This window comes from Typha latifolia, chromosome 4, assembly GCF_019914945.1.
Source record: "Typha latifolia isolate L0001 chromosome 4, TyphaL0001v2, whole genome shotgun sequence".
NCBI lineage: Eukaryota > Viridiplantae > Streptophyta > Magnoliopsida > Poales > Typhaceae > Typha > Typha latifolia.
Genome location: NC_133089.1, coordinates 6,119,007 through 6,177,662, shown reverse-complemented (window position 1 = coordinate 6,177,662; position 58,656 = coordinate 6,119,007). Strand labels below are relative to the sequence as shown.

General features: G+C 36.7%; 3 protein-coding genes and 1 long non-coding RNA gene across 4 annotated transcripts; 2 read left to right on the top strand and 2 right to left on the bottom strand.

The window, feature by feature from the left end:
- The first annotated feature begins 7,845 nt into the window (after positions 1-7,845).
- On the top strand, positions 7,846-9,031 carry LOC140787325 (LOB domain-containing protein 37-like). The gene is made up of 2 exons (XM_073136192.1): positions 7,846-8,286; positions 8,369-9,031. Exons 1-2 carry the CDS (start codon positions 8,103-8,105, stop codon positions 8,791-8,793), a joined length of 609 nt encoding a protein of 202 aa, XP_072992293.1. The 5' UTR covers positions 7,846-8,102; the 3' UTR covers positions 8,794-9,031.
- Positions 9,032-18,511: 9,480 nt separating this feature from the next.
- On the bottom strand, positions 18,512-33,399 carry LOC140787492 (QWRF motif-containing protein 2-like). The gene is made up of 6 exons (XM_073136433.1): positions 31,876-33,399; positions 29,335-29,454; positions 28,391-28,504; positions 28,212-28,301; positions 18,923-19,030; positions 18,512-18,845 (listed from the first exon to the last, which is right to left on the bottom strand). The coding sequence occupies exons 1-6, from the start codon at positions 32,974-32,976 to the stop codon at positions 18,777-18,779; spliced, it is 1,602 nt and encodes a 533-aa protein (XP_072992534.1). The 5' UTR covers positions 32,977-33,399; the 3' UTR covers positions 18,512-18,776.
- A 4,162-nt stretch (positions 33,400-37,561) lies between these two features.
- LOC140787202 (uncharacterized) lies at positions 37,562-38,977 on the top strand. The gene is made up of 2 exons (XR_012108768.1): positions 37,562-37,751; positions 38,752-38,977. It is a non-coding gene; the product is annotated as an uncharacterized lncRNA (long non-coding RNA).
- Positions 38,978-45,469: 6,492 nt separating this feature from the next.
- Positions 45,470-50,094, bottom strand: LOC140787180 (uncharacterized). The gene is made up of 3 exons (XM_073135966.1): positions 49,804-50,094; positions 46,249-46,331; positions 45,470-45,896 (listed from the first exon to the last, which is right to left on the bottom strand). Exons 1-3 carry the CDS (start codon positions 49,892-49,894, stop codon positions 45,702-45,704), a joined length of 369 nt encoding a protein of 122 aa, XP_072992067.1. The 5' UTR covers positions 49,895-50,094; the 3' UTR covers positions 45,470-45,701.
- Positions 50,095-58,656: the final 8,562 nt, after the last annotated feature.

Below are 58,656 nucleotides of genomic sequence, written 5' to 3'. Positions count from 1 at the left end.
TGTTATTGGAGTAATTTATGCATATATCTGAGTAAGACCCATCAAGATTTTCTCGAAGAATAAGGGAGCTCAGGTAAATCTCATCTGTCTCTTATTCACTAAACTCTCTTTTTAAGTGTTCTTTTATGATATCAATCAATTTTTATCCATTGTATCGGGATATTGATATTAAGATTTTTATGTTCTCACTGCCTTAAACTGACAGAAAGTTAGTTAAAATAAGTTAAAATATTTACTGCGGCAGCCGTGAACCTGAACTGACCCAGGGAGAGGGAGAGGGAGAGGGAGAGGGAGAGGGAGGCGGATGGGGATAGGGATAGGAAAGGGTGGTTGATTAAACCCTAGAGACTGCCATCCCTATCCGTGAGTAAACTGGATCATCTGTCTCCTAGCTGGGATTGCAATTATTGGTGGAACCTCTACCGCCTTTCAACTTTTGTTCGAGAGAATATATTGCTGTCTCCCATCGTGTCGCTACCATCATGGTCGCAATGGCTATTCCTTGTCCTCTCAACAAAGGAAAGGCATCCAGCATCCTCACCACTATCATGATCTCAGATCACAAAATCTTTTACTATTTCATGGATCAAGTAAATGAAACTTCTAGTAGAGGGGAGGCCAAAATTAATCTCTTGGTCTTTGTCATCCAACTTACTCAACCCAATCATCTACGCTGTAAACACTTGCTTTTCAATATTAATTTAAAAAATGAAAGATGAGATTAATACCAAAATTTAAACTCAAAATAGTCTCTGCTCTGATACCAAAATTAGGTGCTGGCTAGAATGTATTCAATATATAAAGGGTTTACAAGTATAGAAGTTGTTAACATACTAAAACCAACTGTTATACATCTTATATTGTAGGATAAATTGGTAAAGGATGTTAGCCCTGCGATGTTATACGAGTACGCTGGACATTTCTCCATTATTTTGGAGGTTTAAATACATTTTACTCTCTACACTAAACACGAAAGTTATTTTACTTCTCTAAACTATTTCTAATGTCGCTCTTAAACTTTTAAATGAACTGCAATTACAAATGCAGTTAACATTGATGATAAAATAACTTAAATAACCCTAATTTTGTTAAATAAAATATGGATTGCTGAGAGAAATTTCAGGGTGAATTAGTAATATGTAAATTGGTTTTTGTTCAAATTAATAATACTTTTTAGGTTAAAATAACATGGACATAGTTAGCTTTAATAGAGTACCTAATCATTACAATCCAGTCAAAAGATCAGCAGGATTTAGTTATAAGAAATAAAAGTTCAAGTGGGTAATCCAAGTGTATTTAACCACTTCCGTTCAGCCAAACAAAGCTAATTTGCAACTCCAAATGGACAATCAATGCTATATTCTATGGAGATTCTGCACTAACAGTTATAATCTAAAAACTAATATTTGATCCAATGTCCCAAAGATATTTTGTTTATCATGTCGGGGTGGCAATCGGATAAAGATTAGTCAGGTTCAAGTGGGGTCATACTAATGCAAATACAAACATGACCAATCTATTAAAAATTAGTTGAAATTTTTAACCACGAATATAACCTATTTATTAAACAAGTTTATCTATGTTATAAACAGATTATTATGTGTTCGGTCGTAAATATGTTCAACATATCGAGGTAATAAACACGAATATGACCCACTTAATAATCATATTAGATGGATTGACTTATTTATAACACAAACTTAGTTAAAATAAACTCAAATTCATTTAAAAGTCAGATTACTAGGTCAAGTTCTCAAGTCGAGTCAACATTTGCAGCCCCGAGCTCTTTTGTTAGCTTTAAGAACTCTCTTTCCCCCCAAACTCCATGACCTCCCTTTTCCTAAGTATTCTTCTCTCTCTCACTTGATGGGAGAGAAGGGATTGGTCTCATCCGATTTGCACCTACTAAACCCCTACCTGATTGGCCCAGCCTTCTTCACTAGAGATTGTACTTCTTTTAGCACATCTGTTCTACACTCATGAGCTTAAGTGACCAACGATATGTCAGGCTACTCCTGTCACATTAGCTTCATCACCAAAGGCAACTCACAGAGATCAAATTTTAAAACAATATTTGGGCAAGCTTTGGCAATCCATGGAGGTTGTTTAGATAATCTATTCATGTGCTTCAATAATGAAGCTGACACGATGTAAGCATTAATTGAAGGACTATGAATGATGCTAGATCACCTTCTAAACCTCTTCCAATAGAGGCTGAACACTGGGATTTTGTTTGTGATTATCTCTATCTATACTCTGTTACGTTATTAGTTGATCTTCTAGTCATCTCTGTCAATGGATATAAGTTATAAGCCGAACCATGTAATTGGTTTGCTTGCGGTCCAAATCATTCATGTTGAGATCTAATCTCATGATCATAGATTTGCATCGCATTTCTTCCACATAAATATAGTATCTGTCACAACAACCTAGTATCAGATGGCTATAGTGAAGTTTGAGGTGGAGAAGTTCAATGAATAGAATAATTTTGACATATGAAAATTTGAAGATATATGCACTTTTGAGGCAACAAGGGCAACACCTTATTGGGAACTATTTCCAACAAATATAAGTAAATTTGAAAGAGAAAATTAATAGTGTAATTTTGTTATCTCTCTCAAATGAGGTGTTGAGGGAGGTAGTGGATGAAGAGAAGGCATCCTAATTATAGAAGAAATGTGAAGATCTCTAAATGAAGAAGTTACTCACAAATTGCTTGTCCTTAAAGCAACAACTATACACACACCTAAGATAAAGAAAGGAAGGCCCTTTCAAGAGCATTTGGTGGTCTTTTCTGTCATGATTCAGACAAAGATATCACCAACTTATGACATATTCATATGCGGAATGTGAGTGAATAAGGGAAGAAAATTCTTGGCATGAGAGAACCTTGTAATAAGAAGGTTGACTCGAGATCAGGTGGAGATAGTGATTATTTTCTAACCTTAACTCAGCTCAAGCCTTGGATAAGGTTGGCTCAAGATCAGGTGGAGAAAGCTCAAGCTTGGTCTAGTAGCTTGAAAGAGTTACATGTGCATAGGAGAAAAAATCAATAGAAAATTATTAATAAACCACAAGAATTTAATTTGGGGATAATGTTGGTAGAAAAAAAATAAAGATCCATATTTCCTACAAAAATAGCTGCATATGAGCATATGACATATTAATGCTATCAGAATACAACATGAAAATAGATTGAAATTTTAATAATCTCATGAGAGAAAGAGAGAGATAATAATCCATATTTTAGGAACAAACTAAGAACAACTTAATTCTAAGCAATCAACTTAGTCGCAAAAGCTTACAAAAAATAGTGTCAAATAAACACCAAAATCAACAACTTCTATGATAAAATTTGTAGCAAAAGGGAATCAAAAGCAACTCATCAGACTATCATAGGCTAGTGGAGAGTCGGAGTGCTGCCAATGTCAAGTTGCAAGGAGGTAAGAAAAAGAGGAAGAAGAAGATGAAGGCTAGTTGAGGCATGATCGTTGGAGAGTTAGAGGGCCATCAAAGATTAGTGAGAAGAAGAAGAAGAAAAAAAAAGGTCGGGGGAGAGTCAGAGTCCTACGAATGACAAGCTATGAGATGGCGAGAGGAAGAAGAAGGCTAATAGAGAGTTAGAGCGTCATCGGTGACAAGCTACGAGGAGGCGAGAGGAAAAAGAAGACCGATGAATTTTGGAAGGGATTTGAGCAAAAGGATGATGAGTTATAGTGAAATTTAGGATTTTTAGAGAGTATATATATTTCTTACTATTTGTTTGATCTACAATCCGATGCTCATATATATATATATGATACAATAATTAGGCCTTAATCAATCTAAGCACGATCGAGCTGAGTCTAGCTAAGCTCAGCTTAATTATTTCTTTGAGCGAAAAAAAAATCTTGAGCTAATCTCAAGTCGACCTCTGAATGAGCGAAGCTCAAGCGGCTGGCAAGTCATGGGGCTATTTTGATAGCCCTACTAGGGTCTTTCTTTCATGGTTGTAGTTAGAGTTGGCGAGATTTATATTTAATAAACTCTTAATGCATGGGAATAATCTATTGAAGATTGGTTCAAATAAAGACAACCATTCTAACGGGATTAGTTCTATTTGCTTATATATTAGCGTTTTTGGCTCAACGTATCGGAGAGTTAGAATGAACACCAAGGGCATTTGAACGCAAAAGTCCGAAAAGAATTACACACTACAAGCGTTCGAATGAGCCTACAGGCATTCGAATGACCTCCTACATTCCTAATTGATATTCCATAGGCATTTAAACAGGCCTATGGGCGTTACAATGCCACATAGGTCTTTTTTCAACCTCAAATCAACTCTATAAATAGATAAGTTGGGTTTTAAAATTAAGCAACAAAGGAAAAAACTTAAGAGAGAGATCCACCATTGTATTGAGAGAGTTTGGAGAGGAGAAACATTTTGTATTTGTATCTCTACTTAGAGTTGGAGAAGTAGATTAAAGTTTTGCACCACCTATGAATGTAGGCACATCACCGAATCAAGTAAATCTTATTTTTATCTTTTATCTCTTTTGTGGTTTGCATATATTTAGAATTCTTATTTGTGATTAGCTTGGGTATTAGAAGATCTCTACATCTAACATTTTAATTGTAGATTTCATATTTGGTATTGATATTAGTTTTGTTAATATTTGGCTTACCCTAATTTATTACTATTTCTATTGGATTTGTTTGTGAGTATTGGGAATGCTTTCGCTACCTTCCACTCATTTGAAACTTAGCACAATAAATTGGTATAAGAGCCGAATGATGGCATATGCACTTTTAATTATTCACGATGATAGTATAGTTGTGGCTAGGTTCAAGGTCCAATATTATTTAGACTTGACCAATTATTTACATATTTGATTATTTGGAATTAGTGTGGTGCATTCATTCATTTTGCATTGGTAGAGACAATTTGTCTAACATCTTTGAAGTCTCACCATAATTGATTGCCTTTTGGTTTTGTAGTGGTGCACACACTTTGCAATGGTGAAGACTATTTAAAGTTCTTTAGAAATCTTGTAATATTTAATTGTTGGGATTTGGCATCTTTCGACACAAATTTGCAAGTGATGCATTTTAGAATTTGCAGTCACTTTGCAGTGATGGAGAGAAATTTATTTGAAGTATTGATGTTCCCGCCAATGTGGAGAATTGTTGAAGATTGGCTCAAATCAAGACAACTATTTGAATAAAAAATATATCTGTTCAAACGGCCTTACTATAGATTAGTGTTCCTGGTTCAATGTGCTAGAGTGTTTGAATGGGCTCTAGGGGGTTCGACTGCAAAAGCCTGAAAAGAAATGTGCATTGCAGACATTTGAACGCCCTCTTGGGTTCCCTGATTGGCATTTTACGGGCGTTCAAATGCCCCACGTGTTTTTCTCCAACCTCAAGTCAGCCCAATAATTAGATAAGTTAGATTTTAGGATTAAGCAACAAGGGAGAAAGTCTAAGAGAGAAAGAGCCATTATTATATTTGGAGAGTTTGGAGAGGAGAAAACTCTTTGTATTTGCATCTCTACTTGGATTTAGATTCGTGGATTGAAGTTTTGTACACCCGTCGATGTAGGCACATCACCAAATCATGTAAATCTTGTTTTATTTTTTTTTTTATGGTTTGCATATATTTGGAGTTCTTATTTGTTATTAGCTTGGGTATTAGAAGATCTGTACATCTAATATTTTGATTATAGATTTTGCATTTGGTATTGATATTATCTTTGCTAATATTTGGTTTACCCTAATTTAATACTATTCTTATTGGATTTGTTTGTGGATGTTGGGATTGCTTATGCTACCTTCCTCTCATTTGGCATAAGCACAACATAATTCTCGATACCGATGTTGTTGCTATAAGGTGTGAATTCGTGTTGCTGACTTAAGCTAGATGATAACGGATGGGACTAAGCAAACGTGGTCTAATTAAAACTTCGTGTTATTTAGATTTGGCGGGACTCTGAGGCCTTAAATGCATACCATCTCTTCCAACTTCCACGTCCATTAGAGTAATCTCTGCCTTGGCCTTAAGCTCAGTCTAGCGTTGGCTATTGGAAAGGGTTTGGAAGCACATTATAGGTATTAAAAATTATAAACCTTTCTAATACTTCTCATCAAACTCTCTTAGCTAAAACATATATTCTTCACCACCAAAACAGCAAAACCTATCTCTCCACCAAAATCCATCTCCATCAGCATCTCTACTATCGACACGGTATTTGGTGGTCTACAAGCTCCCATTGGTCATCTCCGACATCACCTCCACCGAAATGAAGACCATCCCTTTTCTCTGGTCCCTTCCTCTTCTCCTTCTTCCACCTCCAAATCTGGACACCAACTTTGACCCGAAGATTAGCCCTTCTCGAAATAATAGCGAATGACACGTGGAGTTTATACGTGAAGCTGACTAAAGGTCAAGAGGCGCCCATGGAGGAGATCCGTCCTAGAGAGCTCAATCAACCTGTCCGAGTCCCCCAAGTTGGTGGTCTTAGCTATGATCTAATTATCTCGTTGGATCTTTCATTGTAGGATTAGAAATATACGAATTTGTGGGGTATTCCACTGATTGATCCCAAAATGTTCTAAGGCCATGCCCTTTCCCTCTTTTGTCGCCTTATCGATATTCAGCCCCCAAATCCTCCCACCAACATCACCTCCACCGCCTCATCGATATCTATCCCCCTCGTTCATCGGTTCCACTCTTTTGATTGCAAAACTAAGTAAACATTTGCCTCTCTCGTCTCTAGCTGCGATGTGATTGATTGCACCACCCACCTTAAGAAGAACCTCTCACAGACCTCTTCCTTTCCTTTTTTTTTTCTTATGCTCTCCCATTGAGTTGTCAAGCTGAGCTTGAGCCTTATCGACCTGGAGAAGAACTGCACCAAGCTAAGTTTCTCTAGCTCAAATTGAGCTCGAGCTAAGCTCAAATTAAGAAAATCTAGTAATCCAATAATCGGCTCGTTTACACCCCTAGCAAAGACTAATTTTAGGTTTTTGGTGTCTGTGTATTTATAGGGTTGTATTTCTTAGTTCATTTTGTTTGTATTCTAGGGCTTGATACTTATTTTTATTTATTGCGATATCTATGAACTTTTCCTTAAAAGAATTTTTTTTCTTTTTTGTTTAAAAAAATGTTCATATATTTTGCATGCATATTGGCACGTGCTGAAGGATCCAATTCACTGCAGGTGATTTTGGCCACTGAAATCTTTTAAATTTAAGGCAAAATATTTGACTAAAATAGGTTTATATATATATATATATATATATATATATATATATATATACTTATTTATTGAAATGGTCTGCCTCCAGAACTTAATATTCAATTGAAGTTATTTTAATACATGTGGTGCCACCTTATGGCTTATGGGCCCAACGAATAAATGATGATCTAATTTGTATTTTACCCTACAACTAAAATGCTAATTATATTAGTATTTAATTTGTGAAGTTAGCCTTATAAGTTATAATGATCCGTTCAACGATATAACACCGAGGCATGTAAATAGACTCATTCTGATATTTAATTAGAGGGTAGATCATTTCGATAAATCAGTTTCGAAAAAGTAATTTAAAAAGCAACGAGAGATTCATATCCTCTGGCTCTTACTAGCACCCCACCCCCTCAGCATAACAGGCCACTTTATATATTACCAACTAAAAATTGGGGACGTAGATAGCTACTGATTTGTTAAAAATTAGAGAGGTTACGTAGAAGAAACCTCAACCAAAATAAGTAAATAGATAAATAAAGTTAATGGAATCGGATAAGAACCGAGCGGATCAGCCCTATAAAAGGAATCGGACGGTAGATAGGGGACCAGCCGCGGAAACACGGAGCCGATCCCTGCACCCCAGGTCATGGGAACTTAATAAGCCTAATCCCATGCGGTGAGGTTACCGTCCTTAACCCTGGGTTATCTAAACCCCCGGTGACCCTTATATATCCCCACCCCTTCCCATCTCTTCTTCTTGTCCAACAGTTTCCTCTTAATTTTTTTTCCTTCTTTGCGTTCCTCCTTGCTTCTGAAATATTAAATAAAAGAACGACCAAAATTAGAGGATTGGATGTGCGATCGGTTGCGATGAGCTGCAACGGGTGTCGTGTCCTACGGAAGGGCTGCAGCGAGGCTTGTGTCCTCCGCCCGTGCCTGCAGTGGATCGCGACCCCCGAGGCGCAGGGCCACGCCACCGTCTTCGTCGCTAAGTTCTTCGGCCGCGCCGGCCTCATGGCCTTCATCTCCGCCGTCCCCGAACCCCAACGCCCAGGTGAGCAAATATGGAGAACCTAGACCCTTGCTCGATCTCCGAGTTCGAGAATCTTACCTTTTCTTTTCCCTCTTTTTTGTAGCTCTATTCCAATCGCTCCTCTTCGAGGCGTGCGGGCGAACGATCAACCCCGTCAATGGCGCCGTCGGGCTCCTCTGGACCGACAACTGGCACCTGTGCCAGGCGGCGGTCCACACCGTCCTCCGCGGCGGAGCTCTCCGTCCGCTCCTCGATCTCGATGTCGGCGCGCCGGAGGAGATCGCCGTCGGCCTCTACGCCTGCCAGAAGATGGCGCCGATCAAGCGACGGATTGAAGAGGAAGGGGGATCGCCATCCTGCGACCTGGATCTGTGCCTCAGCCCGCGTTCCGCGGACCCCGGGAGGGAGGAGAAGCGGCGGCGGCGGCCGGCGACGCCGTCGATGAACTCGGAGGGTTCAGTGACGACGAGCGGCGAGAGATCGGGCGGAGGACAAGGACAGCCTCGTCTTTTGAATCTTTTTGTTTGAGGTTTTAAGAGGAAATGTTGTAGTGCGTGTGCCGGTGGCAGGTTTTCGCGTCCGACTGTGGCCGGCGAGATTCTCTCTTTTGCTTTCCCTTTTTGTCCTGGGGTTTTTGTGTTAATTGCCGGCCTGGATTCCCGCTCCTTGTGGTGGAGAAGATGAGGGTGCCGGTGACCTGATCCCACTGTTTTGCTAATTATGAAGTGTATTATCTCATTTTAGTAATAAAGCATCGTCTTAATCACACTCTTTACTACATTTCAGCTTCCACCGGATTTTTTTACGGTTGAAACCCCGACGAGTTTTCAAAATCTATTTTTATACTTTTCTTTTATTTATTTTTTTACTAAATTCCTTTGAACTATTTAATCACTACCATATTTGCTTCTCTTTTCTTTTTTCCTTTTATTTCAATGGAATGGAATGTCAATAGACGACTGCGGTTTGACGCATTCGCCGCGTCTGCATCTTATTGGGGATAACATGGGCTAAAGTTGCACCACTGGCTTGCTAAAGTTTCTTTAAAAGAGTTTATTACATTTTGATCCCTTATTAACTATATTTTCTACCTCTCAATAAGTTCTATATAAAATATCTATTAAATTAGTCAAAATTTTTAGATTATTTTTATCAGAATTTTTGATAAAATATAAGGTAGAAAGAGTTTTAGTGATATATTTAAATAGTTTAGATGATGTATATATTAATTTTTTTCAAAGGGTTAGTTAACTTAAAAGAGGTTGTAATTAACCCTTTATTTACCGCTGGTTGGGCGTAAGGTAGGGTGGTAGGAGAACGACACGTATACGAGTAGAGTAAATCGAGCGATATGGCTCGCAATTATCTGGGGCTATTTTTAAATATGCGATGGAGTGGGTTGATTTTGGCGTGTAGCGAGGGAAGACAAGTGTGGAATTAGAGTCGTAAGAAAGAGGAGAAGGAATCTTTGTGGAAGTGGGCCAAAGGGAATTGCCACCAGTTAGGAACTAGAGCTCTAGACGAACAGAAATTTTTTTTTTCCCATCATTGAAAGAGTCCGAATATGATGGATAAAATATCTAACTCTCCTTTAATACAGAAGTATTTTATGCACAAACAAAGCTATTCATTTTAGACTCGCCAACTGCTTCTTCTAATTCTTCTTAACCAAAAGGTTCTAAATTATGTACATTTATCATCTGAGCGAGGCTACCTCAGCTAATTTACAAATCGAACCATATCAACCCGAGTTTGAATCAGCTTTACTTATTTTAACCAGCCTAATATATAAAGGTAAACATAAAATACACTTAAAAATTAGTGGCTATTAATTAGCTGATATTTTCAAAAATAAACTAGTTGATCAGTAGAACATGCTACTGTCTACTGATCATCTACAGTTATCACCACAGGGATGGAGGTCACTGTAAGGAATCCAGAGCCTGGAGATTGTAGGGGAAAAAAAAAGGAGGAAAAAAAAAGTGGCGGGCCCCACTCTTCAGCAAGTTGAGGCTCGGGAACGTTCCTCCCCCCTTTCCCATGAGGCCATGACCACCGAGCAAATAAAAAATAAATATCTTTATTCTATTTAAATATTTGTTGAAAAAAAGAAGAAATAGCAATAGCGTAAATAAGGGGATGTTAGAAGGGTGTAGAGGTAAAAATGGTGGGGGAGAGGCGGGTCCCACTGGCTGGCAGCTATTTGTGAGTGCATCTGTATGTGCGGCGCATGTCAGCGTCTCAATCGGCGGTTCCCTCCCTGCCTCCCTTTCCCTCGATCGTGGGGGATGACGCGGCGGTGGTCCCCACCCTTCCCCCCCCCCCCCCCTCTCCCCCCTTTACCTCTCGTCGCTTCCATTTTCGTACTTCCTCCCATCGATTGCGCTCGTTCGCCGCGCCGCATTTCGCCGCGGGCCCCACGGGCCGAGGCGAGGAAACGAGATTAGTGGAGAGTATTTAAAGCAAAGCGAGATTCCTCAAATCGCCCCCCACCTCCCCAGAGACTCTTCGTTATTATTGGAGGAGGATAGCCTTTCGGTTGCGTCACCCACGTTTGCGGATCGGATCGGATCAGAATCGTCGTCGTTATAAACTCTTTTACTATTGGATTTATTCGTTTAGGCCGTTAAATAATTTCTCATTTCAAAAACATTAAAATTATATCTTATACTATGCACTAACTCAAATACTAATCACCCTTAATATCTATTTTATATCCCAAATAGTATTTATCATAATTTTACAAAAAAATAGAATATATTTCTCTTATTTTTCTGTATTTTATAATTCTTGACGCACAGGATTATCCTACTTGTTGTTATGAGCTAAATAATAATATTTGTGTTTAGATTTTTTTTTTACATTTATATCCTTCAAAAATCTCTTATTTATGTGTATGACTTTCTAAAGTTAGATATTTATGTGTATACTCCTTGTTGGTATAGATACCCATAGATTTACTTTTCAAATTAAGTCTCAATAATTTAATAAAAAATATAAAAATAATTTTAACTAAGAAAAAATATAATAATTTAGAATAATGATAGTTTTGTTTTTTTATGTCAAAATTATTTAAATTTTAACTATTAATTAGCTCCAAAGGTAACCAAGTAAAAAATAAGAGTTTTAAAAGGCATACATATAAAAACCGGGTATTTTAGAAGAAAATATATATATATATATATAAGAAATTTAGAGGAGCGTACAAGTAAATATAATGTTTTTATAGGTATGTATGAAAAAACAATAAAACCCTTGTATTTATATATCTATTTATCCAGGGAGTAAAAGGTTAATATGTTCACATTTTAGAAAAGATAATAAGGAATCATAAAATTAAAGCCCACTTTGAAAAAAGGAAAAAAGAATTGCTAAAAGAGAGCCGGAGAAGGCTGTAAAGTATCACACACCGGGCGTGATCTCTATCACCTACGCTCCTACAGAATCAGCATGGCGATATAAAAATGCAAAATATTCCCCAACTTTTCCCCTTTTTATTTCTTTTACGCCCGCCCCCCACTTCTGTTTTGGCTCCTCGGGTACATCTCGGTGGTTGCTTAGTAAATTATCGCAATTTGTTTGCTTTTGAGTTTTGTACACGACTGTGACGCGGATTCCACATTATTGGTACATATGAAAAAGATTAAAAATATTTGCAGGGTCCTTTACGCAAAAGTGCGGGCCCAGCCATGTTGGATTGGAAGGACTTTGTGTGTAATAAAATCTCCCATCTCCTTGGTGCTGACTAGGAGAGCGATTGGTTTTATGTGGGAGAGAGTTTTGAGATGGTACGCATCTTGATAAGATAATAGTACGCAAAATTGCAAAAGAGTCCTTCTCCTGTCCCACTTTTACGAAGCTTGCAGAGGAAAGTATTGATCCTATGAGATACCTGTCCAATTTGACGTGGCCCAGCACGAGTAAAATTCTTGTAAGTGGTTAGCAATGTTTTATATATACAGGGCTTTTTTGCATTAAAAACTCATCTGGCTTTCCATTTTGTCAATTGGGTCTATTTTCCATTTCAATTGCACATAAAAAGTTTTCTTTTTTTTTTTCTTTCAACTTTGCTCTTTTATTATTTAGTTTCTTATTAAATATTAATAGGACACTATAATAAAAAGAAATGACTATGTACCTTTTTTCTTCATCTTCTACTTTATATGATGAATTCTACAATACTATTTATTCTTTTTGTTCTTCTACTTCTTCTTTTTCTTTTTCTTTGCTCTTAATTTTTTTATAATCATCATATAAATCTCTATAATTAGTCTAATTGCTCTTTAATTAATAAATATTAATTCGAAATACTTTTGAGATAATTATGATTAATTAAATAACCAAAAATATAATTTTATATGATGATTATTGGTTTTTATGTAAATTATAATAGTGAAGTATGTAAATTTTATAATGTATAGAAAATGTATACAAAAAATAACAAAAGTTGTTATTATATTCGTAAAAATTGTTAATATGTTTTCTTCCTTTTTTTTCCTTCTACTATTCTCTCTTTTTTCTATACAATTCTATCTAATTACTTTTTAACTAATAAATATTTATTAATCAGAAATAGCGATGGGATAATAATAATTAGTTAAATAATCAAAAGTATGACTTTGTATGGTTATTATTTGTTTCTGCAATATACATAAAAAAAAGGACGAGTATTATTAAAAAAACAAGGAAAATTATTATTATATTTATAAAAGTTATTAATATATTTTCTTTTTCTACTTCTAGTTGCTTCTTCTTTTTCTTAATCATTTTCTCATTTTTTTTGTCTATACAAATTTATTAATGAACTCTTTAATTATAAAGTAAGATTAATGAGAGATAGTGTTGAGATAATTAAGATTAATTAATAACCAAATATATTACTTTTCATAATTATTATTTGTTTCTATATAAATTGTAACGTTGAATTATGTAAATTTTGTAATGTATAAAAAATAAAATTAAAAAAATATTAAAAGTTATTATTATATTTGTGAAAGTTGTTATTATGTTTTCCTTTTCTATTTCTTCTTCTATCCCTTAATTGTTCTCTCTATTTTTATAGAAGTTTATTTAATTGATCTTTAATTAATAAAGTAAAAAATTAATCGATGAGAGTGGTGAGATAATCACAATTACTTAAATAACAAAAAATATGACTATGTATGATTATTATTTATTTTTATGTAAACTATAACGGTGGAGTATGTAAATTCTGCAATATATGAAAATTGTATAAAAGAAACAACAAAATTTGTTATTATATTTGCAAAAGTTGTTAATATATCTTCCTATTTTTTTTATTTTCTTCATCTCTTCGTCTTGCTTATTCTATTTTTTCTACCAGTAGTATTCTATCTTTTCTCTTTACATATAAAGTAAAAGATTAATCAGAGATAGTGATGAGAGATAATTATAATTAGTTAAATAACTAAAAATGTAACTCTATATGATTATTATTTATTTCTATATAAATTATAATGGTGAAGTAAGTAAATTATGCAATGTAGAGAAAAAATAATAAAAGTTATTAAAAAACAACAAAAAATATTATTATATTTGTGAAATTGATTAAAAAAATTTATATTCTTTATTTTGTATTTCGTTTTCTTCGTCTTATTTTCTATTGTTGCTTATTCTTCTTCTACTACTTCTACTACTTCTTCTACTTCTTCTATATATTAACAACTTTGACAAATATAATAACAACTTTTATTAATTTTTAACAACTTTTGTTATTTTTTCTATACATTACAAAGTTTACATACTTCACCATTATAATTTACATAGAAATAAATAATAATCATGCTTTTCGTTATTTAACTAATCATAATTATCTCACCACTATCTCCGATTAATTTTAATTTTAATTTTATTAATTAAAAATGATTAGATAAACTTGTATAGAAAAATAAAGTAAACGATTAAGGAATAGAAGACGAACAAAAAGAAGGAAAGAAAATGAAGAAAATATATTAACCGCTTTTATTGTTTTTTTATACATTTTGTATACACTACAAAATATACATATTTTACCATTATAATTTATATAAAAATAAATAATAATCATATATAGTCATGTTTTTAGTTATTTAACTAATTATCTCAACACTATCTCTCACTAATATCTTATTTTATTAATTAAAGAAAAAATTTAAAAATGTATAGAGAAAAAAAGAATGATTAAGAGAAAGAAGAAGCAACAAAAAAAAAGTAAGAGAATAATAAGAAATATTAACAACTTTCCTAAATATAATAACAATTTTCGTTATTTTTTAACAAATTTTGTTGTTTTTTTATACATTGCATAATTTACCTACTTCATCGTTACAATTTAAATAGAAACAAATAATAATCATACAAAGTTATGATTTTAATTAATCATAATTATCTCACCACTATCTCTGATTAATTTCTTATTTTTATTAATTAAAGAGTAATTAGATAGACTTGTATAAAAAAAGATAGAACACAATTAAGCGCTAGAAGAAGAAGAAAAAGAAAGGAAGAAGAAGAAAAGAAGAACTAATAACAGAATATAAAATGACGAAGAAGAAAAGAATAACAACTAACAGAATATAAGATGATGAAAAAGAAATAGAAGAATAAGAAGAAAATATATTAACAACTTTCAAAAATATAATAACAAATATTATTATTTTTTAATAACTTTCGTTGTTTTTTCATTATTTTCTATGCATTGTAGAATTTATATATTTTAGATTTACATAAGAAAACTAATAATCATTCGGAGTTATACTTTTTGTTATTTAAGTAATCATAATTATCTCATCACCGTCACCGATTAATCTTACTTTATTAATTAAAGAGCAACTAAATAGACTTGTATAAAAAAAGGGAACAATTAAGAGATAGAAAAATAAGAACAAAAAGAATAAGAAGAAGAAATTGAATAAGAAAATATATTAACAACTTTCGTAAATATAATAACAATTTTTTTTTGTTTTTTAACAACTTTCGTTATTTTTTTCTATTTGCAAAGTAATATTTTTAGTTATTTAATATTTCTAATTATCTCAATACTATCCTCAATTAATCTCTTACTTTATTAATTAAATAGCGATTAGATAAACTTTTATAGAAAAAAATGAAAGAATAATTAAAAGAAAGAAGAAGAAACATAAAAAAAAGTAGTAGTAGAAGAAAACATATTAATAAATTTTGTAAATATAAATAACAATTTTTGTTATTTTTTAACAATATTAGTTGTTTATCTATACATTACATAATTTACATATTTTCAGTGTTACAATTTACATATAAATAAATAATAATTATATAGAGTCATACTTTTGATTATTAAACTAATCATAAATATCTTACCACTATATCTGATTAATTTCTTACTTCATTAATTAAAGAATGATTAGATGGACTTGTATAGATAAAAATGAACAATTAAGGGATTGAAGAAGAAGAATAAAAAGAAGTAGAAGTAGAATAAGCAACAAAAAAAGCAACAAAAAAGAAGAAAAGGAAGAAAAAACATATTAACAACTTTTGTAAATATAATGACAACTTTCAATACAATTTCTATATATTGCAGAATTTATATCACCATTATAATTTACATAAAAATAAATAATCATTATACATAGTCATATTTTTAGTTATTTAACTAATGGTAATTATCTCACCACTATCTCCGATTAATCTTTTATTTTATTGATTAAAGAGCGATTATAGTGATTTATATAGAAAAAAATGATTAAGAGATAGAACAATAATAATAATAATAAATAGCATTGCAGAATTAATTATATGAAGTAGAAGATGAAAAAAAATGATGAAATAGAAGAAGAATAGTGCAAGGTTATTTCTCTCCCTCTTATATTGTTCCGTTAATATTTAATGAGGTGGAAGGGCAAAATTGAAAAGAAAATAGGGAAAAAAAACCTAAACTGCAATAGATGCCGAAAATGAACCTGACTAAATCGAAAATCAGGTCAGTTTTTCATGCAAAAGAACCAATATATGTATTGGGTCTATTGTCTAAACAATTTAAAGTTGTAAGGTCCATAGGTTAGCAACGCTATCCAAGAAATCCTCAGATATTAATTGTCAATTCTAAGACGAGGCTTTTATAATTTATTTATATTTAATATTTTAATTTAGTATATAAAAATTGACTGCATATATTTTTTGTAGTTGACCTAATATAATTTTCATTGTTCCTTCACTTCAGGAATTATATATTTTTATTTTAGAATACAACTCCTTATTTTATATTAATAGCTAATAATCTTATTCTAGAATACAAATATAATTTATCAAAGTTATATCTTACACTATTCACAAATTTAATCACTAATTTAATATTAATATCTATTATATCAACCTATTTTGAATTAAATTAGATAGTATTTATAGTAATTTTATAAAAAATAATATATATTTTTTCACATTATATCACAAGTAATTATTATACATTTACTTAGAATATAAGTGAACTAAAAATAATTATTACTGAAATAAAGATCTTATTTTCAAAATAACATAAAAAAATAGCTTGACTTTATCCTTAGAGTATACGAAGACAAGCAGACGACCCATCCGTTAGACTGGCAGCCCAAGTTTCTCTATGGAAGTTCCGTGCCCATCTTCTCCACTCCTCGTACGGCGCATCAAGGAGCAGTGCCCAAGGACCGACAAGAATGCCAGAAGATGGGCGTCCGTTCACGTGGGAGTCGACGGTAAGTCTCTCTCTCTCTCTCTCTACCGCCGGAATAGTTGACTTTCTCTATCGACGCGGAATGTTTTTATGAATTTGATCACGAGGGAGAAGTTGTCGTCCCCATTTTGTCCTCCTCGATCGTCCCCAATGGAATTGGAGGGGGGGGGGGGGAGGGGCGCAAACGACGAGGCTACAGTGACCCAGCCGTCCTACTCTACCTATATGCAAGCAGCTGCAGTTGCACTGGTCTATTCCATTTGATTTGCTTTTGATTCTTTGAATAAATGCTTCCAGCTACTAAGGTTCCATATTTGTGTTCAGGTGGAAAAACGAAAGAAGAAGAATAAAGTGCGACGAGAGTATACTCGAAAGATTTAAAACATCATTTTCTTTTTTCGTGTGAAGTATTTATTACATTATATTATCTCATTTGAGTGCTGAAGGAGACATCAAGGTTGATGTACAGTCCAATAAGGCACCGTAGATTAGGGGTGGCAGAACTCAAAGTCTTACCTATTTAGGTTTGAAGAAAAAAAAAAACATCTAGAAAGCAGGAAAATTGATACCAAAAAGCTGCACAATGGTAAAAACTTTTGGTCGTTCATTTGAGACTAAGCTCCGAACTCCATTAGCTAGTCTTGTTTTTTTAATCTTAATTTTTTAAAAAATAAACCTAATTAGATATGAAAAAAAATAAAAATATATCTGATTAGTGAACTAGTTTAGGAGTCCTGAACCAATTTAGGAAAGCTGCTAAACTCAAAGCGACGGGCAGTCAGGGCAGGCCCAACCTCAGGAGGTCTATCATACTAGGTCCTAATAAAAAGTTTCTTTCATTGAGATGGATGGCAGCTACTAGGTTTTCTGGCACAACCTACCTTCATTGAGATGGATGGCAGCTACTAGGTCATAATAAAAGTTCATAGCCGTAAGCTGCAGATTTATCATACCAATAAGATGCCAAAGATAAATTAAAACAGCGCTGTTCCTGGTAAATTAGGTGCAGAATCGCAAATTCGTTGAGGATCTCAAACTTGAGGGTAGAAACAAGATGTTAGTATGACAACAAAATAAAAACAAAACAAGATGTCAGTATACAGATCCCTAGCGATTGGCTTCTCTTTGACAGTCGAAATTGGCCCTTTGGAAAAGGTTACAGAACGGACCTCTCACCATGAAAGCTCCGTAATCGACAGCAATTAGCAGACACCACTGTTAGCCTGAAAAATGCTTACTTCAAAGCTACAGGAGCCATTTGAACCAATCATTTTACATTTAGAAGAAGCTGCTCTATTTTCTATCCTCTCCGGTATCTGTTGTGCAATTATTGGAAGTCTGGAAGAAAGCATTATGTTGATCTAACAAATGTATTCTGTATATGAGAGAGGAAGATTGTCATTTTCGTTCTTCTAATCCATGGACCATATTCTGCAGAATTTAGAGGCATCCCATGGACAAAGAAAGGAAGCTAATCTTTTTATCTTTATCTTTTTTTTGATAAAGAAAAGGTTCCTCATTTCTTCCTATCAAATGGAATCTATAATATATGGCATATGTACAAAAGCTATTCTTGTATGAGCATAATTGTCCTGTGTACAACTACTGCAATTTCAGCAGGTTAAAAGGCCACTGCTTTGGTGATATGGATACACAAATACATGAATCAGCTGCATTCCGCAAGATCAACAAGCAAAATTAGGACGCTTGAAACTCACACAACAAACCTTTACACTTTATTACCTTTTGACACAATCTCCAGTTAGAAAAGGAAGAGCTTGCTGTGTTGTTAGTGGTCGCAAAGTTGGCAAGACAATCTTTTCTACAATTGCATCTGGCTGGATTTGCGTTTTAGTTGTAATATGTGCCCTTGCAGACTGCATTGTTTCACCTGAATTTTCCAATTTCCATATTTAGAAAAGAGTAAATAAAAATCCAGGAGTTGAAAAGAGAAGCAACAGCACTTACATGCATGGCTGCCACCATGGATAAGAGATCTCTCGACTGATTCAAAAGTGCCTGTTCTTGTGCCGCCACTTTAGCAAGTTCAGACACCAAGGAACTTGTCCCCTCTACCTGGAGAGGATGGTAGCTTTTAAAAAGACAGACAAATAATAGAGAGCTTGATGAAATTGGCTGGGAATATAAGATTTGACTACAGAAATTATGCATCAGAAGGTCTCATACATATATAAAAGAAGAAAATCCCAACCCATGAATATTATATATATCAAACAATCAAGGATTCCAGCATAGTTTACTTATCCTTTTCACCCCATAAATTTACTGTTTAAGACAATTGGAAAATTTTACTATGCTCATTATCTGAGAAATGGGATTTCAGGGCTTTTGCAATATGTCAAGGAACAAATTGCTCTGGGCGTATATCAGACAATTTCATTTGTTGCCAAACAAGCCCAAACCAGTTATAAGGACCCAATAACTACATCAACCCTGTAACTTTGTGAGGAAAAGAAAAATAAATCCAGATGGAAACTTGCATAATAAGCCTTTGTAGTGGGGACACCACTTTTCGTCACGTTTATTCTCATAAGCACAAAAGGGCTATACCCGTGGCTGCTACACCCGTGACTCTTTGACTTAACGAGGGTTGTGACTAGTCACTTTCTAAGGCTATTTTCGTTTTTTATCTTTTACTTTATTTTGCCTATATAAAAGCTTGTAATAATCTTTTATGGGTTAATAAATATTTTGAGCGCTTTTGCATATTGAGTGTTTGTTGGTGGATTCCAACGTCGGTGGATTCCGACACCCCGATTGGTGTATTCCACGGGTTTGATTATTTTTCCCTACTTCTCAACTCTACAATCGAGCCGTTGTCCTGCATCAATTTTGGTATCAAAGCCAGGTTCCTATCACATTCCTTTCTTATAAGGAAGACGTGTGGTGTAACATTGTGCCGATAGATGTAGGGCATATCATTTTGGGCCGCCCTTGATTATTTGATCATGATATAACTATTTTTAGGCATTCCGACTCGTGCTCCTTCACTTTTGAAGGCAAAAAGATTAAGATAAATCCTATGCGCCTTAAAATAATTAATAAAGATAACAAAAAAAATGCTCCAAATAAAAAGGATTTGCACATAATAAATTCTAAAGAATTTGAAAAGGAAGCAAACCAGGGCTCTATTGTGTTTGCCTTGGTGGCTTGTGAAGTTGGGAGTACTACCCTCACTCATCATCCGACGAATATGCTCCTATACTAAATGAGTTTCAAGATGTATTTCTGGATGATCTGCCGGACCAATTGCCTCCTTTGCGCGATATCCAATATGTAATTGACTTTGTCCCTGGAGCGTCTCTCCCAAACTTGCCACACTATCGAATGAGCCCCAAAAAATATGCTGAACTGCAACATCAGGTAAATGAACTTCTTTATGAAAGGTTTCATCCGTGAGAGCCTAAGCCTTGTGTTGTGCCTGCCTTGCTCACGCCAAAGAAGGATGGGTCTTGGCGTATGCGTGTCGATAGTCGAGTCATCAATAGAATAATAGTCATATATCGTTTTCCCATTCCATGACTTCATGACATGATCGCTATAATGGCGAGAGCATCAATTTTCTTTAAGATCGATCTTAAAAGTGGCAATGAAGTCATGGAATGGGAAAACGACAATAGCACCTATAAATAAGGGTTTTGAAGAAATTAAGAAGAAAATGACAATAGCACCTATAATGCGTCTTCCTGACTTTTCTAAAGCTTTCAAGGTGGAATGTGATGCCTCAGGCATCGGGATCGGCAATGTCCTTAGCCAAGAACGCCATCTTGTTGCCTATTTCAGCGAAAAACTAAATGAGGCTAAGCAAAAGTACTCCACTTATGATAAGGAATTTTATACGGTTATTCAAGCTTTACGCTATTTGCGCCATTATTTACTTCCGCATGATTTCGTGCTTTATTTCGACTACGAAGCTATTCGATTCCTAAATTCTCAGAAGAAACTAAATTCAAGACATGCTCATTGGATCGAGTTCTTACAGAAGTACACCTTTGTACTCAAACATAGAGCTGGGGTTGAGAATAAGGCGGCTTATGCGCTTAGCCGAAGGGTTAACCTTCTGTCTGCCATTAGCATCAAAGTCACTGGGTTTGACAAAATGAAGGAGGATTATACAACTTGTCTAGACTTTGGAGAAATTGTTCTCACTTTGCTGACTGATCCGAACTTAGTTTTGGACAGTTATTCCCTCCAAGACGGTTACCTGTTTAAGGCTAACAAGCTTTATATTCCCCATACGTCCGTGCGTGACTTTTTTGTTTCGGAGATTCATGCCGGTGGCCTATCGGGTCATTTTGGACGTGATAAAACTATTGAGGAAGTGAAGTGCCAATTCTATTGGCCAAGTCTCAAGCGTGACGTCACAAAATTAGTTAGTCAATATAGGACTTGTCAGTTAGCAAAGCACAGGAAACAAAACACTAGACTTTACACTCCGTTACCTATGCCTGATCACCCGTGGTAGGACGTTAGTATGGATTTTGTTCTGGGATTGCCTCGCACATTTAGAAAACATGATTCAATCCTCGTGGTTGTAGATCGCTTCTCTAAGATGGCCCATTTTATTCCTTGTGCTAAGACCTTTAATGCGTCACATGTGGCCAAATTGTGCTTTGCCCATATCGTCAAGCTAGATGGTCTTCCAAAAACTATTGTTTCCGACCGGGATGTTCACTTTATGAGCTATTTTTGGAAAACCTTATGGCACATGGTTAACACAAAATTAAAATTTTCTACTACCTATCATCCCCAAACCGATGGTCAAACCGAAGTCATTAATCATAGTCTTGGAAATCTTTTACACTGTCTCGTGGGTAATTATAACAAAAACTGAGATGCCATTCTTCCTATAGCCCAATTTGCATATAATAACTCCACTAATAGGTTTATTGGCACGAGCTCATTTAAAGTTATTCATGGTTTTAAAGCACACAAACCTCTAGATCTGTTGCCTCTGTCATCTCATTCTAGAGTCTCTGAGTCTGCCGAAGCATTTGTACATCATGTTCATTCTTTGCATCAAGAGATCACTAAGTGAATTGAGACGAGTAATCGCCGGTATAAAATACATGCCGACTTGCACAAACGTGCCAAGGAGTTTGATGTTAGAGATCATGTTATGATTCATTTCAGACCCAAACGATTCCCTTCAGGAGCTGTTCGGAAGTTGCACGCCCATGGTGCAGGACATTTCTAAGTTCTAAAACGTGTAGGTGCTAATGCTTATGTCATTGATATTCCTCCTAATTATGGCATTAGTTATACTTTTAATATTGAGGATCTAGCAGCCTACCATCCACCTATGCACATCCCCACCGAACCATATGCTACATCTACTACCCTTTCAGACATCCCTGCTGTGCCACATACCACTTCTCCTTTCCCATCCACATCACAAGAAAAGATATACGCTATTTTGGATGATCAAATAACATCTACTGCAGAAGGAGGGTTTCACCGTTTTCTTGTTCGATGACACGGGCGACAAGAGTTTGATTGTACGTGGATCACTCGCGAAGAGTTACAACAGCTTGACCCTAACATTTTGGAGTACTATTAGAGCTACTCGACTGGGTCGAGTTTCTTCCACCCTAGTAAAGTAGGTGGGGAAACCACTTTTCATCATGTTTATTCTCGTAAGCACAAAAAGGCTGCACCTATGGCCTTTTGGCTTAACGAGGGTTGTGACTAGTCACCTTCTAGGGCTATTTTCGTCTTTCGTCTTTTATTTTATTTTGCCTATATAAAGGCTTGTAATAATTTTTTATGGTTTAATGAATATTTTGATAACTTTTGCATATTGAGTATTTGTTAGTGAATTCCAACGTCGGTGGATTCCGACACCCTGATTGGTGAATTCCACGAGTTGGATACTTATTCTCAACTCTACAATCGAGACGTTGTTCTGCATCACTTTGTCACACAAAATAGAAAAGAAAATTGTTCATGAATACAAGCAACAATTGAAATTAGAGGGGAAAGAAAACTGATATTCAAGTTATAAAGTAAGAACTTGTTATGATCCGACCACGAAAGTCGAGTCAATTAGGTTGAGTCGAGTTGAGTCGAGTTGAGTCTAGTAATTAATTTTACTCATTACTTTTAAATAATCCATGGATGTAAGTCCAATAGGGCGAATTGGATCCGACCCATTATGACTCTACTCCTATAAATTAAAGTGGTCATGGATTATTTATCATCGTGAAATGAATATTGGTTTAAGTTAATTTCGTTATCTTGCCTTTTTATCTTTTAATTGTAGCCCTTAGATTACTTTTATTTTCCTAGGAGTAGATCTTAGCCCTAGAAATCCTACCAAGCTACCAAACCCTAATCCACACCTCCCTTCATGAGAAATCTTACCCTATGACCAACCTCCACCATCCTACGACTGTCCGCCACCTTCCAACGACCTTCGCAATGTCGGTATTTTCATTTTTGTCAAAGTTTTAACCTTCCTCCACTGTTTCAACCATATCTTATCACTTCGACTTTGAAATCACTTCATTTCAAGTCATTAGATCCTGACTTCTAAAGCTACCGCCATAAAATTTTCATAATTTTCCTACGAACAGATCGTTTCAGATCTGGTTAATAATAATGGTATCGAAGTCAGCTTCCTCAGTCAATGGTTAACACGAGATGAATAAGGAAGGAGCACCATGGATGAACCAGAACTCGTCTCCATCCCTATTACTATCCTCTAGCACCACCACCATTAGTCAACCTTATAAGAGCCACTAGCGTGAGCAAAGACAATATTAAAAAAAAATTGACTGATTTGAAAGATAACTTGATGGAGGTAAAAACTTCCCTCAATGACTTGATCCACGCCTTGCTAGAGGCTCTACTAGCCGCCCACCACCACCCTACACTGTCACGGCAGCCGAAACAGTCGCCACCACCACCTTCAAGCATCAACAATGGTGAACCCATGGAGACTATCTAAACCACGACAACCACCCTTCTTCCAACCGCGATGGAAGCTAGGGCCCAAAACCATAGTTTTTCACCAGCAGCAATTCAAGCCCTCCCGGCCCAAACCACACAGTCTCTCCCTTAGGATCTTCGCACCTAAGCCATGGCCATCGTTCGCACCAGCGCCAGTTGAAATACTATCGTCAACGGCCTTTCATGCTACGGCAAACCCATAGTTGGTGGCCTCGGGTCCGACGTTTCCATGATCATCGACGGCCATGGCTAGCTGCTTCTACACGATTGCCAACCAATGGTGATCGCCACAGGCAACCGTCAGGTGGCTAAACCTGACAACCACGTTTCCTTTCGTTGTGCCTTAGCCATACCATATCGGAGTGGCTTCCTCGAGCTTTTCGTTGCCACAGGTCTACTATAGTGGGGCCTTGGGTACCAATTGCAGTCACCATGGCCGCCGCTACTGCAGATCATGCTTGAGCTCAATTTTCACCCTCCACCGCTGCTCGCCGCCGCGAGGACCTGCTAGACGATGACTATAGTCGACCAGCAACCCTACCCAGCCGCTATCAAAACTACAAAGGCCTATGGCAGTGCCCCTAGGTCAAAACACATTTTTAGCCTTAGGATTAGAGCTAGGGCAATTCTATAAAGGAGATGAAGTGCACATATTTCAAGGCAGGTTGAATTTTTGCAAACTGGCTTTGCCATCTTATGGGACACAATTCTTGACTCATGAACACAACTTTGGGCCCAAGTACGAGCCTGAGGATGATTTGTGGAATGACCCGGTGGGCTTGCATGAGCTGATTGAGCTGGACCTAAATGTAGCCCGAGTAGGTGTCAAACACGTGGGCCCACGAGCACGACGTGAGCTAGAAGATCTAGCTCACGTACTAGTCACCTTAAGAACAATGTGTCTAAAGCGTGGTGAATTGTTACGATCTAACCATGAGAGTCAAGTCGAGTCTAGTTAATTGATTTTGTTTATTGCTTTTAAATTTAAATTAAAGCAAATGATCGCAGATGTAAGTCCAATATGATGAATTAGATTCGACCCACTATGGCTTTACTACTATAAATAGGAGTGATCATGAGTTATTTATCATCGTGGAATGAATATTGATTTAAGTTAATTTTGTTATCTTGCCTTTTATCTTTTAATCTTAGTCGTTAGATTGCTTTCATTTTCTTAGGAGTAGATTTTAACCCTAGAAATCCTACCAAGCTACAAAACCCTAATCCACACCTCTCCTCATGAGTCACCCTACCCTACGGCCGACCTCCACCATCTCACAGTTATCCGCCATGCTCCAATGACCGCCGCAATATCGAATTTTTCGTTTATGTCCAGTTTCGACCTTCATCCACTGTTTCAGTCATATTTTCACCTTGACCTAGAAATCATTTCATTCTAAAACAATTAAATCCGTAACTTCCGAGACTACCACTCATAAAAAATTTATAATTTTCTTACCAACAGATCGTTTCAGGTTTGATTTGTAATAGAACCGTATTGAAGATGATGGCCATCAACAGTTCATGTTTTAAACCCCTCATTTTAATAACTAAACCTCTTAGTGTTGATGTCTACAGAGATAAATAATGGATCCTCGTTATCACTTACAAATCTTGCATAAGATTTGGACAACAAACAAAACCAGGAGCTATTTGTTCGTGAGTCATAGTCATCCATCCAATTAGATTCCTATTAAATAACTTGAAGTATGTGAGCAAGAACATGCTAGAACCTTGTTTTAGGAATCCAAGTCATGACCAGATGGATACATAAATCAGAGATGGCCGTGCCGGCAGTGTATCGGCACGAGGGGTGCCGCATGGCACCCCTCCTAATAGCTTCGCCGCTCGCCATCGACCTTGTTGTCAAGCTTGCTGTCACTGACTGCCGATCACCGTCGCCCAAGCCTGCGTCGGGTGCCCTAGCCCGAGGGAGAGGAAGAAAGATTAAGAGAGATAGAGAGAAAGAGAGATTATTGGTTAAAAACTGAAGTTGCAAATCCGGATCTAGATCCGCAACATAAGTTTTTAACCAACAATCTCTCTCTCTCTCTCTCTCTCGATCTCAATCTTTCTTCCTCCCTCCCTCGAGCTAGGGCACCCGATGGCGACTTGGCGACGGCAACAACGAAGGTGAGTAGTCTCTTACCTTTTTCTCTCCCTCTCTTACAGCACGGCCATCGTTGACAGAAATATCATTTCCCAAGTATGTGAGGAATTCTTGAGAGGTCCAAATTTGTCTAACTTCTAGAAAGAAATTTGAGGCCAAATACTTATGCTGCCACTAGTTGTTAGTTATCAAATGTATATGTATGAATGCGGTGCCAATGCTACATCTCCACATGGCACAGGGGATGTCATTGACACCCCAGAATTTTTTTATAAACACCTCATATGGTGATAAAAGTTTTCATCCTAGCTGCTCCGCAACGTGTGAGCCTCCTCAAGGGCTATAGCTGACATGGGAGGCTTCTATTAAGTTTTACCCTGCTGCACAGAGGTTTGAGGGAGTGAATTCTATGGATGAAGCTACAAGTCGGGAGATGTGAGTTAGTGACTAACAGAACGTGATAAAAAAAAGCTAAAAGCAGGTTTACTAATTCATAGGATCCGCAACAATCTGTTAAAGAAGATTGTCTATTCAGTATGAACAAAAGAAAGATCTGATGAAATGGATCATGCCCCCACATTTTCGATCTCTTATTCAGTATCAGCGTGTTGCCATGTCATCCAGCAACACATGCCATGCCAAAAAAGATATTAATATAAATCCATTAATACTCATAAGAGCAAGATCGCAATAAGAAACCTTTGAATCACATGCTATGACTTACAAGTGCCTGATTTCATCCTTCATAAACAAGGAAGAAGTAAATGAAGGCATATTTTGATGACCTTAAAGGCATAATTCCTATTTTCACGATACCAGGACCCATCCAACTAACCAAGTCATCCATTGGATAGAAAAAGGTCAAACACAGTGGACAAAAATAAATCATCTTTTAGGTGAGAAGTAAATATAAGTAAATAGGTGAAATTTGTTAGTGTGATGGGTGTGTGGGCTGCCAACTCACACGCTGCCAACTTATCTCTCTAGGGTTTCTACCTGATGGTAGCAACCCTCTGCTTGGCACTTGCAGCCTAAGGATAATAAGAGATTTCTATTGGCCAAATTGAATAATAAAAAAGCATCAATTATTAGCTTGTCCAAGATTGTGAAAATTGAGATCATTATCGGTCGCTCGAAAGAACGATACAGATCGGCAGTATCAGCTAAGCGTATCGACTGCTTCAATATGGACTAATTTTAATTACATAAAATTCTAAAAAAATATTATAAAATAGCAGAGAAAATCCAAACAATTAAAAATATATAGAAAATTAGGATAGTATAAATTTCTCTTTATGTGAAGTCAACGGGATTCCCATCTTTCTCAAAAAAAGAAAAAAAGAAGTCTAAAAACTGAAAAAAAAGAAAATAAATTTCCCTCTTTCTCTAGAGTTTTACAACTCTGTAGTCTAGTCTATTTCTCTCTCTCTACTGAAAAAAGAAAATAATATCAGTATAGTTGTTGACTGATTCATTTAGTCTAATCAACAAAATAACAGATCTGCTCAAGATTTGATCCAGTTGAATCCTTTTCTTTTCTCAAAATAGCATGAGTTGAAACTTGGCTCATAGTGAAGGTTTTCTTAAGCCTAACTGTGATAATTGTCTTTGAGGTGTCAAGGTGAAGGAAGCCTAACTTTCACTTGGCGAGCCTCGGTCATACAATGCGTAGTGGAACAGTCATCCCTCATAGATAAAACTCTCTAGGAAAGAAAAATAAAGCAGAGTAGCCTTTTGCTAGTCTTCGTACGCATAACTAATGTTGCGGAGATTGATGTGAAGTCAATACATGCAGTTAAATGTAAGGGGATATTCCCATAAAGCCTTTACAATTTCCATCACTATTCTACAATTGATGACATATTGAAAAGAGAGGCTCATATGATACTGATGACTTGTTCATCAAATACTCACTGATAATGTCCTTTCATGGTAATTTCAAGCCTTCCAGCTTTTTATACTACCAAATGAAATCTCCTATAGGACAACAGTAGCACAATCAAATTTAACTTTAGAAACTAGAACTACTCAACAATGAGAAAATGCAATGCCTTTTCTGTCTTCCTTTCTTTTCTTGATTAAAAAAAACAGAGCTTACTACCTCAGAAAGAGAAATAAATGAGATGATTTATATTTCACAGAATTAGCTAGAAAGAATATGATGAAGTTAATAACCTTTGACAATAGGGAGCATATTGAGGATGCCATTGCCTGCATAACATCAACTGCTGAGCCAACAGATTCTTTCACCTCTTGGATGTCTGCCTGTTCAGAGCATAGCCGACTATAAGCTTCATAAAAAAAAAAAAAAAAAAAGATGTAGCCTTATAACCTATTGATATGAGAAAGGGAACCTTTGCACCACCAACTGGAAGACGGAGAGTGCTAGCCTTTAATGCTTCGATAGCTCCTAGCAAAGAATTGGAATGATCTCTATCAATATGAGACCACTCCTCCAGATAGGACATCTGCAATGATCAATTGTTTCTTTTTAAGTTTCCAAAGCTGAAAACACTACAGATATATCAGTGTGCAGGTTGATTTACATAACAAAGGAAATTGCTAGAAACATCTCCAAGGAAAGCAGATGTTCTTTGCAAGAAAGAAACAGGTACTTCTCTTATTTCTTCTGTTATACAAAATGTTTCTTATTTTCTTGCAATCCAAAGTTTCTAGAAAGTGCCACATAATATGAAGGTAAGGCTACCCATGATACAACTTGCTTCATAGATTCAAGTCAGAGAAACAACCCTTCCAGCAATCATTCAAAGCTATATACATCTTTCCCTCCCATATACTATATTGACAGGGGCCTCACATACTTGGATATATATAGTCACTTATGGCCCATTATTTCTTAATTTAATCTTCAGAATAATATTTTGCATCTTACGCTACTGTTTGGCTGCCAAGTGAATCAATATCACAAGTATTTTTTCATGAGTTAAGTACTCCAATATTTTGTTAGCAAACAAACCCAAAAATCAACTACTTGGCGTGGAAGCTAACTAGCGAAGGATTGCTTCATGGACCTGATGGCGCATGTTTGAAACACAAAGCAACATCTGTGTTAATGCTAAGGCAGGAGAGGTCTGACCTCCCAAACCCCAGATCTGTGAGGGACTCGTGCATTAGGAAACACTTGTTAATATTAGTAATAATCTCATATCAACAATTATTACCAGATACCAACTTCAAGCATGATGTGCTGCATACAAATGAAGAAACTCAAGAAAGATGAAAAAGATATATGCTTTCAAGACATTCACAAAATAAAAGAGGAAGGTAGAAGACTTACTTGTCCCTTAAGAATAGAAATTAGCTTAAGATTTTGCTTAAGAAGTTGGAGCCTCTTCTTCTTAAGAGTAACAGAATCACGCAACTCCAAGGTGGTTATCCATGCATTATACAGATTTTTCTGATACATATCAAGTAAAAAGTGTTAGATGCAAAGTTTTTTGCTCACCTTCCTGAGATCAAAAAAGAGAAAAACAATTCTTCAATATTCAAGATCTTGATGCAAATCTGTCTCTAATACCAGCAATTAATGGTGACTGAAAGAACAAGGTGATGTACTGATGCAGATGGCACAAGGACTAGGCCTTCATAAATATAGTGTGCAATAAGTGAAAGCATACATGCAGTTAAGCACCTCCACTGTAGAGAACCTCAGGGTATGGGTATGTCAATGCTCGTGCCATGCAGAACAGAAGATAGCATAGGAATAACCATTCTTCACGTTGGCAAAGAAAGGGGAGACTTTGGAAAGAAACACTAAAAGGGAAGGTGGGCTTGAATCCTACCTATTTGGCTTTTGTGTGTGTGTGCCCCTGCAGTTAGCTAAGTCAAAGGCCAGTCATCCATAAATCGATCAAAAAAATGAAAGAACCTAAAATCCTGAGTACTTGAGCCTTATGCTCCTTCAAATTCTTAATATATATATTAACTCATCAACTAATTCAAAAGCTTAAACTGATAGAGACCAGTGGTTTTATTCTTTTATATTCTAACACTCTCCTTATTATTGGACTAAAGATATTTCAATAAGCCCAAGAAGCGGACTTCAATTAAATAGGTGAAGGTCTTTTATATTCTCCCCACAAACATTAGAGTTAGCTTCTTTTTCTTTTTGGCAAGCCTTGCTAGCATATTTATCAGTATTCTCAAATGGCTTAGTAAGTTCATCATGGCTCCTTTTCTATTGTTTTTTGTAGAGGAGAAGGAAATGGATGAACTGATGGGATTCTTTTAACATCTAAAAACACAAAGAATCTATCAAGATTTGAATTCAGAGCCTTTTTGATACCATATTAATTCGACGACTATTCTAAAAACTTAATCTGATAGAGAACAATTAAAATGCACAATGCTACATGACATGATTTTGAATTCCTCTTATTTCTTTTATTTGGGTGAGTTCTCATGTAAGAAAAAGTACAGCGTGTGTATTTTTGTCTCATGTCAATAGATTGTAAAGTTAAACCTCGCTAGCAAGTTCTTTAACCTCCACAATACATCATATTTTCCTCTGACCACAAATAGTTAAGCCTTCCCATACTGCAGGGTCAGACACAGGATAGAACTCAAAACTATTGAAACACCGATACCACCAAACAACTCATCTATCAAAAGCTTTAGTCTTCATCCAACTGCATTGAATTATTACCTATATGCATATATCGTTTGAAGTAGACTAACTTGGGAGATATAACAAGGCATTCGCTTTTGAGTTAATTTCCCAATAACTTCAGTGTATATATGCTGCAACTTTGGTGACTAGAAATTTAGATCTATGAATATTCATGGGGATCTAAATAGCAGGCAAATGAAGGATGATAGTGTCATGCGAAGATAGATTAATGAACCTTGCAAAAGGACTTTAGTACCAACCAAGCTTGGCATCTGGCCCTTCTATTTTAACGAATTTTTATTTGCCAGGTAGGAATTGTGGAGGAACATGTTTGCAAATTCCTCCCTATTATACCTGCATGTAGGTATAGCAGCTAATCTAAACCAAGAGGAATATGCAATTCTGCAATCGACAATGACAACCAAGGATCATTTCAAGCTTTACAACTGAGAGATTTGATTAAAATAGAAGTTCTAAGTTGATTGTCCAGGATTTCAAATCAGCAGTTTTTCCTACAGTGTTTAATTGCAAGCAACTGAAAGTATGAATTTAATAGAGTACATATATTCAAACTAAGGATGAAATCATCATGTAAGAACTATTCACCTTATTGTTAACAAGATCCAATTAGGCGGTTATGGGATTTCGGATTAGAACTCTTGAGTTTCATCACAAATTCAGCAATTGCTTAAGACAAATAATTTACATGTTACCCTAATTGATCCATTGTGGACCATAGAAACTAGTGTAATCAAGGCACTAGGAAATTCATAATTTTGCAACCCATCACTTCTTGGTAAATTATCTATCAGGTAATACTAGTTCCTAGAGTGCAACAAAGCTGAAATATGCAAATTAGGAACCTTATCATTTTAATAACATATCTAAACACGAGTGAATACAACCTAAATGCAGGCTGAAGAGGGAAATTTACCAACTGTCAAGCTTTATGACAATGATGATGAAATGAAAGAATTAATAACAATTGGACATCTTATAGTTGGAAATTTACAGAAAGTTTATAATGCAACAAGGAATTGACAAGAAAACAAGCTCAACACCTCAGACCTCAACACATCTATCACATACATCATAATTGAGTTATATTTGTTAAGATGAGAAAAAACAAATGGGCAGATCAACACTAATAGTAGAGTGATAAAATTTTAAAACTACAAAGAAAGATATTATCACATAATTAGTTATTACCTCTGCAGTCAGTGTCTGCACCAACAAAGCAGCATTGGCCCTTGCATTCACACACCGCCACTGCAAATGCCGGTTATCCAACAGTCTCAAGATATGTGCTTCTTCGATCCGATTCTCCCCTTTCTTTGCTCTCCTCACTTCAACAGCAAAGCTAATGATAGAAGGCGCATTCGCTGGCTGACCAACAGGCGAATGGCTCGCAGCTGAACCAGTCCTTGTCCTTAAAGGACTGGCCATCCCTCTCGGTGAATTCACAAACTTACTAGGCGAAGGCTGCCTCACTGGCCCATGGAGCGGTGAGGCAGCAGATCGGGGAGATGACAAAGGGCTATCCACCAAAGATTTCTTCACCATTTTTGATCCGGGCGAAGACAACCGGCTATTGGTTTCCTGCAAGAATCTTGCGGGGACACTAATCCCCCTCGGAGTGATCCTGGACCGAGGGGGCACAATTAGGTCATGTGCCTCCGAATTGCTCCCCGAAGAAACGCTATCTGTATCGGAATCCATGGACTGCTGTAACAAGTGGACAGTGGCCAAGATCGAATTTTTCTCCTCCAAAGAGTAATCCAAGCTCCTCGCAAGAGGGTTCGATGCCCTGGGCTTCGCAGCGGGCCATCGATGGTGATGCTCTGAGGGCCGGGAGTTCTCCGAGACCCTTCGCCGTTCCGGGGTGGGCTTCGGCGTCTGATAGAAGAAGGATTCCCCCTGGAAGGAGACGGAGAGGCTTCGTGTGGTGGTACAGAGAGCGCGTGAGGCGGAGGACTCTACCGGCCGGGGAGAGGAAGGGCGGGTGCGATCTACGGAGCTGGACCGCCTCGATTGCGGCAATGCCGAAGGAGTCTGGGACCGGGAAGAGACGAGAGGCGAAGGGAACCGCCTCGCGCTCGACGAGGAAGACGACGAGGTCGTCGTCGTCGAAGAGGAGTAAGAGGTAGAAGTGGAGGAGGAGGAGGAGGAGAGGTACCGTGAGTTGATCTCCTTGGCACGAGGTCGACGGGATACGGCGACGGCGGCATTGTCCTTCTCCGACGGGATCAGAGGCGGGCGGATGAGATCTTCTTGATTACTAGTGTTCTTGGAGGCGACCGTGGCCATCATGATCTCCGGCGAGATCGAGATCTATCTTTCTTTCAGGACGGAGAACCTGTGATCACATTACCGACGCGGAGCACCGGATTCGCGATCTGGTCACCCTCCTTTCGCACTTCGTGACCTGGAGGAGATGAAGAGAAGCGAAGCAAATGGATGGGTGAGAGCAAGCAGAGGGGAGAAGCGAAGCCATAGTGGAGAGCACTGGGGACTGTGGGTTAATTTTCTCTAATTCTTGGTTACTTTTTTAACTACACCCCGCCCCTTAAACCAAAGAGGAGCAAAAGGGGAATATCGGAAAAGGGAGGAGCTTAAGCGCATAAAGGTTGAAGAATTGGAGGAGGATACGGAGGAGTTGGGCAGCGGTGGCGGTGAGTGATGGAGATAAATGGCGTTTGCTCCGCTCTTTGGATTCTTCTTCAGAGGAGCTGGAGTGAGATGGAACAGAAGCTAATAAAGAAAACTAAAAAAAAAAAAAAATTTACCCAAATGATTAAATAAAAATAAGAAGGGGGGGTATATAGTAAATCTACAGAGGAGATCGACAAAGGCAAGTGGATGGAGGGGGGGGTGGCGGGGTCCACTTTTTTTAATCCAACTCGATTGTGGTCACCACTGGGTGAGGGGGAGTGAGCAGCGTGTGTGAGTAACAGAAGGAATAAAATAATAGAAGAGTCGATGTCAAAATCGGCAATAGCCAAGGGTGGAGGTGATTGTAACCTTGAAATCTTAGAAAAGAAGTTAAGAAGAGTTTTGTATTGTTCATGGTGGGTCCAGCTATTAATTAATTAAGACAAAATTATTCCAATTAAGTAGAGGAACCGAGATCTAACTGCAGGCTTAGAGGTGGGACCAAATAACTATGTAGACTATAGTCCACAAATGTCTATTTATCTGGTGGACTTGCAAGCCACTGGCCCATGTATCTCCTGCTTTTGATGGTAACATGGAATCTCTTATTACCTAAATTTATTATTATAGAAAAATGATCCTTTTACCCTTTTTTTTCACTTTTTATTTAAAAAAAAAAAACTTTTCACCTACTAAGTTATGTCCATTTTTAAGCTTATAGAAAATTAACATTCTCGAATAACTCATGCATTTAGAAGAAAAGGTTTCTGTTGAGATTATTGGATATCCGACTGACCCAGAGATTAAGTTTTTAGGCAACAAATCAGCAATGAGTTGGATAACTCCAAAAGTACTCTGTTTTTTTTAATAATAATTGGATATATAATAAAGAGAAAGAGAGAGAGAGAGAGCGAGAGAGACAAGAGATTTAGAAGAAAAAACTTTAATTTGAGATTATTAGATATCCAATTGACCCAAAGATTAAGTTTTTAGACAGTAAACCAACAATAAATTGGATACCTTCAAAACTACTCTGCTTTTTGAATAACAATTGGATATATAATAAAGAGAAAGAGAGAGAGAGAGAGAGAGAGAGAAGAGGTTGAAATAGAAATTTGCCTATATTAATTATATCATGGACATGGAGAAGCTGTGGAAATTGAGTCACAGTATCTTGTTTGCAAGTCAAAGGAATTTCTAGATAACAGGTCTTAATCACATGTTAACCATAGAAATTTGGTAATTAATTTGGTTGCTTACCTTTCAAACTAGAAGGTTGAATTAGGTATATTCAGTAGGGAGGGTGTGCACTTACCTACTCAATGTTACTTAAGATGGTAGCTACCAAACACTGTTGATCTTAATTGGGGCATTGGCTTTTTAGCTCATAAAAAATATTTCCTGGTTGCAAGTCTTCTGAACATTAAGCAATCTTCCTTAGTTATTATGAGCTATAAAATAAGCAAATAAAACCGACTAACTGAACAATATATTGCTATCAAGAACAAATTACAAATGGTAGAGTATGGAGTGAAAATTAAACATCAAACTACTGTCCTTCTCATTTATATTCACTTCTTTGCCCATGCATGCCATAGAAACATAAATATCACGACTTCTAACTATAGAAGAAAACTATGAAATTAACTTATATTGATATCACATGCATGGGGCTGGAAGAGATAAATGTATACCTAATAAGTTTGACTTAGATATGAAGTGACTAACCAATTCAAACATTTGAGTGTAGTTTTGAAGTATGTCCAATGGTTTGGATTCAAAAGATCAATCTTTAGAAGAGCAGTCTTTAATACTATATCTGTTAGATAACAAGTAGATATACACACCTTTATCCCGTTCTTAGTTTTTTCTTTGTAGTTGCATAATTAGTTAGTATGGAAAAAGAGAAGTCAATCACATGATTCTTCTAAAATTCAAGTCGTGTCTACCATAATTTTAAATTTAATCAATTCAGAAAAAGGTTGGTCTCAGGCTACAACCTACAAATAAAGAGCTTCGTAATATAATTGTATTTAGTTTTTTCGATTTATGATAATAAACTCTAATGTGCATCCTATAATAAATTATATGTATTCAATTATAACAAAATATGTGTCGGCTATAGAAAATATATACATTTATATACTAAATTAAAAAATAAAATGTAATTAAATTTCAAAAGCCTCAATAGATGCTTAATAAAAAAAAATTTAATATCCGAAATACTATTTTATATATTAATATAAGAAAATTACATGAAAATTAGTTTTACTTTTTTTACTTTTATTATTGATAAATGTTTTAAAAATATTGAATATTTGTATTGAAATTGGTATATTTATTTGGTGAAATTTAGTAAAATCTCGACTGAAAGAACTCTAAATTAATTAGAGAAATTAAGATAGTTAAGATATTTTATCATTTGTTAATTATGATTAGATATTAAACTTGGTCGGCAACGATTAGATCCTAAACTCTAAATCCTAAACAACGGGACTTATGTCGCGGTACTAAACAAAGAGCTGCATTCTTTTGTATAATTTAAATATAACTGAGTGAGTTGATATGGCCTTAATCATAGCTACTTAGCTAAAGAGCTCTATATTCAATGTTCCATAAACTAAAGCTAGAGAAAACTGAGGAGGATGAGTTGAGTGAGAGTGAAGGGTTGATATGCTTAGTGGAAGCAACACTACAGTCATGTGGTTAGCCTGTCATTATAGAAATAAACCACCTGATAACCCCTACTTTAATGGCCCACTAAAACTAGTATATATGAAATCATGCAAGCTCATCATGCAAGGAAAAGGTGTGTGATAACCTTGACTAATAACTTTAGAAATATCATTACTCGAATCAAGGGGACCAAAGAGACCAATGCACATGCCTGCATCATTCTCATATCACACCCAATATTCAAGGATGCAAGCAAGCTATATGAGTTTTGGACCACCACTTGGCCTCAAGCTTCTACTTCCTTTTTAATTTCTTCTTTTTTCTCTTTCTCCATACTGTCCTATTAGATTATTGCCAAGGACTTAGTATTTCAATGGACTTGGGATTTGGTCTTTGCTGAGTACTAAACAGACACAGAGATGTGATCTGATACTAATAGCTACAAAATGCCATGCATCTAAGCGGGCCAGCTTATTTATATATGTTCACTGATTGTTGTAGACATGTCATAGTCTAAGATTTTGATTTTGAGAAGTGGGGAGTAGCATAATATATACTTGTCCATGTTTATTTTATGTGGGGTTTATTTACAGTGCCCTGGTTTGTAATATGTCCTAATTGTCTAATTAAAATGATCTTTAGGTCCTTGAGAAGGAAATTAATTTAGTTAAAGAATAGAATATAGTTGGAAAATATTTCTAAATTGTATAGAAATGAAGGAAAAAATAACTTCGAAACAGAAGTACATTTGCAAATATGGGAAAAGGAAGAAGGCTCTCACAAATACAGGTGATGATACACTTAAACCTCTTGTAGAAGGGAAATTATAATTTACCTTCATATGGTAGCTTGATCCAATTTTAATTTATTATTCTGTACTTCACACTTAAGCACTTAAATGCTATATGATCTAATCCAAATTGCAGCTACTAGTCAATCTTTAACTGGGCATAAAAAGATTTAGTTACCCTATAGACTATAGTTTGATCTAAAGATGGTAGAAGTTGGTTGGCCATTTTATATTAATATATTTATGACGAAAAATATTGAAGCTAATAAAACACTCTTACTAATTTTCTAAACCATATGAAAGCTAAAATCAAACTAAACCACATGAAAATAAACTGTGTTTTGTTCAAGAATATATGTACTAATTTTCTACAAAATAAGCAGGACAAACGCAAATAAAAATCCAATTCGTTTTAGACAAAAAATAAAATAAAAAAGAATCCTTCACCAATAAAAGTCAATTAATAAAAAATAAAAATAAAAATAAAAACTAGACTCCGAGGGAATGAGAGTAGGTACACTGGTCCCTGTGATATTGAAAGGCGAAGACTTAGAACTAGAACTAGTTTGCATGCATGTTTCTGAGCCACAATTTCTTCACCTACCCAACAAATAATTGTATATATGAATCAAGGGAATATACATATCGCAATCAAACTCCCTTTACCAAAAGAGTTGACGTTAATTAACCGATAATTAACCATTAGTTTGTGAGTTTATTATTATATATATCTTTGGTTATATATTTGCTACGTAAGTCATTAATCATCTAAAATAATTGGAGACCTGGGAGCATGCATGTGGGGTTAAATAGAATCCAATTTTGGCTTCTATATATGTGCAGATGCAAAGGCTTTGGCTCTATACGAACAAAGATGGATGGAAGACAAAGCAAGGAGACAAGCTTATGTTGGATTTGATAGTGAAACTGAAAGGTTCGCAGATCCCAAGTGTTTGATGCTGTTTAGGTACTTTAATGGTTTTTTTTTTCCTTTATCGATTATATAAGCCCGAAGAATATTTAAGTTAGAAAAAAAAATAGGTAAAACCAAATTATCAAGTGTTTTTTTTTGACGAAAGATTCATCTAATCTAAAGTTTATCTGTATATTTGAATGATAGTTCGATATTTTATTTCTTAATTCATAATCCAACAGTAAGATTTTTATGTTAATTTCTCAATAAATATATTGTCAGGATGTGTGCTCCAGTAGTAATTAAAGTTATAGCTAATCATACTAATTAAATGAAAAATATTATGAACCTTAGCATGTGTGAGACCACTAGAACAATAGAACAAAAATTAAATACTCTAACAGCGGGTTGTTGTCTGCATCCTAACATGGCATCCACCTTAGTTAAACAAAGTAACATACTCAAATAAATAAGCCTTTAACATTAATAATTTCGGTCCATATTCTGATACACATGCCTAATTTGGTCTTGAGATGCAACATATGAACCTAACTTAGCACTTAAAAAAACTTATTTTATAATATCCTTAAACTAAAAATTAATTTCATATTGTACTTTGTGATAGTGTAAGATATGCTTGACAGATCAATCCTATATCGTTACATAGTATATTGTTAGGATTCTTCTATATATATTTGCTACTTATATTACTACTACTATATTTGTTTCATGTATATTGTATCAAAGTTTGTATATACAAAATTCATGCCAATCAAGGGTTTGATGATTTATTTTTATTTGGTATCAAGCAAAGGTAGAGTTCGAATTATGTTAGACTCATCTATTATTTAAAATATAAAAATCTTCATCTATTTAAATGAAGTCTAATTCTTAGTGCTAAATATAAAATATAAAAACTATAATTCTCCTAGAGATTATCATGGTATCACTTCAATATCTACAATTACTCACCTTCTCTGCTATTTGAAGGATATTTATGACTATAGTCACACCATCTCATCTGCCTCTAGTAACAATTTGATTTGCTACTCAGATGTCGATTAGGCTGGTTGTCATAATACTCGGAGATCAATATTGGGCTATGTTCCTTCAAATTTAGGGTGCAAAAAAACAAACTTATTTGCCCGCTCTAACATTAAATTTGGAGTATGGCACTCTCGTATATTTATATTTGTTTCTTGTATACTGTAATTAAGTCTTTATATACAAAACCTTAATCTCATGCCAATCAAGGGCAGAGGATTAATTCTTACACTTTATATATGTGGATTACTTTTTCTAAATACATAAAGTCAGTCAAACAGCTTCTAAATATGACTCAATGTTTATAGCATTAATTCATCGAGTATGCCATCGAAAATGAGGGAGAAACTCTCTTAGAGGTGCACTGAGATGGACCCAAGAAATGTTATATTTCGTTTTCAAAGTTCTGATATAAAGATTATAATCCAATATACTTATTTAAAGTGGTTTTTCTACAATTTTAATTGCCAATAACTTTTTAATAAAATCTAAAGATAAGTGGCATATATACGAAGAATAAAACCTAAAGAGTGTGTTCAAGTATGGCATTCTCAACGAAGGGACATTATGTGTTCCATTTTTTAATAGTTATAAAATATTGGGTAAGTTATAAATTACTCCTATGTTTTTTGCCTAACATCAAACTACCCTCTAAATTTTCACTTCTATAACGTTATTTTTTTTATAGTTTAGACTAACATAAAACTGTTAATTTTTCATCTACAACTTAACAATTGTGAGAGTGCTAAGTTAAAGTTTCCCTGTTATACGTGCTAAAATCTCCTTTGAGGAATATTCAAAGCACTCTTAGGAGTGTATTAAGTGTGTCACTCTCGGGAAGAAAGCTTCACATGTGCTATAATTAATGCAACCATCTTTTTAACTGTATAAAAGTAGGACACCTAACGTTCCCCCATTACTAGTGCTACACTTAATCCTTTATCAAGAGTGCATTCATCATTTCCTTGTGCATATAAATGTTATATTAGATAGATACATATACATTCATAATTGGTTGTTAGTAAATATCTAGTTGAGTTAAAAGTTTAAACTATTTAAAGCACAATAGAATATGGATAGACAAAAGACAGTGCAGTGCAAAACCCTTCATGCCAAATAAGAATAGATTATAGAAAATGATAATTAAAACGAGATTTAAACTGCCGATGTTAAAAAAAAAATATATCAAATTTAGATATTATATTAGATGACCAATTGACCCAAAGTTTTAAGCTATTAGATAACGAAAGAACAGTGCCTATCATATCTTTAAGAGGCATTAATAGATGAGTAGTACTAACCTATTTTATTATTTGAGAAGGCAAAGAAAGAGAGGATCTAATGTTGGAGTAGAGCCGAGAGAGCATTATCAGATATTCTTTTATTAATTTCTAGTAGCTGATCATTTCGGTGGCACCAATTGGGACAATGACCATGACCTTAAGGCACTACTTTTAGATCGTATAAAGTACTACGGATGCAGAGGTAATAGTTGCCAAGTACAAGCCACTGGGCTAAACTAAATTGATGTAGGTATTTACATAGTTTCAACTTTCAACTACTTAGCAGTTACAGTACAGTGTATAGTGCGGAAAGACAAAATGTTAAACAGAGACTAACTTCCTTTGTTTCATTTTGTTGATGACTATGGATTAGATCGAGAATTTTAGCACTAATCCAAATTGTTCCTGTTCAAATGAGCAAGCACTTTAATCCATACAAGCACTCTGATATATACTTAACCCCTAAGACAGCATACATATATACTACTTCCAATTCTAACCTACTGATTTGATGAAGTGTTGTAGCTTCATGCAAGTTCTCAAGGGAAACAAACTACATTCCACATTGCAAAGCACACACACTATGAAGAGAGCATTGCTTCTAATGAACAGTTAACTAGAGGACTGCAATAGAGTACACAAAAGAATAGAGCTAAGTGTAGTACCTTAATTAACCAAGGAAAGGAATGGCACTTGGACTCAATGGACTGCTTGCAGTGGCCTCAGTTGCCAATAATTTTCCAACGACGAAGAGAAGTGATCAACAATGGCACACTAAAATCAGCAGCTTTAGCATAAGGCTGCCATTATTTGCAAGCTAAGCCTTGTGTTTTGGCACTTGTGTTCACATCTCCTTTTCTCTCTCTCTCTCTCTCTCTCCCCTTTGCTTTGAAGGGAATTCTGCTCACCTTTACCAACATGACATCTTTTGTTCCTGGGGCCCCAACTCTTAACCTTTTACAGAAGGGCACAGCGGAGATACTTTTGCAATACCTAATCCTCTCTTTTACTGAGGATATCAAATTGCCATGTGGCCATGTGGCATAAGCCCACAAAGATGAAGCATCCTGACTGCTATTATCTTAGCATTTCTTTTAGAGAAAAGAGAAGCATGGTTTTGCTGGAGCAGGAGTTCTTGCTTATTCCAAGTGGATAGACTGTAAACTTCTCAATATCAAAGCTTTTTTATAAAAAAAAACTAAATTGAGACCCAAGCTGGTCATGATAGGCAGGCATAATTTCCTTGCATAATGAAGTATGGCTGCATCATTATTCAACTGCTAAAAAGGGAGTTAGTATGGAAGTAATTCTTTATTTCTTGTATCTGATCATGGTTCAGGCTATGTATAACTATTAGGGCTGTAACCTTATCCGTTTCCCTGAAATCTTAAGATATTAGGTGACAAATAAACAATGGATGCTATGCCCGATCTAAAAGCTTATGCTTGTAAAACAACTGGTGAATTAATGTGGTCTCCAAGATTGTTTTTCTAGAGGTCATCAGTTTGGATGTATTCAGGTGTAATTTGGAAGACCAGATATTTTATTATATCATTTATCCATATACGATAGTATATACTATTAGTCCGTTATGTACTTAACAACTCAATTGTTTATCTACCAAGGTATCGCTGCTTAAAATTGCTACTCAACATCAGTATTACATAAAATATGGGACACCCTTTGACGGTTCTTTTTTACTCATCTTTTTCGTATATATCGTCAAAAATTTAGCAAAAGGCCGACAAGATTAGCAAATAATTTGAGGTGTTCATGGAAAACACAACCTTTACAGTTCACTGGCACAAGGGCAATAAATCTCACTGGTTCTTTTGACAAATGAGAGATTCAATACTCTTTGGCCATTTTAATAAAATCCAAGCACCTTTGTTTTCTCCCATCCTGCATGTTTCAGTCAATCAAATACCTTTCACTTGCCGCACCCTCATGAGAAATTATGTCACAATTTGAGTCTGTTAGCTAGTCCTGTCGAGCATAAAAACAGTGGCTTAACATGATTAGGTTAAAGAATTTGTACTCCAGAAAAAAGTTTTTTTGAAGTTTAAACGATACATCACCAACTAGAGATGTCTATGGCGGAGAATGTTGAGGTTTGAGGCATAGCACTAAACTCTTTTATTATCTCATGGTCCACTAAGAAAGTTTGTTAGCTAAGTAGCTATCAATTTAGGGACCAAAAGTGAATGTCAGATTAGCCAATATGATTTTGTTAGGCTCTCAAAGGTCAAGGGAGGAAGCAATGGACAAAGAAGGATGAAGGGATTTAGTTCTTAAGTCTCAATTGATAGAGAAGTGAAGTATGCTGAAAGACATCATTGTGATACGAATCATTGCCAAAGCATCTTTACTCGTTTGTCGATCCTTATATTGGACAATGATGTAGGGAATCAACATTGATGACGAGATCGCCTAAGGAGAAAAGATATAATCTTCTGATGGTGATGAAAAAATGGAGGGTTGTCGATTCTTGATTAGGTTCTAAGACTCTCTTTCGGTGATACTATGATTATCTTGTCTCTCTTTGCAATGGCATTGCTTATGCAATAATAACTTCTTGATAAGTCTAATTCTTGCTTATATCAATTCTCTGTTTTTATCCATGATTTTCTCCATATATCAAGCATAATTTTCTAGCTCTACGTCGAATTCACATATTATGAACTAAATCTAGAATGATCTGTTTGTAGAAAAATTATAAAATTTTTAGAGGTGATAATCTCAGAAGTCACGGATCTAATGACTTTAGAATGAAGTAATTTCTAGATCGGAGTGATAAGATATTAATTAAACAATGGAGGAAAGTCAAACTGGACAGAATTGAGAATATGACATTGTCGAGGTCGTTCGAGGGTGGCAGACGGCCGTGGGATGGTGGAGGTCAATCATAGGATAGGATGGATCATTAGTGGAGATGTCGATTAGATGTTAGAAGTAAAAACAGTCTAATGGCTATTGGATAAATGATAAATGCAAGATAAATAATTAGCTAAACTCAATATTTATTTTCTTTATAGGAGTAGAGTCATAGTGGATCAGATCTTATTCGCCCTACTGAACTTACATAGCGGATTATCTATTTTAACAAAAAATTAAAGGCAATAAGTAAAATTAATTAATTAGACTCGACTCGATTGACTTGACCCATGTGGATGGATTATAACAATTCCCTACGCTTTTGACACCTTATCCTCAAAGTGACTAGAGGTATAAACAAGCCGAGTTTGAGCGAGCCGGCTCCAACTCAAGCTGGGCCAGACTGAGCCCGAGTCGAGTTTGAGCATGAATTGAGCATATTATCAAGCCTTATTCAAGCCGAACTAGATCGAGCCCGAGCCGAGCCACAACCTGTTTAAGCTGTATGAGGAGGATGACGATGACGAGTCGATGACGAGGGGCAGTGGCTTGAGGAGGAGGAGCCGACTTGTCGAAAAAAGAGGAGGTGGGCCGACGATGGAGAAGGATGAGGTGACATGTCAACGATGGAGAAGGATGAGGCAATAGGCCGAGGAGGATGAGGCAGTGGCTTGAGGAAAAGGATGAGCACGAGGCAGCGGTTGAGAAGGAAGATGAGCATGGGAGAGAGACTTGAGGAGGAGAGGAGAAGCCGACTTGCCGAAGTTGGATGAGACGAGCCGACGTTGGAGAAGGACGAGATGACGGGTCGGCGATGGAGAAGGACGATTGGAGCAACTGAGCAAGTGAGGACTGAGGGAGAGCTAGGGAGAGTTGAGTGGCTGTGTTTGAAAATTGGAACTTGGGAGTTGATGCTATGTTTTATAATTTGAGAATCCCTTATATACTGTCTATCGAGCTGAGCATGAGCGAGAGCCGGCTCCTACTCAAGCTCAACTCAAAATTGATTTTGAGCCTTCTAATCTGGCTCGAGCTCAGTTTATCTCTAGTCGAGCCAAGCTTGAGCTTTAGTCAAGTCGAGCCCGAGCCACTCACTTATTTTGACAGCACTAAAAGTGACTAGTATACGAGCTAGGCCTTCTAACTCACATCAAGCTTGTGGGGCCCACATGTCTTGCACACATCATACTCGGGCTACATGCAGGTTTGACTCAATCAACTAATGTAAGCCCATATAGTTATTCCACTAGTTTTTCTCGAGCTTGTACTCAGGCCCCAAGTTGCGCTCATGGGTCCCAATTAGTTCGCGCAAGATGTTCAGACGACATCGAGGCCGTTGTTAGGGCCTACTCTGGCATGCTACTATGGTGGGGAAGGTTTGTAGAGGCAATTGGGCTCCATTGTGGCCGGAGAAATTTTTTGACTGCAGTTTGAGGCTCCTCTCCACTTCTAATTCATATATAATGTTATAAATACTCTTTCTTTTTTATCCAATATCGATTTCTTAGTACCCTTTTAATTACTTATTTAAGGACTAGAAAATTAGTAGTTATGATCTCATTTCACTGATTAAATGTAAAAGATAACTATTTAATCAGAGATTAAATTTATTTTAGATTTAAATCTATTTCAAAATAATAAGAGGCTAATTCAAACCCCTCTCCAATCATAATAAACTTCTTGTCTCATGACATACTTAAAAGCCGCATTCAAACTTTTTCTTTTCCTTCTGAAACATAGGATTCAAATCTATCATCTATCTTATCTCTCTCAGTATTCAAAATAATATTCAAAATAAATCATAATTTATCTCAATGTGGTTTACTTTGATTTTAACTTAAATTAAGCACTTAACTCTACTGCAATCTATACCAAACTGCAATTATTAAAAACCATCCAATAGCATTGGTATATCATTAGCGCTAATATTTCTCGCCATAAATAAATTACAAAATACCAAACCATACCTATCATCTTCAAATCAATCTATCTTTTGTGAGGGTAATTAAATCTTTTTCTATCCCAATTATCAGTTGACTAACAGCTGAAATTTGACATGGACCACAGATGCTTAAATTTTGAAATACAAGAGATGAGTTAAAATTAGGCTAAACCACATCAGAGTTAATTATAATTTTCCCAAAAAATAAAACCTTCAACATTTTCTAGAGAGAGATGGAATAGTTGTCTAATTCCTTCTTACATCACAAATTTCTTGCCAACTAAGTGAATATGATACAAAGCAGAGAAATGCCAGTTAGGCAAAATCATCTGTCCAGATATCTACAATAGTCTAACAAGCCATTTGCTTTAATTCATGACAATATTAGTGTTGTTTAAGATTGTCTTTTAACCTAGCATAGCAATATGAAGACAGAACCTTATTATAATATAAAGTGGTTCATAGCTCCACTTTTCCCTCACATTAAAGTACATTCTCTTCCTGATTGAACTAAGTCAGCCTTAACATCATTTTTTCTTTGATACAAAAGAAATAGTAAGACACATACCCTGCTCATAATCAATATAATTAAGAGGTGAAGAAAGCATCTTCCATTACTTTTACTCATCTAAGAACTTAATTAGGTATTCAAAAGAAATACCACAACGTCATTGATAGAAGATATCTCCACTGCTGATTCAAAGTATTCAAGAACAGATAGATATTAACCGATACATAATATAAAGTAGAAAAAGTCATATAAACCATATCAAATTTGGCATTCTACTAGACATACTACAATGCCGTTACGTTTCCTAGGATTACATAATACAAGTTTAAACACGAAACTGACCAGTCTGATCAAGGAGACCCATGCTTGGGGGGCCCTGGAGGTGTTGGTTGTGGGATGTACGGCATGAGAGGAGTTCCATGCTCAATTGGTCCAGCTTTTATACTTGCCTTTGAATTTGGACTTGGATCGAAAGGTGGGTAGTCTTCCATGTTTACTTTGGCCGAGTTGCTTGTGGTCCTGGTTCTCATGTCATATTTCATTTCCTGCAATATGCATGTCCATAGTTTATGCATATCTTTAGAAGTGCAATCAAGGAAAGCCCCAACCAATCCTCAGCAATTCTCGGGAAAGAACATGTTTTGAAAATCTCCGCCAATTGGGTAAACTTGCTTTAATCTACCAAGATATCTTGCAGTACTTGGAAGTTTAAAGATGAATATGATTTGTTTATCAAATGATAGCAAATTTTGATAAAAAGGTCACTACTTAGCGAAGAACTTACTAGGTTAAAGTCAATAACAATTTGGAATTGAATAATACATTTGTTCATTTAACGAATCAGTCACATAACAATCCTAGTTTTTGTGAATGTATAACCAAGCAAGCAACACATACCTTTAATTTTCTATTGGTTATTATTGTCTTAACACCTTCAACAGGTACAGGCATAAGAGCTCCATGGTTTACATAGACTAAGTCTGCATTAAAGGTAATTACATGTGTACATTAGATCCCCAGGTGAAAACGTTTGACAGATCGAATAGATACCCAATTGTAAATATGAAAGAAAACTGCAATAGCAGAATAAGAAATTTGCGATGGCAACATCCAATTTTTGAATAAGAGTGTCAACCACCAAGTCTGAACAATGACATAGCTTCTGAAGATAATTTCACTTCCAGGAAACGAAGAACTTAAAATCTAGGTTGAAAGAAAAGGACCGTGTTCTTGGCATCAACAAAAATGGACTTCCTAATATGCACACATTTGCATGAGCATTAAATCTGCCCTGTCAAGATTGCTATTAGATACACAATCAATTAGATATCAAGAATATGAATTTATGTGCCAGTTGGAATGGCACATGTGAAAGAAAGCATCTCTTGTCGCAAAAGACCCTTCGGTCCTACAATGCCCTACCTCTTCCATTCCCCTGCCCTCTCCCTCGCTCTTTTAGTGATATGTCCCACTCTCATACAATTATAATAGCCCTCTGTTGTGCTGCATCTCTGCCTCCCTTGGGCCCTCTCTTTTGCAACCCTACCTCCTCTGTGAAGGAGTACTCTTGGACCATGCATTAGTGCAACATGTCATGCAAACACTAGGCACAACATATGTTGCCACACTTACCACCCTGGCACCAGCCAAGACAATGGATTCAACTACAACTATTCTTAGTGTAACAATTAAAAGGAGAGAGAATTAGTGAACTAACAAACTAAACAAAAGGTGATTGCTTAAACTTTTGCTTCAATGATCAAGTTGAAAATATCTCACAGACAAATCTAAAATGGAAGGTAAAGAGAAAGAGAAAGATAGTTTGAAACACAAATAATATATAACAGGGCACACCCTTACAGATTATGCGGTAACATAGGATAATAGGAGAGAATCACAGTTTCCATAGTAAGACAAAGTGGATTTAACAAACTATAGCAAATTACAACAATTCAAAGTTCCAGTAGCAGTGTTAAATTGGTACATTTAGGGTCAAGTATAACAGTAGCAGTGGACTTTATACTAGAACAATTACTGACTCAATTAACTTACTAAAGTAAAGCTCGCATACACAAAGTCCCACTGGAATACTGTCAACAGTGATCTTGCACGGTATATAGTTATATACACAGTAAGTGGGTTCTACCATCTTAAAGTTCCCGTAGCAAAATTACTCAATGTTCACTACCGCTTGCAAAATTACTCAATGTTCGTTACATGAGAAATAAACTTATGGAATTCTAAATTAGCCCAACATTCGTAAGATAATATATGAAGCTTTAATCAAAGTTTTCTTTATTTTGACCTAGGTATAGCAATACATTCTGTTTTCCTAAAGCCTCCTGGTATTAAAAATTTGAAACAGGCTTATTACAAAAAGAAAAAGAAAAAGGAAATAAAAATGCTACTGGTATACCATCACCAGTTCACCACTATCTCAGGCAACATCATATCCGTCAAAGAGGACTCTCCTTCTCTTGAAAACCAAAGGATCATCATATCTTTCTCAAAGATAATTAGTTATCAAGTTTTTCCCATTTAAGAATCTTTCAGTCAGTCAAAGCTCTGATAGACATACTCTATATCAAATTCTGAATTCTTGTGACTATAAAATCGCATCAGAGTATTAGATATGAGCTGCCTATCTGACCCAGTGACAATGAATTTAAAGCAAGTGAGAAGCTACTCCTGCATCAGCAAGATGTTATAATTAAACGATTGAAATACAAAGAGCATCATAAGCAGACTATCATTCACCCTACTGAAGGAAGTATAATTAAAACACAGTGAATATTTTATTCAAAGAAACAATTTATATTTTGATTCAAACTAGTCAGACAAGGAAAATAACAATATTCTTAAATTTCAAATAGAAGTGCTAGACTAAAATTGGGGAACCCTCTATTACATAGTCCAAGTAATCTAGTCAATGAATCAATTAGTAAATATATTTTCTTACTACAGTGAACCACTCTGACACAAATTGATAGACTAAACAATAGGGAGTCTAATCACACCAAAATTTTAACTTGACATGTCTGGTGTTAGCTAATTCCATTTACTAGCTTAATCCCGTAAATATTGAACCCTCTATTTGTTAGTAATTTCATGTTTTTGATATGAATTTTATTAACTTTGAGCTAAGTTTTAAGTGGGGCCCACACATTATTATGATGGTTTAATTGTGGAATTAATTTAGCTCAAAGTGTACTTTATTGTCAAATATTCACTTAGTCAAATTTATGAAGAGAAGTGAATGAAAATTGACTCTAAAGTGGGTATCATGGCAATTGAAAATAAAAAAAAGGAAGTTAAATACCATATTGGATATTTGAGAAATGTTAGTATGGTATATAAGTAACAAACTTCTTATGGGCTTTGGGCCCCAAAAGGGGTACCTATTTTGTGGGTAAAGGTTACTATGCAACTCAACTCACACACATGCGTGCCGCCCGGCCCGGCTCAGCTCGGTTCGCACGGGTTAAGTCCAATTTTAATTTTTTTTGCCTGATACGGGTTCAAATCTGGTTTGGGGTCAAAATAGTGTGTCCCTTCGATAAACAGTTAATCAATCAGTTAGTTGGTTGAACCCGACCCAAATGGTGCATCCCTTCACAGTGTAACTATAAATTAGTTTTTGACCTGAAATGGTGCATCCATTCAATGACATTTTGTATCTTTTCGTCAAGCCTGTTTACCTCTATAAATCTGCTGTCAGTCTGGTTTGGGGTCGAAATGGTGTGTCCCTTCGATAAACAGTTAATCAATCAGTTAGTTGGTTGAACCCGACCCAAATGGTGCATCCCTTCACAGTGTAACTATAAATTAGTTTTTGACCCGAAATGGTGCATCCATTCAGTGACATTTTGCATCTTCTCGTCAAGCCTGTTTACCTCTATAAATCTGCTGTCAGTCTGCATAATTAAAAACAAAATCAGAGAAGAAAACTTGGTTCATTCCTTCTACATCCGAAAGAGAGTACAGCACAGTTCAGGTTCAATCAAGGCATTAGAAAGCTGCTTCCTTTCCGGTGCAAGGCAGTCGTTGTATCCTGGGAGACCGACGTCCACTGTTCCAGAAGCAATCGGTGGAGGGCGAATTGGTCTTAAGGAGATAGTGTCCAACACTAGACTCGACTATTCAGAATTTTATATTCCGTAATCTGTAAGTTATTTATATTATTTTGATCGAATTAATTGTGACTCTTTGGAATCAGATTGTTACCGCCAACACTATTACCCACGATTCCATTTGCATCTCAATTTGTACTCAATGTGGGACTAATATCCTAAAGAAAGAAGATGCTTGTATAATTAAGTAGAATACGAAAAACTGAATCTTTTTCCCTGTCAAATCACAAAAATGGCAACACAAATTTCACACCACAACTGCTTAGTCTATCTCTTTTCAATCCAAGAAAAAGGAAAACCACTGATGGGAGGATCACAGTACCTGGGTCACCACCGCTGCTCTCACTCAAGGAAAGGAGCACCAGAGCCACACTGGCCACTACGAGCAAGATCCAAATCCCCAAACACCTCATCTCCTCCTCCGATCCTTGAAACGCAAAGGACAACAGCAAGAAGAGGGAAACGATCTTCTCTTAGAGTAATAGAGGAGCCCACGAAGAAATGGGATAGAAGAGAGCAGAGGGAGAGTTTACTTCCTTCCGTCACAACCGCAACAGATTACGCGGGAGATGGTTTCCATTCCTCGCGCTCTCTCTTTTTTTAAGTATTTTTTGTCATGGGAGAGAGAGAGAGAGAGTGAGAAGGTGGCGTGGGAGGAAGTGAAGGGGAATTGAATGCGAGAGTTGGCGGTGGAAATCGAGCCCACTAAGCTGACACAACTGAGACGGGACGGGACGCGACGGGACGGAACGGGACTCGAGTACACTGTAGGAAAAGAGCACGTAAATTAATCTAAATTATAATTTTTATACTCTTATTTATTTTAGTTTTATTTTACAGTTTATCTATTTCATTTATAAATTGATCGTAATGCTCTTATATCTATCACTTATATTCGTCGACATCAAATGACAAAGTTACTTTCACCTGTTTTACTTATTTATCTCTGAATATAAGAAAATAAGAGATATGTACTGTGTAAAGACAGATGTAAAATATTGATTACTTCTCTATTCTTTTACTAAGATAATATTTATGAATTCCTTAGATATACCATGTATATTTATTTTTGAATTATATAAAATTTCAACTTTGAATTTTATAAATATATTTATAGATTTCTTAGATATCTTTATAAAATTCGGAAGTAGAACTTCATGTTTGGTAGTTATATTTTTAGATTCTTAATATATATTGTTTAGGATCCATAATTATGTATACTGAAAAATATATGCACAAAGATGGGCTAAGGTAAAATTTTGTAACTATATTATAGATTCTACATATTCATTTTCGAATTCAGTAGATATATTTATAGATTTCTTATATATGTAACTTAGAATCCATACCTACGATTCTTGAACAATGTTTCTTTACTTTTTATACTGCAGGATATGTGCACCTTTTTACAACATTTCACAACTATGTTAGAAGAATCCAGATTCCGAAATTAGTAACTATGAAATATATAATTACTTTTTTAATTCATAATTAGTGATTGATTTAGTTTATGGTTAAAAATATAATATTATGATTTAGGCTAATATAAAACTATTAACTTTTTTATCCAAACTTAATTAAAAAATATAAATATTTATAATACTACTATATATGATATAAATAATTTCAATAAATATGAACACTCTAGATTGAAAATTTTTATTGCATGATCGTATATTTAAAAGGAGATATAATTATGATAGTTAGTAATAACTAAGACTTAAAGCTTGTAATTTTAGATAGAAAAAGATTAAAAAGAATTGAAGTACATTCTTTTTTTAAATTTAAAGAATAGTATACCATGACTAAATTTAATAAAAGAAGAGTTATCGTATTGTCGTGTTGTAGAGTAATGCATTTTTATACATATCATTCTAACGTACAATAGTAATTTTAATTTCAATAACAGTTTCTAATCGCATGAGATTTAGTAGATAGTAAATATAAAGAAAAATAGGGGTTAATTTAAATAAATAAAAAAATAGATAGAAAAGTGATGCTTGGTTTTCTATAGTATATAGTTATTTATTATGCATGAGCGAAGCCGAAACACCACCTAACCTATTTCTGTTCACCATTTTCGCAGGACCTTCCAAGTTACTAACGACGGATGGAGTTATGAGCAAGACGATTTTTGTGTCAACGCAGTTGAAGTTCGAGATGAAAAGAGGCAGATGGAGGTGGAATGGCCTTCGGAAATATTAATTAACCCATGAAACCACCATGCATACATATATGCATGCTCTTCCTATTCGTTGACCAGCTATTCACCACATGCATATATATGTATATAATTTCCAGCTGTAAGGAATAGACCGCCGACCTGGAGTTTTCTTTTCGTTTCCTTCATCCTCCTCCCTTCCCCTTATTTTAAAGAGTATCCATATGTCCATATCATCATCCTCCCTTCCCCTTATTTTAAAGAGTATCCATATGTCCATATCATCATCTCTTCCTCATGCTTGCTTGGAAGTTAGGGCTTCTGCTTGGGGATGACATCAACATCTTCTTGTTGTCCGATTTCGTTGCTTTCCAATGCAACCAACTGTTCATTCTTTTTTCTTTTCTTTCTTTTGCATAAATAACAAAATGACTCCGAGATATATAGCATTTGTTTGATTTGAGGCTAAGTCTTAAATTCGATTAGTTAGTCTTATTTTTTAGTCTTAATTTTTTTAAGAGTAAAATTGATTAGATATGTTAGATTTTTATTATTGGCAATTGTGTATAAAATATTCTAAGTATTTTTATACATGCACATGAGTATTTATATAAGTTTTGAAAGTATTTGGATAAAAAAATTTCAAGATCAGAGGAGAATAGTTTCTTCTTACACATTGCGTTCGAACGCGGCATTTGAATGCGCACTCAGAAGTTCACAGATTCAGAGAATGCGTTAAGACCGTTCGAACGCATGCATAGGAAGTTCGTAGATACAGAGAATGCGTCAATGTCGTTTGAACGCTTTCATAGGCGTTTGCATATATAGAAAACGCATTCAGGCGTTCAAACGCATGCACATGCGTTCGCAAATACAAAGAATGTTTTTTGCCATTCGAACGCAGTCAAGGGTTGTTCGAACACACCCTGCATATGTTTATAGCACGTTCATATATATAGAGGAGTGTATTTGCGCGTTCGAACTCAACCAGTGAAAATCAAGTCATCGCATTTGAACGCACTTAGGCTCGTTCGAACGCACCTAAGAATAAGTCAGCCTGTTTGAATGCACTCGGGCTGCGTTCGAACGCACCTGCATAATATGCAAATTCTAGATTTACGTGAGTTCTGATATGACTTAGATTTGGCCTTATCTTGGTAACATATATAAATATTGTGCTGCCCTAACTCTAAGGTTGTTGGTAAATATTTTTGAAAGAGAGTTTTTAAGGCTACATTCTTCTACCAATAAGGGCCGTCTCTTCTGCATCGCATCAAGCTTTCGTCTTAAGGGTCATCTAGACGAATGATTAATCTCGAGGGCTACTAAGATTGGAGATCAATCATGAGAAACGATGAATCGTGGGTTCTAGCGAGTGAGACTGAGAGAAACAAATTCGTGAGGATCGACGGGTTATTTTGTGAGTTAGTCTTATAACTGCTACAATTTTAGTGATTGGTTTTGATCCGAGTTTGGATCCATGGTTTTTTTCCCATTTGAGTTTTTCCACGTAAAAATCTTGGTGTTCGTTTATGCTTTTGTTTTTTAATATTTATTCCATATTTATTTAAGAAAATGGGTGATATTGTTGCCTAAGGTTTAGATACATATGTGTGTCTAGGTTTTTAATGTTGGCAATTGTGTACAAAATATTCTAAGTGTTTTTATACATGCACGTGAGCATTTATACAAGTTTTGAAAGTATTTGGATCGAAAAATTTTAAGATTAGAGGAGAATAGTTTCTGCATTCGCATTGCGTTCGAACGCGGCATTCGAATGCGCACTCAGGAGTTCACAGATATAGAGAACGCGTTAAGACCGTTCGAACGCATGCATAGGAAGTTCGCAGATACAGAGAATGCGTTAAGGCCGTTCAAACACGTTCACATGCGTTTGCATATATAGAGAACGTGTTCAGGCGTTCGAACGCATGCACATGCGTTCGCAAATACAGGAGAATATTTTTTCTGTTCGAACGCAGTCAAGGGCCATTCGAATGCACCCTGCATATGTTTACAGCACGTTCATACATACAGAGGAGTGTATTTGCGCGTTCGAACTCAACCAGTAAAAATCAAGTCATCGCGTTCGAACGTACTTGGGCCCGTTCGAACGCACCTAAGAACAAGTCAGTCTGTTCGAATGCACTTGGGCCGCATTCGAATGCACCTGCATAATATGCAAATTCTAGATTTACGTGAGTTCTGATATGACTTAGATTTGGCCTTATCTCAGTAATATATATAAGTATTATGATGCCCTAACTCTAAAGTTGTTGGTAAATGTTTTTGAAAGTTAGTTCTTAAGGCTACATCGTTCTTCTACCAATAATGGGAAATGGTGAATCGTGGGTTATAGCGAGCGAGACTGAGAGAAACAAAGTCGTGAAGATCGACGGGTTGTTTTGTGAATCAGTCTTATAACTGCTACAATTTTAGTGATTGGTTTTGATCCAAGTTTGGATCCGTAGTTTTTTTTTCCGTTTGAGTTTTTCTACATAAAAATCTTGGTGTTCGTGTGTGCTTTTATTTTTTTAATATTTTTTTAAGAAAATGGTGATATCGTTGCCTAAGATTTAGATACATACGTGTGTCTAATATATATATATATATAATATTTAATTATTGAACCACTTTAGGAGTCCCTAAACTAGTTCTATTTTAGAAAATAAGACCATATACGCTTAAGTGCGCTATCTATATTGTTATTAATAAAATTCAAGATTGAAACTACTCATAATATTAACCTCAAACTTTCGAACCTTAATTGTGTTTTATCCTATTTTAGAAAATGAGCATTTGCCCCCGCTCAACTATATTTACTCAAACCCTAGCTATTCTTATCTCTTCTCCACCGCTCCTACATAAAAAATTAAGAATCATCACCAAATTAATCCAAGCAAATAACTCCAAATATACCGCATAGTGCAACAAGTCTTCAAATATAGCTACACTCGTACATGGACAATATAACCAATCCTATTTATAATAAAAAAATTAAACTAAAATATAACTAATCCTTACTTGCTCTTCAATAATCTCGATGTTGTCTACTAATCTAAAAAATATAGTTTGGATATGGATTGGACAGTGCTAAACTCACATCCGGATTTATAATTTTGCTCTGAATACAGATACATACAGATATTAGATAGGTAGCAAAATTTAAAATAATATCCTACCTAAATTGATACAGATATTTTTCGAATATAGATAAGATATTAAATGGATATGAATACGAATCGAATATTAATTAGATACGAATACAAACTAGATTTAAAAAGTAAATGTTAATCAAATACAAATACAAAATGAATTTATTATTAGAATCTATGCATAAATAAGAAAATTCACCAAATCTGCTAATAAACTCACAAAATCTGCACATCTATTGCATACTTCTACGAGATGCATACTTGGGGTTCTGTCTTGATTCTGTGATGGACACAAGTATAAGTTGCAATTTCAATGATATTATCTAAAATATGAACAACATCAAAGAAACTTCCCACATATAATATACAACCTGTTCTGATGAAGAACCAAATGTTGAACCAAGGCAGACAATGGAACGCCCTAGCTCTTGGGATTCAAGTACCATCCATTGCACTGCACTGTAGAGGTGTCTGAAAAATAAATTGTCATTGTTTAAGAAACAAAACATAAACGAGAAATGAATTGCATACAAGAAGCCCAAGAGTGCCTGAAACAGTCTATTCTAATGTTTCCAAGGCCATACAAGGCCATTGATATTGTACCTTATAAATTTAGCCTTGTTTAGTTTGATGCTAATCCTCAAACTTAATTAGTTAGTCTTATTTTTTAATTTTAATTTAAAAAAAAATAAATATAATTAGATGTAGAAAATAAATAAACATTTAGTTATCGAACTAATTTAGGATCTCTGAATTAGTTCTGGGATCCCAAAAGTCAAGCAATCTCAGCGTACATAGGTTTCCGTGTCACTAATGCTTTGATGCAAACAAATGCACCCACCTTTTTACAAGTATATGATATAGTGTTATTTGACCAACACCAGAACCCACCATGGACCATCTTCCCAAAGTAATTAACAAGATTGCATGCCGTTCTCGTCTCATCGAAAGTTCGCAAGGGGAGCTTCTCATTTATTGCTTGGGCTGGGAGCTTAGGAATTTGCCATGGCGACTACAGGTGGAGAAGATGTGCACCAAAGAAGAGCAACATCTTCAAAGGTGTCGGAGCCGGAGGAAACAACTCAGCCAGCTGCTAGCACAAGAACACCAAGGGAGGGCAAGCCATCCTGGGCCTCCGTAGCGGCGGGGAGCAGGAAGCCTACAGTTAAACCAGGCACTATTCCGGCGGAAATATCACCAAAATACGCAACCAACCGGGATGACAAATAAGTGGTGATCGACCCGGAGGTGCTTTGGAGAAATGTCGGAATAGGTGGAAGCTAACCCTATTTGGCAGATTCCTGGGCAAGGGGATACAGATGGCCTGGCTGAAAGCAAGATTAGCTAAGCTATGGGATGGGATAGAAGGTTTCTCAGTCTCGGATATGGCGGATGGGTACTACGTATTCCGGTTTGAAAAGGAGGTGGACCTCGACCACGTCCTGATCAACGGTCCATGGACAGTCCAAGGCCAAGTCCTTAACCTGATTCCATGGCGCAATAACTTCCGGCCATCCCCGGAGGCGTTCACCACGGCGCCGGTTTGGATCCAGCTCCACAACCTGCCGCAGGAATACTGGGAACTGGAGGCCCTCATCCCGGTGGCTGCCTTCTTCGGCCGACCCTTACGGGTCGACGAAACCACCCTAGATCACTCCAGAAGCAGATTTGCCCGGGTATGCATTGAGGTAGATCTCAGCAAACCACTGAAAACAGCGGTCTGGCTCGGGCAAAAGGCTGAAAGAGTGGACCAACGTGTGCAATATGAAAGCATTCCAAAAATTTGCTTTAAATGCGGAAGGATAGGGCACAAGGAGGCAGAGTGTGGGTACACCGACAAAGAACAAGGTGCCCAGGCGCCGGAGAAGAATGCCGGCGAGGGAGGTGGTGAACAACAAGGCTCAAACCCTAACCAGGAAAAGGACGCAAAGGAAGAAGATAGCATTTATTACGGGCCATGGTGCACCGTGCACAGGAAGCCCAGATGGCAGGCTAATCAGAAAGGAAGGAGTCCTGGCTACGCAACCGGTACCCCGGTGAAGGACGGGAGAGAGTAGGCTTCCATGGGCAAAAAGGACGGGGAAAGCAAGCCTCGAGGAAGGAACCTGTTCGCTCAGAGCTACCCGAGCTACGGAAAGGAAAGAAGTGCAGGCAAGTATGGCGCAGACCATCACCGAGCCGCACTACCCAGCCCGAAGGCGGAGAAGGTGCGGGGATCCGAGCGCTCGAAAGGTCGACCTCGGGAGCCGCATGCAAAAGCGGAGTACGTAGAGAAGAAGAAGATGATGGAGCACCGGCAAGGAAAGGAAAGAGCCAATCAAAAGCCGCCGTACGCTACGCCATTCACGTCCGAAGGAGCAGCATTTAAAGAGCGAGATGCGGGGCCCGGGCGAAGGAAGCATGCTATTGGAGAGAAACTGAACTCAGTACGGGAGGACGAACCCGCAGTTGACACCGTAGAGGAACAATCAATGCCAGAAGGGATGGAACTGGATGGCAGAGAGGAAACACAGACACGTGCCGGCGACGAAATGGGAAGAACGGCTGTTGTCCAAGGGATTACAGTGCGGCTTGGCTCGGGAGACCGACGGATGCAACGGTCGGCCTACGTAAAAACCTCCAAACGGCATGGAGGAGCGAGCTGGAACTCCAGTGACTATCCACCTCATCTCGTCCAAGATGGACTTGCCTCTGCCGGATTCGCCCCCCCCTCCGTGCATCAAACAAGCCCGCCCGGGAAACACGAGGAAACAGCGGCCAGAGTCAAGCGATGCCTTCTGCTCGCGGACCGCGAGGAGAAGGACATGGAAATCGAGGACCGGGAGCTGCAGGTGGCGCTGGTGGCTAACCTTGGAACCGAAGCTCAAGAAGGTATGGAGCTAGAGCTGGTGCAAACAAACGAGAACACAGACGGAGGTGGAGCGGTCAGGCCCACCTCCAAGAGGGGCCGGACTCATTGAAAGGCGGCCGACAAACCATACTTCAAGGTTTATCAATGTTAAAAACCTTAGTGTGGAATTGCAGAGGTGCCCGCAAGAAAGAGGCCCTCGACCGATGCAAAGTTATGATCCGGGATCATAACCTGGATATGCTGGTGTTGCTAGAAACACACACAAGCTGGATAGAAGCTGAGCAGGTGGCCAGGAAGATTGGCAGAGGCTGGGCGTGGTTTGCCATTCCGGCGCAAGGCCGAGTAGGCGGCATCCTGGTCATCTGGAAAAAGGAGATAGGGTGGGTGGACGTGGCCGCTGTTTCCCGATATGCTGCTCACCTCACGATCACCCTTACGACCGGACAAACCTGGATATGGACCACAGTGTATGCTAGCACCATTCTGGAAGGGCAGCAGGAGCTCTGGGAGGAGCTAAAGAATATCTCGGCCATCAATATGCCGTGGGCGATCATGGGAGATTTTAACGCGTTCCTCTCCGTCCAGGAGAAACGAAGCAGCGGGGTGGTCGCCCTCGGGCCAAAAGGGAAGGCTTTTGCGCGGTTTGTGGACGAGGCGGGGCTGTGTGACCTCGGCTACGAGGGTATACCATACACCTGGTGTAACAACCAACAAGGATCGCGCCGCATCTGGATCCGACTCGACAGAGCCCTGGCTAACACTGCATGGGTCAGTGATCACCCGGAGAGCAAAGTCCAGCATCTTGACCGGGGAGCCTCGGACCATGCGCCGCTGCTCCTCACGGTGCCGGCGGGATCAAGGAGGAGCAAGCGACCATTTCGGTTCGAGCTCCTCTGGATGGAATACGAGGAATGCCAGCACGTCATCCAAGAATCCTAGAAGAGGCGAGCAGGCGGTAACCCAATGCAAGCTTTCTCCCACAGACTGAGTGAACTGAGGAGAAGCCTG

What these genes read in the sequence shown, in the direction of transcription:
- LOC140787325 (XM_073136192.1), top strand. Translation starts at nt 8,103, where the DNA reads ATGAGCTGCAACGGGTGTCGTGTCCTACGGAAGGGCTGCAGCGAGGCT. An exon ending in CCCCGAACCCCAACGCCCAG is followed by an intron (nt 8,287 to 8,368) that starts GTGAGCAAATAT and finishes TCTTTTTTGTAG; the next exon opens with CTCTATTCCAATCGCTCCTC.
- LOC140787492 (XM_073136433.1), bottom strand. Translation starts at nt 32,976, where the DNA reads ATGATGGCCACGGTCGCCTCCAAGAACACTAGTAATCAAGAAGATCTC. An exon ending in TGCAGACACTGACTGCAGAG is followed by an intron (nt 29,455 to 31,875) that starts GTAATAACTAAT and finishes GATATGTATCAG; the next exon opens with AAAAATCTGTATAATGCATG. An exon ending in TTTCTATTCTTAAGGGACAA is followed by an intron (nt 28,505 to 29,334) that starts GTAAGTCTTCTA and finishes TGATCATTGCAG; the next exon opens with ATGTCCTATCTGGAGGAGTG.
- LOC140787180 (XM_073135966.1), bottom strand. Translation starts at nt 49,894, where the DNA reads ATGAGGTGTTTGGGGATTTGGATCTTGCTCGTAGTGGCCAGTGTGGCT. An exon ending in GAGCAGCGGTGGTGACCCAG is followed by an intron (nt 46,332 to 49,803) that starts GTACTGTGATCC and finishes CCTTTAATGCAG; the next exon opens with ACTTAGTCTATGTAAACCAT. An exon ending in TAACCAATAGAAAATTAAAG is followed by an intron (nt 45,897 to 46,248) that starts GTATGTGTTGCT and finishes TGCATATTGCAG; the next exon opens with GAAATGAAATATGACATGAG.